The following is a 72,089-nucleotide window of genomic DNA, read 5'->3' on the forward strand; positions in this document are numbered from 1 at the left end:
TAAAACTTTAGTGAATACATGTTTATTACAATTTAACCAACTAACTTAATATGAAATACAATACAACTCGCAGCGGAAATAAATAAAGTGATGTAATTATTCTATGTGATCTAGACTTCAACTACGGTCCAAGTCAAGCTCCCATCCCATTGCTCCCGAGTCAGCTAATCTTTGGTACCTGTCAAATCTGCTCCCCATAAAACGGTTCACCGCAGGTGTTCACGAATACACAGTCAACCGCGAGGTTGAGTAGGAATAAAACTAAACAACAAGAACATACAATAAACAATCCAATTTCCTTTTTCATTGCACAACCCCCTGACAACGTGCTCCTTTCATTTACTACTCGTTACACTAATCATCCCGCCAATCCCTGGCCGGGGCAGCCTCATACCGAAGGTGAGTAATCACAAACTACATTACCAAAGGTAATGTCTGCCTCAACATATAGTTGATTAAATATCCACCAGATGGCCTACTGAGACCAATGGGGCCGCCGAGTAAATACGATAAAATATCGTCTGCCAGAATAAATCTGAAATACGTCACCCGAAGGCTCTTACATGACGTCTACCAATATAACCTCAATAATAATCTACATCACCACGAAGGGATGTCTGCCAGTATTAAACTGAATAACCGATGCAATAACGGTAACCCCATCATAACTAATCCAACCAACATTTACAATATACTTCTCCCCTCCAACAATTTCAATGATATCAACCAACACAATTCTCATTTGATCAATTCACTTTAATATAAATCATCCAACAAACATTATCGAGTAAAAGTTGAGTAGGATTTATCCCTACCTGGCAAGCAATTCCAATTACGCAGCTCAAGCAATCCAATAAATAAAGCAATCCGATTCGATTATAATTCATCACAACCGTCACCTAATCAAAATATTATAATTCAATTCAATTCAATTATTCATTTATTTATTCCGTTTAGTATACAAATTATTCAAACCAACTTATTTATTATAATTATTAAAGGTTTATGATTATTAAAATTCGATTCACTTATTATAAATTAATTAATTACGTCAATTATAATCTCGTATAATATAATTCAAAAACCCGTTTATTAAAGTCAAAACCCGATTACTTATTAATACCCGAGTTAACCCGTCTTAAAACTAAATAAACCAAAAACCCAAATCCCATGAATCCCCGTGAAAACCCACAATACAAACCATATACAATCGCGTCGAAACCGTTGTTCACTACCCTTCCTAAACCCGTCTTTCACGACTTCCTTGACCACCATCAGCCCCGACCAAACCTGCCACCTCCTAGTCCACACCACGACGAACACCAGAGACCAAGACCACCACCCAAACCGCCACCAGCAGCCCCCAGACAGTACATCCCGCCCTAACAGCCCCCCTTCAAAACTCGACACAATCAACACTACACCCTTATTCACCTCCTCTCACCACCCTACGACCACCAGTGGCCACCACCGTGGTCTACCTTGACCCAAGGTGGTCCCACCACTGACCCCGACCACTCACGGCAGCTCACAACCACCCAGAACGACACCAACAATCCCCTTAAAACCCCTCCCCTGCTCTCACGTTTTCCAGGCACCACCGCCGCAAAACACCATCTCCGGCCACCAAGACACTACCAAAGTGGTCGACTACCTCCCCCCATCACAACCCTACCATGCTCAGGTCAAGACTCGACCATTAGAGGGTTCAATTACCCATCCCAAACCCCACGACCAACTCGCAACACCTCCCTGACCAGCCACCTGCCACCGCCACCCTAGGCCTTCCTAGACACCACCACCACACCCATTCCAACCCTTGCAACCCCACGAACCACCTCCCAAAGTTTGGTCTCATTCCGTCAAAGTTTGGGTCAGTTTCTAAGTGTCTTAAGATCGTCTGACATTCAGCTGTATAAGAAAATAAAACAAGATTAGAAATTGTTACCTCTTAATTACCGCTTGCTAATTCCGTCTCCAAAAGCTCCTCCTCTTAATTTGTGATTTATTTATCAGATTTAATAGGGTATTTATAGTGTAGGATTATAGAGAACGCGATGTCAATTAGGAAACTACATAATTTACCTTATTCTAATTAGTATAGAAATTACTATTATTATAATTTTCATTATATCATTATTATTATTATTATCATTATTAATTCCCGATACAAATCCCGATTACACTCATACCAATTAATAGACTTCGGCCCAATTAATCAATAGCACACGGCCCATATTATTTTAGCTAAACCCAATTCCCAACTTATACACTTAACTTATTATTTAATTAACGTCTTACTTGTATTTATTAGAAATGTCACTTAATCAATTATTAAATTATATAAATTATCTTCACAATTTATTATTAAAATACGGAGTATTACACTAATAGGCGAATATCAATTTTGATATTGTTCTTAGGCCATATTTGCTAGGACCGAAGTTATATCTGAATCCTTATACTTTGTTTATGTATTTCGTTTATGACCTTTAATCATCATTGTTAAATTCGTTATAATCCTTCTAGTTTAAAGGAAGTATACAGATTATTTCCCACAAGTGGTATCAGAGCACTAGGCCACGTTTTTAATCTTGATGATTTTCATAAATTTGTATATGAACAATGAGAATTTTCGAAAAAAATTAAGGGTTTCGAATTGTTTTAGTTCAGCAAATAAAAAAAAATAATAAAAAAAAATTTGTACCGATTTGTTTTTTTTCCTCTGCCGTTTTTGTTCTTTTAGTTTGATGATATTCACTAGTAGAAAAAACCCCTATAGTGGCGGTTATAAATGGCCTTTTTGTGGCGGTTTTTACAGATTTTGGGTGCGCCGTATATCACGGGGTTGTTTATACTTTGCGGCGGTTGTACAACCGCCACTATAGCTTATCTACGGTGGCGGTTTTTAAACAAAACCGTCATTATAGGCTTATATAAAACGACGGTTGTTAGACAAGAACCGCCACTGTAACTCATCTATAATGGCGGTTATTGTTTGAAAACCGCCACCATAGGTATTTCAATAATATCATTGCACCACACCATGTTCTCTATAATAACGGTTCTTTTGGAAGAACCGTCGTAAAAGGTTAGCATAACAACGGTTGTTGTTACAGAACCGCCACTAAAGGTAATTATAACGTCGGTTGTTTGACGAAGAACCGCCATTAAAGGCGAAATATTTTTGAAATATTTTATTTTTTCACGTCGTTTCTAATGGAACCGTCGTGAAAAATTTATATATATATTTTATTTCTGTAGCACCGCACCTCCATATCAATTTGATAATTTTAAATATTATAGATGAACAAATAAGACATGTGAATAGAAATCTAACTACCAAAATAATATTCCAAACAATACAAGTCCGACAAACTTATACCAATCTCATTCAATATAACAAAAATATCAATGTCACCAAAGATGCTCCTAATCTACATTACATATTCTATAACGATGCTCCTCTTCTATCTAGTTGCAGATCTTGGATATGAAGAACACATTCTTTTAGATCTGACGAGTTTGTATCCCTTGTAAATTTGCCAACTCGAACACTGAAACATAAGAAATAAATAAACTGCTTTAACTATTTTGAGGAACACAAACTTAATCTAGTCAGCCATATATGGGTGTGCAACAAATCGGTAAATCATTGTGCAAACATATGAAACTGTCTCAAACTTAACTGCAGCTTGACTAACGCCCCTTAATTATCAGAATGAAAATGTGACAACATTTCCAAGCATTTTGAGCTATAGCCTTTCCAAATTTTTCACATTATGTGTAGATGGTCAACTTGACGAAAAAAGATCCTAGATCGGCCAAGAGTAATACATTCTAAAAAAAAATATTGTTGTTGCATACACCGTAAAAGAGGAGAATTCAAAATAATACAATGAAAAATGCTGCCAACTGAACGTATTCATTAATACCTAAGTACTATTAACAGAAGTCAGCGGTAAGTAGGGTCGATCTCCACAGGGAGGCGGTCACTATCTACTTGTTAATTCTAGTCTGTCTACGGTCAAAATGGGGGGTTTTGAATTTGATTTCTAAAACTACTAAAGATTATAAGGTAAGAGAAATAAAGTAAGAAAAGCTAAGATGAGACCAAATAAAGAGAGGTATGTCAGGATTTCGGTTCACCATGGTAGTTTACTAACCCAGTTATAAATAGCCTAGACAGTCTACTGTGAGAAGGGCAAAGGAAAGGTCCTTCCGGTCCGCTATCCACCCTAAACTACTACTAACTTAAGTTTCGCACTCATTAGGTAGTCTACTGTTCATAGCAGGTCTGTTCATTCTAATCTTTCGATCCAGAAACAAAATTAACCAAATTAAAGTTATTTAGAAGCATGCATTCAACTAAACATGTTATAGTTATATTGCTATGGTGACAGATTCTCACAAATAAATCGTCTAGTCTATATGTAACATCGTTATTCTACTACCATGGTTCCCCTAATCCTAACATAAGAGAATTTAGCTATGAATAAACATAACAAAAACAAAAGATGGAGAAATAAAGAACATTGCAAATTAAAGAGAGAAGAGAGAGAATTACTAAATAAGATCCGCAAAAGAGAGAGAAAGCCACGTTCAACAGTAGACAAAGGAAAAGTATATTATAAAGTGATAATTAAATCTTATGTCGTCTTTCCTATTTATAGGAAAGACAATTATTTAACCTAGAAAACGAAATTAAACTAAAGAAGCCCGAGCCCATTAGATAATTACTCGATCGAACCGTTCAGAAATACTCGATCGAACAAAAACAAGCAAAACCACTCGATCGAGTAGATAAAACACTCGATCGAGGAACCATTAAAAAGCTCATCTCGATCGAACACATAAAGTACTCGATAGAGTCTTCTCATCCTCCAAAAGTGCCCGATCGACTAATAAAGCCTTCGATCGAGCAACTTGGACTCAGCCAACTCATTATGTCGTTAGTTTCTGCCTTGACTTGGTGATTTAGCTTCCGAAATGACTTCATGCATCCCATAACAACAGGATTCCCGCTCCAAATCCACTCATCTTCCAAACACATGCAAAATTGACGATAAAAGGCTTGATTCCACCACTTTCAGGTCCATTCCTGCAAATAAACCAAAGTAGAATATTCGGGGCATTTCGTAGCATAAAACTATGAGGATAGCATAAAAATACGTGCATAAAGAGGCTTAAAAATACTATATAAAATGCACGTATCAACTGTCATTGGAACCATTGCTGAAAGGGAGGTGGAATCAGGGGCAACGGTGTCGCTGTATGTTCCCCCAAGTTATTGCTTGCATCAGAAGGTAACAGTCTTTGTGACTGTTGCATAACGTCATTGTTTGGGGCGTCCTCATCCTCAAACACAAAGTATTTTCTTACGAGACCTATCTCAAATTCATCATCTTCATGATCTTCACCCTCATTTTGTACCTGACCAAGAATGCTAGATTCATCAAATATGACATGGACACTGTCTTCAATTAACATGGTTCGTTTATTGTAAACTTTATAGGCCTTACTATGGTCGGAATAACCAATAAAAATGATGTGACTCATATTTGAGCACATTTAGTCCCCTAATTAATCTCGTTCCCATGCTTTCTAGCATATATTACGGTCATTTCTTATCTTTAGTTCCCCATTTTGCATATTATTTGAGGTTTTGTATCCTTGGTAGGAGAGGATTGCTAGCCTTGCATTTATGGAGCTAAATGGACCGCATCTAATGACCAAGCATCAAAGAGGAGACCAACACTAGAAGCCTAAGCAAGTAAATCAAGTGAAATGGGCAATGATGAAAGATTCGTGCATCCCTAGGACAGTCCCCACGGATTGTTAGGGAGCCAAGAACAAGAGAAGAACCCTGTCCCAGGATCCGAGCGTCCTAAGCTCAGGACGAGTGTCCAAGAGCCAGGATCCGAGGGTCCTGATAGCCAGCCCGAGCGGATCATCTCATAGGACCAAGCATGCTTCAGGTGAATCCGCGCGTGTCCCTTGGGAGTTGCTACTCAATCCGCGCATGTCCCTCTAGAGTTTCAAATTATCAAGCTTCTCTTAGGGTCTTAATCGTCATTTAAGCCCTTAGTAACCCTAATCCTTGTACTTAATTTTAGTATAAATACCCTATTTTACTAGCTAGATTATCATCTTATCACAATCAATCTCTTAATTTAGTCTTAATCAAAGTTGTAATACACATTTCAATATTAATCACATCTTAATCTTTCTTTAATCTCTCAATTGTGCTTTATTATTTGGATCATCTCAAGTAGGTATAATCCCATTTTACCTTTGCTTAAATATTGTTAATCACATCAATTGTTCATCATGTTTTTCTTTGTTAGTATGATTGACAACCTTATTAACATGTTAAACTTGATCATGAGTGAGTAGTCCTTTAGCTAGGGTTAATGGGGAATTTGGGGAAGTAATCATGGGAATTGGTCGATGCTTAATTTAATATGCTTTCATAATTACTTGTTTGTTGTGATTTCAACCTATGCACATGTTATGTTTGATGAAATGCTAGACTATGAAACCTTGCATTTTTTACCCATCTCTTATCTTTTCAATGAAGCTTGTAAGATATAAACTAACTCGAGCCTTGTTAGACCATGCATAAAGTTGAATAGGAAGAGACTAATTCGACTTGTAGATGTTGTAAAGTCTTGATCGACTCGGCTCCGGGACCTAAATCTTCCTAGGAATTGTAAGATATATACTACCTCGATTCCATCACAATAATAAGTTGCTTGCATCTATTTGAGAACATGTTTGTATGATCTATTTCCATGATTCCCTTATGAACCCATGACACCCTAGTGCCTTTAATCAATTGTTTACAAACCCCTTTTATTGCTTTAATTTGTTTTCATTAATTTACATTCATCTTGTTGATTAGTTTAGATTACATTTCATCTCAACCCAAATTTGTGACACTCTAAGACATAAACTACTTGCAATTGAAATCCTAAATCAATACCCGTCCCTTGGGATCCGACCTTTACTTACCCCTCTACTAAAGAGTAGTTTGTAGAGAAATAAATATTGTTTTGGTTGATAGCTTTGACGGCCAGCATAACACGATAAATATTAACACCAAAAATGGCGTCGTTGCCGGAGACGGTGTTCAATTGATTTGATTTTCGTTAATTGTCTTTAGTTGTATCTTTCTTTACCTTGGGGAAGTCAATCTCCTCAAGGTTGTTCTAATTGTTTTCTAGTTGTTTGATATTTTGCATGACTATGAGATCACAAGGTAATTTATTACCTATTGATTTCGAAATTGAAAGGACCTTAACCAACAATAGAAGAGTTGCTAGAGGTACTTCAAGAGTCGTAGGTATTGGACAAATTGTGGACATTCAACCAAATAACATTGAGTTTGTCAATCCTTTTGCAAGAGAAGGAGAGGATAACCCAATTCCAAACCAATCACAAAATCAACCTACAATGCCTAAATTTTCATCACATTCCGTACCAACCGAAGAGAACCTACCAAACGGTACTCCTACACCACCACATTTAACCGGTAATTTCATTGCCAAATCCGCATTCATACAATTAGTTGAGAGAAGTCAATTTGGAGGGATGCCTAGTGAAGATCCTCATTTACATATGGAGACTTTCTGTGATTATTGTGATGCAATTTCTCAAACCGGAGTTACTCAAGACCAAATCTATTGGGTATTGTTTCCTTTTTCCTTGATCGGTACCACAAAGCAATGGTTGAAAAGCCTAGACAAGGCTACCTTGGTATTCATTCATGGAAAAAGTTAGCACTTGCCTTCTACAAAAAATTCTATCCTCCGGAAAAGACAAATATGTTGAGAGCCCAAATCACCAGGTTCAAGCAAAGGGATGAGGAATCATTATATGAATCATGGGAGAGATTTAAGGACACTTGTCGTTCTTGTCCACACCACGGACTTAGTTAGTGGTTCCTTGTGCAACAATTTTGGAACGGCTTATATGAAGACTCACACAATGTTCTTAATATGGGATCCAATGGGAGGTTTACCGAAGTTGATGACAACCAAACATGGGCCAAAATCGAAGAGATGGCGGTTCATAATTCCCAATATAGTAGGCCTCGAAAGGCCACTAGAGGAGGAAAGCATGAGGTAGATTCCATCACTCAATTGGGTGTTCAACTAAGTGCTCATATCGACAGCATCAACTTGAAGTTTGAGAAGGCCATGGCTAAGCTTGATGAAGCTTCCAAATCACCCAAACAACATGTTAATACTATGGTGGCATCATCCTCAATCCCAAATGGAATATGTGAAAGTTGTGGAACCTTGGGACATGATTAAAACGAATGTAGGGGAACAAATGAACAAGTAAATGCTTTCCAAGCATACAAGAGTGGTACCCCTTATTCCAACTACTATAATGAGAATACCAAATTCCATCCAAATCTCTCATACAAAAGCCAAAATGTTCAAAATCCTCGACCAACATACACTCCACCTCCAGTGAGAAAGCAAGATCAAAGACCCCTTTTCAACCAAAGCCAAGGATATCAAAATCAACCTTCCTATAACCAATCCAATGACCAAAGCTTTGATGTTCAAAAAGTGGTCCTCTAAATGCAAAAGAACCAATAAGAATTCTTCACCCAAATGCAAAAAGATAGCCAAGCTAAAGAAATCACCATCAACAACATACTTGACCACACCAAAATGTTAGAGACTCAAATGACCCAATTAGCATCTTCTAGCTCCCAGAGACAAAAGGGGCAATTACCTCCTCAAGGTAACCCGCCCGCAAGACATGAGACGGTTAGTTCCATCCATTTGAGGAGCGGTACAAGATATGAGGGGCCGAAGAGGCCAATTGATGAAGATATTTTGGATGCTAGTAGCAAGCAAGGAGTTGTGGAGAACTCTAAGGAAGAAGAACCCACTACCAACGAACTTTCAAAGAAGAAGAATGAAGGAAAGGCTAAGAATGATGATAATGAGCCTATTGTGATTAGACTTCCATTCCCAAGTCATCAAGCTAAGCCTAAGCTTGATGAGCAACTTGAAAAGCTCATGGAAATTGTGAAGAACATAGAAGTCTCAATCCCATTTACGGAGTCGATCAATCATGTTCCAGCTTATGCAAAGTACATGAAGGATATTCTTACCAAGAAGAAATCCATCCGAAAGTTGGAGACTATTGCCTTTACCAAAGTGAGTAGTGATATTCTTCAAGGGAGTTCCCCTCCAAAGCTCAAAGATTCGGGAAGTTTTTCTGTTTCATGTACCATTGGCGACACTACAATCAATAAAGCATTATGTGATCTTGGAGCAAGTGTAAGCGTCATGCCAGACTCGGTATGTAAGAGGCTAGGAATAGGAGAGCTCAAATGCACCAACATTACTCTTCAAATGGCGGATCGATCAACAAAGATACCTTTAGGGGTATGGGAGGATGTGCCCGTAAGAATTGGTAAATTCTTCATCCCGGTAGACTTTGTCATTGTAGACACGGAGGAGGATTCCAACATTCCTATCATCTTAGGAAGACCTTTCTTGCATACCGCCGGAGCGGTAATCGATGTGAAACATGGAGACCTCATACTTGAAGTAGGGGATGGGACAATTACTTTCAATCTTGAAAAAACAATGAGAGCTCCCCGATTACTTGAGCCATGCTTCATGGTTGTTCACTATAGCCGAGAAAGTGATAGGAAGAAGTTATAATCTCTATGCAAAGATCAACCCATAGGTAAAGAAGCATCACCCATATGGAAGGAGAAAGTGGATGACCTTCAAGTAGCTCTATTCGGAGAGCATGGAATTTTCAACAATAATGAGAGCTTGAATAGCTCACCCATCATGACAAGTAATGAAGAAGGCCTCATTGGCCATGATAACAAGAAAGGAGAGTTGCTCTTGTCAACTTATGACATCATTAGGGAACAAGCAAGCGAATTTTGTGGTCTATGGGACGATGAATTTAAAGGATTGGTCAATCCTTATATTGGAAATGCTATGACCTGGGACCAAGGCTTTATTGATCCTTGTCATCACTTTGACTCGGACTACAACAAGGAAGAAAACGATGCACAAAGATCTATGCAAGATCTTTATCATGTAAATGAGCAAGCCTTCGACTACTTCTACAAGGTGTTGAGCAACATCAACAACACCTTGGCTTTGCCCCCTTGATACCTCTCACAAGAAGGAGAGTTTGGTGGAGTCCTCCCTAAACCATCATTTGTAAATATTCTAACCCCCTAACTAGCATTTTATTTCCTTTATTACATCTTTGTCATTTTTGGATTTGCATTTTTGTGCTTTATTAAAAGATTTTTGACATGAGAGCAAATGAGGGAGGTATTTTTGTTGGAAATCTATATCTCATTATACTCAACATATTCAAATATGTTATAATTAATTAAGTCATGAAATTAATTCGTGATCTTATGCATGCAAACTTAAATTAAAAAGAGAAGAAATCATCAACCCTTACTATGATAATTTCGGATTTTTGGGCACAAGTAAGCTCTCTTTCTTACTTGTTCTTGAGCTTTCCTTATATGTATGAACAAGGATTCAAGCTTAGAATCCCTCCCAAATGTGAATACCCAAGAAAATCTCTTAATAACTAATATTATTTTGTACTAGAAATAATATAAGTCTTACTATAAAATTGACACAAAAAAAATATTTTGTACTCTTGAAAATTTTCGGTCAAAAGATTAGGATTTGAGAGATTTTATTTCTCTAAAAATTTCTTCACAAGATAGAGAATGGAGTATATTTCTTACACTAGAAAAATAATGTTGTAGAAGTGAATAATTAGAGAAAAGGCCTTGGCCTTTTCTATGTATAAACCGGTTGGGGGGAGGGGAGATAGCCAATGCATGAGGCCAACTTTCTTCCCAAGAACAACTAGGCATGCAAGGCTATATTAGGTTGTAATAATTATGTTTTCCACTTAAAATAAAAACACAATATAAACCTTATACTCCCTCCATATTTTCGGCACATTTAACATAAAATGGATGGTCCATTTTATTTTGTCAATTGTGACATATGTGACATGTTACTTGACATGTTACTTGACATCTGAATTTGTAATGTATTTTTAACATATTAAAAATCAACATACTCATAAAATATGTCATATACAAAATCGACTTAGTAATTCGTAATTACTTGTGCCAAAATGGTTTATCAAATTATAAATTACAACGTTTTGTATTTATAATAAATTATTCATTCAATTTCAAATTCAATTGTTTCGTAAACAATAATTTTATCCAAGTAATAAAATAATTCGATTACTTAGACCGTATCTAATTTAATCGAATTATAATAAGACACGTTAATCTTACTCACAAATCATCCGTCAATTTTAAGCAATTTAATTAACTCGTATCGGCATACGATTAATTAAATAATCAATTAAGAGTATTTCCCTATAGGTATGACCAAAGGGGATCAACTGATCACCACCGTCGCACGACAGTAATGTCAAACTCTAGACAGCCAATCATTACCGATATGTGTGGTCCAGTTGACTGTAAAATATTACATCCCACATGTATTCTTAAAATGAGATGTAAACATGTGATCATTATGATCGACAGTTGTGATCGCATTATTGTCGGAGGACACATATTCCAACAATCTCCCACTTGTCCTCGACAAGTGTGCGTCACCAATTCTCTTGTCCTATTACTATCTCCCAATCAATGCAAGGTGTCTTTCAGGTCGTACTTGCAAGTGATCATATCGAGAGTGGTTTCCTCGATCTGGAGAATAACTGATTGACCGGAGTTATCAACCATAGATACCTTCCGAGCGTGGCCACACATTTCCAGTTCATTACTTCTCGAGTGGCCCTGAGATATTGTTATAACCCTGACAAGGGATGGACAATTCCTATTGCACTTATTCCCTTCGACTAGCCACAACCATCATAACACAAAATATGCCCATTTGACCCCATTTACGAAGGTCGTAGTAACACAAATCAAAGTTAATCTGAAACTGTGCCATTTTAGGCGAACAGTCTTTAGTCAAAAGAATCGACTCATTAGAATACTATAGTAGGTCTCGCCACAACCAGGCTATATAAATTTGCCAGAACTCTATAAGCGGTCATAAGGCCCGAAAAAGTGTTCCTAATAGTCTGCCTATGTGATCGACTAGTCATCTCATATGACTCTATGGCATTTGATGCCATCAATCGCATCACACTCTAGTTACTTCGAGACGTCACCTCATACAAGTGACTATGGGTTAATACCATGTTAATCCGGGTTTACTTTAATGACGTTCAATATTGTCTCTACAATCCGTTTGGATTTAACAAAGTGTAAAAGGAGTTTTCAGATTTTAAAAACTCGTACGACAAATGTGATTATCATATGAGTAGTCAATACTTGATTATTACTTCATATCCAATTTAGATCTTGTATGTAGTTGTTCATCTCAATTCAATTTAAATGACATGACTCATCATGTTAAGCCTATGAGAAGGCTTTGGTTAGTAGGTTTTATCAACTTCTTGTACCTTACTCAACCTTACTACATACTCGTTTTCCTTTGTAATGTATACATTTGCATTACAAAACTTTCTGAGTACGTGTCGAGATCCAATCAAGACATAGGCCCTCTAGCCTTAGAATAGCTCCCACTGTTTTCACAGTGTGCGGGACTCATCCTTCTTGCACATCCCATGATTACAAGTGTACTCAATTTCCGTTGTAAATATTTCTCATTGTTCTTTATTGCCTAGAACGATTCTAGAAAATCTATTTCTTAAATAACATAGCCATAATGGTATCTTAACCATCCTAATGTGTTTTGATTATGGTTTTGTCGGAAACCATGCACAATTCTCAATTGTCAATTGTCATTTGTGTAACACTCTTACACAAAATTGCATCAAAAACACTTTGCATTACATGCTTAATGCTTCTGCAAGTACTTACGGGTAATCTTTATGGCTTACTTGGTAACTATTACTTAAATTCGATTTGAAACAATTCATCATACTCAAAGTATATGAAGTGTTATACATAATTTCCTATTTAATTGATTCGACAGCGGAAGCAAATGGAATCAATCAAATATGTTCAATTCGATTTAACTAGTCATGAATCTTATCAACATAAGACTCTTTATTTGACATTAATATCATGTAGATTTATCTCCATAAATCCGGATATTAAAGATGTACTATATAAGTCTAAAATCATTCGCAATGATCAATATGGCATCCACATATAAGACTACTTAAAATTTCCGTAACTCCCACTAAACTCCATGTATAAACACAACTTCTCGCCTTATCGAGAAAAGTTTTATAACATGATAAAACATTTATTCCAACTCATTGATGTCCTACTTATGACCCTCTCTTAAGTTTCACATTATCTTAGGATTGCAAGAATCTACAAAACTCAAGACATGTATTGAATACATTCCTTCTAATTGAAGAAGTGGGTTTTAGATTTACTTGCTATATGTATATTATCATAATGAAACACAATCCCTAAGAAGATCCAAATAGACTTAAGCATTTCAACTAGTGCAAAACCCTTTGCAACCAATTAAGCTTTGATATCTAACAATTCACTTGGAATTTATTTCGGATTTTCATGGCTCTAAACCTTATATTGAGTTGTGACTTAAACACTCTCATGTAAGTCATATGTTCATTAGTTTCCAGAAGTAATCAACTTGAATCAAACAATTTCTTTGTAAGTTGCAAGCTCTTTACTTTCTAAAAGTAACACTAATTCATCATCTTCAACAAGTGACGACTTTAACCTCCTAGGTTTTGAAGAAACAACGTCTTACACAAAACGTCTCATGTAGCCAAGAAAGACCAGTTTCTTGCGACATAACATTCTTTGTGGCTCTTTGAGTAATTTCTCCCACTCTGTCTTCTAGAAATAAACATATATTCTAGAAAGACAGCTTCACGAGCCACAAACCCGTTGTACTCGTGATTATGGTAATGAAAAATGAGCATTTGTTTCTTTTGAAAAGCTTACAAACAGGGTACCCTACCATTTCATATCTCATATGACTCGTTTTAGATTTAGTGGAAAAATAATTTAGACAAAATGATAAAATCCCCAAAAGGATCAAGTAACTCAAAGTAACTTGATTGAAGTCCAAACCATATCGAATAGCGTTTGATTTCTTTATTCAACCACACATTATCCCATAATGCGTGCTAAGAGAGATTAATTTGTGATATTATATCACATTTCCTTTGGCTTATATCAAAGTCTTCACTTTGATAATCCCATCACGGCTAAATCGTGATTCCTGGAACTCTTTGAACTTCTTCAAAGATTTCTCTATTTCCGTTATTAAGTGAACACGTTAGTGTCAACCTAAATCGTTGGTAAAAGAAAATGATCAACCTATTTTGGATCAATGATTTACAACCTCGATCTCCTTTTCAACCAAAAGGCACGAGACATCTTGCTTTGAATACAAGATACGCATATACCATAAGATTAACAATGTAATGGTTTCAAGAGTACTCAATAACTCTTTGCGTTCATCATTCCAGAATCTAAGGTTCAATCTTGGGTTACCAATTTGAGTCTTGCATCATCTACATGATATATCATTCTAGTTTGGTTTAGAATATAATCACCTTGATAATGGGCTAGCCATACATCAAATCGTGGTGTATAGGGTCACAAAAGTGAAACCTTTTTTTTGTATCTTAACAAGTTTATATTCTTATTTGGAGTTTATGAACTTAATAGTCACAATTAAGTACAACTATAAACCCAAAAACTAGATTGAGTACACAATGACTCTATCTCTCAACATCATTGTTGCTAGTCGTCATATTCTAATCATCATATGTATCAAGTAAAATGATGAAAACCACCACCGGTTTCTAATATTGACGAAGTAGTACTAGCAAAATTTATGTCAATTAAATAAACATTTAAAGAAGAAGGTCCCATTAGATGTCCCACAACTAACTTGTTGATTCTTCAATAATTTGGGGTAGTTTCCTTTCTATCGTCCAACAATTAAGACAATGGAAACTATATCGTTCGGGATTGATAGGTTTAGTATCGTTATTCTCATTAACTTTACTTTTAACATTACCTTGTATCAATTCCATTTTAATTTTACTTCTTTAAAACCTTATCCTTTTCTTAACGGTTTAAGAGAATGCTCCCACTCAATTCAATGAATCTTTACTTTAGAGAAGCAAAGTTGAATCTTATGAAGACTACTCTTCAATTCAATCGTTTTAGTCTTAAAACTTTCATTGAAGTGGTTGCGGTATTTTGGTCAATTTTGATTTCCAACAAATCTAGTTACCAAAATGATTTAACGTTTCAAAGTACTTAACTCAACTAAGCATATGAGAAACAATTCATTGTAAGTAGATATGTTAGTCAAGAATCAAAAACTCTTTTGATCACGAATAACTTTTATCTATACTCTTCACAAGAGATCATTACAATGGATAATACGAGGTTTTTAGAAGAAAAATTCAAATTTTGTCTTTAGTTACGATGTTTTAATGGAGATTTGAATCAAAAATCTAAATGATATCGTATATGAATTGTGGTATAGAAATAGAACAATATGATATAACGGAATAATGGAAAACTTAATATTTATCGTTTTATTAATACTTGTAAATAACAAGTAAAGCATTTACATAGTGACCTCTACCCAACTATTATAAATGATTCCAAGATTCAAATTCATATTAACTTGGGCACGGTGTGGCCGATACATCCCTTATCAATATAACTCGGTGGATTAACTCTTTAATCGATTCTACTTTTAGAACTCTTGGTCGATAAAATTACATTAACATTTATCTTTAGCCCAAAACACATCCGACAAGGGCACGGTGTAGCCGATTCATCCCTTATCAATACTTTTGTTGAGTTCAACCCAAATTTCGAATAAATGTGTCCATGATCCAAATCCACATTAACTTGGGCACGGTGTAGCCGATTCATCCCTTATCAACATGAATTCGGTGGATAGACATTTATCACCCACTTCCCCTACGTAACAAGGTTTGTACCCCGGTGTGGCCGAGTGCACTCCCTCATGAAATAGGTTTTCATGGTTTCTACTTTTTGGTAAGGCTAAGTCTCAATTGTTTATTTAGCGAGAGGTCATGTCAATTTATTATCTATCACGTTTTAAGTGAACTAAAGCGGTGAACTACGATAATTGTAATTGACACGGTCGATAAACTCGATATAATGATAATGCATGTTTTAGTTATGGCGATGCATGCAACATATAAATAAAATGCAAAGCATAATGAAATCCTAGTATGGCCTTCCTAAAATAGTAAATCTAATTAACTATTACAAATTTAGAAACCAACTCCATTGGTCCCTTGAACTTCGGTTTGGCACGCATCTCGAGGTAACACCGTCTTTAATGGATCGCCTTCTCGAGTGACACCGTCTTCAAGGATCTCCAGAATAAATAAATTACATAACAAATTACATAATTTCCTATTATACATTTGTAATTAAAATAAAAATAACTATATTAAATTACAAAACGGTGATACGAGATCACAATAAATTACAACCGAATCGATATTCTCATACATTTCGGGTAATATCAATTAAAAACTAAGGCCAAACTAAGCAAAATTACATAATTCAAAAATTACATAAAATAAAATTATGACAATCATAAATAAAATGCAGCATTATAATATGTATGAACATGCCCAATTTTATGCTAAATTTCCTTTAAGGAGCCAATATTGTATATTAATCGGTTTTTACGGATTTGCGTGATTCAACCTTTTAAAATCACAATAATTACATAAAATCATAGTTATGTACTAGTTAATTACCCTAACCATCTTAGGACTCAAAATTAGTCTCCACTAACATATTGACAATAATTAACTTATATTTCTTAATATTGTTCATAAAAGACTTAAAAGTACAATATAATGCCATAAACTTCAAATAAATCATAAAAATTTCAAATAAGCTTGAAATTTGAAATTTTAAACTCATGAACATTCTGGAAAAATATCATGACACTCATAATGTTCGAAAACTTAGGTTAAAAATTTCGAAATTTATCGAGAAAAACAATGTTGCGGTTTATCGGATTTATCAATTAAAACCATAAAAATATGAGAAAAATTATTTTAATTTACTTTTCACTTTTGGATCTGAAATAGGTGATAAAATTCAACATGTGACATTTTTCCTTACTCATGAAGTATGTTTTAGCAATTTTTACTAATTAAAGTCACTATTTATGTGATTTTTCATCAAAAATTCATAAACCATGCATAAGGACTTCATTATAGCCAATTATTTTACATACATCTTGTAAAATGTCATGTGACAACATACTAAATTTCTATGACCATATTCGAAATATAACTCATATTAACCTATTTTTCTATTTAAATTCGATTTTATCATGAAAAATCCATATTTCGAGTATAAGAACTCATAAAATTATGAAAAATTACAGGTCATCATAAGATAATATATGTGAAAAACTATCCAAAAACTACTCGAAAAATCGAAGTTTAGCTAATTTTAGTCCAAAAATGACATTTTTATCATAAAATCACATTTTAATGCCATTATTATATAAAATGAACAATAAAAATCCATAAATTAACCAAAATATCCTTATTACATTTTAGGACCATAAACTTTAACATGCCTGATTGATTTCGTGATATATCATAATAAACACAAATTTATAAGTTTTATTTGTTAATCATATAACTCGGAAAAACTATAACCGATTTGCATGCAAACAACCTAAGGCTCTGATACCACTTGTTGGAAATCTATATCTCATTATACTCAATATATTCAAATATGTTATAATTAATTTAGTAATAAAATTAATTCGTGATCTTATGCATGCAAACTTAAATTAAAAAGAGAAGAAATCATCAACCCTTACTATGATAATTTCGAATTTTTGGGCACAAGTAAGCTCTCCTTCTTACATGTTCTTGAGCTTTCCTTATATGGATGAACAAGGATTCAAGCTTAGAATCCCTCCCAAATGTGAATACCCAAGAAAATCTCTTAATAACTAATATTATTTTGTACTAGAAATAATATAAGTCTTGCTATAAAATTGACACAAAAATAATATTTTGTACTCTTGAAAATTTTCGGTCAAGAGATTAGGATTTGAGAGATTTTATTTCTCTAAAAATTTCTTCACAAGATAGAGAATGGAGTATATTTCTTACACTAGAAAAATAATGTTGAAGAAGTGAATAATTAGAAAAAAGGCCTTGGCTTTTTCTATGTATAAACCGGTTGGGGGAGGGGAGATAGCCAATGCATGAGGCCAACTTTCTTCCCAAGAACAACTAGGCATGCAAGGCTATATTAGGTTGTAATAATTATGTTTTCCACTTAAAATAAAAACACAATATAAACCTTATACTCCCTCCATATTTTCGGCACATTTAACATAAAATGGATGGTCCATTTTATTTTGTCATTTGTCAATTGTGACATATGTGACATGTTACTTGACATGTGAATTTGTAATGTATTTTTAACATATTAAAAATCAACATACTCATAAAATATGTCCTATACAAAATCGACTTAGTAATTCGTAATTACTTGTGCCAAAATGGTTATCAAATTATAAATTACAACGTTTTGTATTTATAATAAATTATTCATTCAATTTCAAATTCAAGTGTTTCGTAAACAATAATTTTATCCAAGTAATAAAACAATTCGATTACTTAGACCGTATCTAATTTAATCGGATTATAATAAGACACGTTAATCTTACTCACAAATCATCCGTCAATTTTAAGCAATTTAATTAACTCGTATAGGCATACGATTAATTAAATAATCAATTAAGAGTATTTCCCTATAGGTATGACCTAAGGGGATCAACTGATCACCACCGTCGCACGACAGTAATGTCAAACTCTAGACAGCCAATCATTACCGATATGTGTGGACCAGTTGACTGTAAAATATTACATCCCACATGTATTCTTAAAATGAGAGTTAAACATGTGATCATTATGATCGACAGTTGTGATCGCATTATTGTCGGAGGACACATATTTCAACAATTTTAACGTGTTTTAATGTGTAGTGTTTGATCAAGTGTGAGGATGGAAAATGCCTAGGGTAACCAAGCCTTTGTAGTGCAACCCACAACATTTAACAAGAAAAGGAAGAAGGAATGACACGGGAAGAGGAAGCCCCACGAGCAGACCTGAGCTCGTGGGAGCTGAGAGCAATCCGAGCGTCTCCTGGCTCAATCCGCGCGTCCTACTGTCGGGACGTGGGAGCTGGGAAGCTTCAAATAATAGGAGAAAGTCCTGTAAGAAAATATGCACGAGACAAGCTTAGGACGCACGTCCTCAAACATCAGGACGCTCGTCCTACTATCGAGTCGCGGGTCCTGGGAAGCTTCAAACTTATGAAATTTTACTGAAGAAATATCTTCACGTCCCAGACTTAATCCAAGCGTCTCAGCAGAAATCCGCTCGACCTGAGCTCAATCCGCGCGTCCCAGAACTGCTTTGCTATTTCAGAAAACCCTATAAGAAGATCCGCGCTTCCCGACTCTAATCCGAGCATCCCATACCTGATACATAAGCAAAACAAGGGACTCCTCCTTCTTCCCAATTCATTTTCATCTTTCAAAACACAACCACATACATTTTCCCTCACTTCAACCTTCAATCCCCTCATCCAAAAACACCAATTTCTCAACGAAATTCACCACAATCAAAACAAAACTTGCTCAAAACAAAATTAAATCACTCCTTCATCAACAAAAGACCCTTTAACCATCAATTTCCTCAAAAATTGAATCAATTTTCTAGGGTTTGAGGCAAAATTTCGAAAATCCCAAATTGATTAAAGTTTGAAGAAGCAAGGAGCATTCAAGAAACATCTCGGTTTGTTGATACCAATTTGATAAGGAGCATACAATGGCAAGGACTAAAGGCGAAATTAAGGCACCCAAAACTTCAAATTTGTCAAAGAGGCAATAAGCGCTTCTAGCATCTAAGGCTTTGGTAGTAGTTAACCAAGGGAGGAAGTCCAAAAAACTGCCAATCCCATTGAGGAAGCTACCACATCTACTCCAGTTGTAGAACCATTGCCAAACTTTCCGGAGGTAACTTTCTTATCCGACAAACATAGGATTACATTCCTTTCCTTGCCAAGAAGAAAGTTGTAACTACCAAGTTTATTTGCCATGATACTTTGCAAAAATTGGGTGTCCTTGAGCAAACTAAAGCATTTTTCGAGTCCATTGTAATACTACGATTTTCTATGTCTATGGGTACTCTATCGAGTGGGACTTACTCTGCCGAGTAAGTAGCTTTTTACGCAAAACAGTAGTCTACCTGTAGGGTACTCGATCGAGTAAGTTGGGGACTCGATCGAGTAAAGGGCACTTGATCGAGTAAGTCACTTACTCGATCGAGTAAGTGTGTTTTACGGGTTTGTTTGGACGGGTTTTGTTAATAACGCGAGATTAAGATAAAAGCTTTCGTCATTATTTCTTAAACACTTTTTCAACATTCTTAAACCTTTCAAAGAGATTAGAAGTTACATTATTCGTATCTCTCGCGTTATTGGCAAATCCCAAGGCTAGGTTTGTCGGATCATCTCGTTCTTTACGCCGTTGTGATCATCGTGTCAAGGGTAAGTTCCTCATATAATTTTTATAGCGTTTGGTTGAGTTTCAGTAAAACCCTAATTGGCTAATGTTGGGGGTATGGGGTGTTTTGTGTAGTATTGGTGGTAATTGTATGTGTGTATGTTATAGGAGGAGGATTCGTAGAGGAGAGATTCTGATTAGCTGCTAGTTTATCTGTGGTGATTGCTATTCTAGGTAGTGTTTTACCTACTCAGTATTGGTTACATAGTGTGGTTGGTGATTGTTGTTGTTGATTGATTAATTATCGTATTGGAATTGGTTTTTGGTAATTGTTGATTGTGTAAGGTGATTGTTGTATATCTGTCTGTGATCTTCGGGGTGCGTCCCTGGCTGACTGGAGTCACTTGAGGGAGTGGCTTCACGCCCTTGATTTGCCTTCTGTGGAATCCGCCACAGAAGGGATGTGGACATTAATGAACATGGGTTTATCGCTCGGATGAGATGAGCGGGGCTTAGGTGGGAATGGCTACGGTCCCCCACTGGCGGTGTGGAGTACTTGTTGCGATGGGTACTTTGGCAGGACTACACACTTCAGTGTGTGTTCAGGTGTGTGGAGATGAGGATGGAGTTGGCTGATTGAGTTGTGCTGATTGAGTTGTTTGTAGTATTGTTTATTTGCAGCTGTTTGTTTTATGTAATCAGTACTGACCCCGTTTAAATGTTTTAAAAACTATGGTGATCCATTCGGGGATGGTGAGAAGTTATTGAGCAGGTATGAGTCGATGCGCATGGGATAGCTGGGTTGAGTCATCACGATGCGGTTTTAAAAGTCTTCCGTTGTGTCGAACATTCTCTTATTTTTGTTTAGTCGTTTGACAGTTTGGGAACGTTTGTATTTCTTTCATCAGTTTTGGATTTTGGTTGTATCGCTTTAAACATTATTATTAAAGTACGTTTTGTTATTGTCTATTTGATTATAATTGCCTCGGGTAACCGAGATGGTAGCACTTCTATACCTTAAGTGGTCCTGGTGTGGCACTTGGTGTATGGGGGTATTACAAAGTGGTATCAGAGCGACGATCTTGAAACCTGTAGCTAATGAACCTAATGAACATAGGGAGTCAAACTAAAATGAACCCGGGTAGGAGTTGCTAGGAGCTAATGCAAAGACATGGGAGACGTCCTAAAGTCACGATCTCACCCTACAACTTTGAACCGGTCACTATGGGGTATGTGTCGGGATCGCTATGTGTTTATCTTGTGTGTTGTGTATCTATATAGTAATGTGTCGTTTTAATTGGTGGATGCATGAATGTGGAGGATAGGAGATATGTGGTGAAAGATGATGATGATATGAGTATATATGTCGTTGATTGAATACATGAATTGCATGATGGCTGATTTATAATGTGGCTTATTAGAAACATGGAAGGGAAGTTATCGTTGCTTGTATATGTTGGAGTATGTGTCCTCGAGAATAGTCTGATCACATGTTTAATTCTCAAATTAAGAATACGTAAGGGATAATTCAATTATAAGTCAACTGATCAACATTAATCAGTAATGATTGGCTAACTAGGGTTTGACATTACTGTCGTTTGACGGTGGTGGTCAGTTGATCCCTTAAAGTCACACTTATAGGACAATTCCCTTAATAGATAAGTTGATTAATTGTATATCGATACAAGTTGATCAATTCCTTAAAATTGAACAATTGTTTTGTTAGTGAGAATATTTATATCTTATTGTAATTTGATTAAATAAGATTTATTTTAGTAACGAAAAGATTTCATTACTAAAATTGATTATTGTTTATGAAACAATTAAGATAAGAATGAATGGTTAAATATAATTACAAAATGTTGTGAATTATATTAACATGTCCTATTTTATGACATGTAATTGTGAATTACTAGATAATTTGTTATATGTAATTTGATTAATATATATAATGATGTTTATTTGATAAATATGCATTAAATTAATTAATAACATGTCACATACTACATGTGACATATTGTGTGACAAATGACAAATTGACAAAATAAAATGGAAGTCCATTTTATAGAGGAGCACCGGTTTTTGTAGAGGAAATGGGTTTATTTGTGTTTGTTTATATTGTATGGCAAACATAATAATCACTCTATATTATAGTCATACACACCTAGTTTTTGGATAAGAGAAAAAGTAAAAAGAGTGAAGGCCATGCATTGGCCTTCCACCTCCTTCTCAACCGGCTCCCCCTCCTTCTCTAATAGAGAATTGTTCTTTATATTTTTCATTCTTGAGCATATTCATTTTTCTACCTTCTCACTTACATCTCTCTAAAATTAGTTTTAGAAACTTTAAAAACTGTTCATCTAATATTCTAATTTCAACATATAAGATTACTAGTGTAGTAATAAAGATATTATTAGAATCATTTTAAGGGTCATTAATATATTAATCTAGTTAGTTAATATATTAGTTTAAGGGTTTTGTTTTGGGTGCAACAAGAGGAGAATCTCTATGTTGTTGGTCGATCGACCGCTGGTACTGGCAGTAAAGCTCATTTTCGCACCCGAATTTAAGTCTGACTTTTCAGCATTTTCCGAGCCTTTTCTTGGCGTATCAGGACCGTCATATGAGAGACCACTGCGGAGGTGAATTGCATTAAGTGTCTCGATAGGAGCCTCACATTTCCTGGAAGAATTGGCGACTTGGTTAGCCGCTAAAATCTCTAACTGCTTTGCAAAATTCTTTGCAGATTCAATCCCAGCTTCTTCTATTTTCGTGACTTGAACCAAAAGAGCTCGGATTATTTCTCTCAATTCCGCGGTCTCATCTGAGTTATGAACAGGAATTTCAATTTCTCTCTCGGAAACCTTAGAAGTCTCGAGCTTTTCGAGCCGGGCTTTAATAGAAGCTATGAGTGTCGCAACGGCACTCATTTCATCACTTGGCTTTCGCGAGTTTCCACGCGAACTCCCTATCTCAGCTCTATGGACTGTCATCTCCTCAATAGTGTTCCAACCTTTATTCTGACCAGTATTATTTTGGAACCTACCATTCGCAGCTGCATCCAGGATAACCTTGTAGTCATCATATAAAGAATTGTAGAATAAGTTGCAAAGGTACCACTGCTGGAAACCGTGGTGAGGGACAGTCCGAACCAAACTCTTGAAACGTCCCCATGCTTCACAAAATTCCTCATCAGGTCCTTGCTGGAAATTTGAAATTTTGTTCCTCAAGGCATCAGTCTTTGCGAGTGGGAAGTATTTTTTGTAAAAAGCTAATGCTAGAGATGTCCAATCTGTGACTCTAGCTGCTACCCTATCAAGGTAGCGGTACCAATCTTGCGCAGAATCCTTCAAGGAGTATAAGAACATCATCCCCTTTACTTCATCTTGGGTCACCCCAGTCGGTACAGGTATGGAACAGCAGTAGTCTGTGAAAATTTCTATATGCTTCAAAGGATCCTCGTCCGGTAGACCGGCAAACTGATTTCGCTCCACTAAATCGATACAGGAGGAACAGAATTCGAAATGACCATGAGTAGGGGTGGGTAAATCGTATCCCTTTGGAACATGCTACACTTGTGGCTGAAGATTATCATATATTGTAGTCATGATAGCAAAACTGAGAGTACTCAAGCCTTCCTCTCAAAAATCTGTCCTCTAACTGTGCAAAAGCAAAATTAGAAGTAAGAGTAAGCAACGACCTAAAGGAACCAAAGTTACTTGAGTCAAGAAAAATAAACTAAAAATAAAGCAAACAGAATTACACCGTCTCCCCGGCAACGGCGCCAAAATTTGATACCGTCATTTTGTATCAAAATTAAATTTATAAGTCCGAACTAAAACTATAGCTAGTGATAGTAAGGGTCGAACCACAGAGAGACAAGATCAATTCTATTTGCTATTTTTAATCTATTGAAGTAACAATTAAATGGGGGTTTTTGAATTTGTTTGATTCTAGAGGCTAATTGGCAAAATAAGAAATTTCTCAAACAAGATAAAAGGGAGATCAGGAACTTCGGTTCACCATGGCTAAGGTCAGGTCACAAAAGGTAGCAGAGATCCTGTAATACGGTCTCAGGAAATATGAGCAAGCCTTTCGATCAATGCTCAAATTTAACCTTACGGTCTTCTAATTCCCTAGAATTTCTCAAAGCTTTCGCTCAAAGGAAATTCCAAAACTAATGAAAACCTAACCTACTAATCTTTCAATCTAGCAAGACGGGTTTATCAAAAGAAAATAAGATCGATACGGAAGAAATCATACTAGTAAATTCGACCCTAATTTACGCCATGGCTCACCTAGTTCCCAATCAAGATAATTAGCTATGCATGATTAAGACTATAACAATTGCAAAATTAAAGACAAAGAATAAAATTGACATGATTGAAATTGAATTTAAGATAAAGGATTAAAACTGAATTGCTTGAATATAAATTGGTAACAACAAGAATTAAATTGACAAGAACAAAGGAAGATTGAAATTAAATTAAAGCTTACTAAGGAAATTGATGAACAAACAATTAATTCGAATCCGTGCCTCCACTTCGTGTCTCCAACACTAGATCTCAAAACTCCGTTCTTGAATAATAAAAAGCATAACCTAAATTATTGTTTACTCATACTGATAAACGTTATCGAAATTTGGTAAATTACAATCGGGCTTTCAAAAGACAAATGCATAAAAGACCCACAGCTTCGCGGTCTGGTCGATCGACCAGGTGGCACGGTCGATCGACCAACCAGTACAGTGATGTCTCTTCTGCGGAACTTCCACGGTCGATAGACTGGAGAAGTTGGTCGATCGACCAACTACGCTGTGCAGTAACTTCCTTTTCTCTTCCAAGCAGCCTCTTCACTCCATGCACGCATCCCAAGGTGAGCAAGTCCGAACTCCCATCTTCCAAGTTTCCATAAAGTTGCTTCCGGAGGACGATTTAAGCTTGTTTTACCTTACTTCCACTCATTCCTACAATAAATCATAGAAATTCCAATGTAAACCGTTTCGGGAGAAATAGTAGCTTTAAGCTAACAAATATGCATAGAAATACGTGCCAAAACTGCAAATAAAGTGTATAATATATGCACGTATCAGCCATACTAGGAATTTATTATTTGCTTTGCATTTCATTTAGTATGTTGCATGCATAGCCAAATCGCCATAACAACACATGCATATCATATCGAGTTTTTGACCATGTCCATTAAAATTATCGATAATTCGACCTTTTAGCTCACTTAAAAGTGATAGATAATAAATTGACATGACCTCTCACTAATTTTAAAATTGAGATTAGCCTTACCAAATAGTAGGACCCATAACTCCCCATGACATTTGGGGTAGGTTTGGTTTTGATGTGACCATTATTTGAGCATATTTAGTCCCCGAATTAGCCTTGTTCCCATGCGTTTTAGTGCATATTTAGGTCATTTATTGTCTTTAGTCCTTTGTTTTCCATATTCTTTGAGGTTTTGATCCCTTGGTAGGAAAGGAGTGCAAACCTTGCATTTTCATGTCAAAATGGAGCTAAATTGATTGAATTCAATGACCAAGCATCAAAGAGATGACAAGACTAGAAGGAAGAAAAGATCCTTGCATCTCCGGCAAAATCCTCAAGGGTTGTATGAAGAAGAAGGAAGAAAAGAAGAAGGGAAGAAGTTGATCAAGAATCCGAGCGGATTGCCCCCTGGACGCCCGTCCAAGACAAGGAATCCGAGCGTCTTCCTCAGAGGGACGCTCGTCCAAAAGCAAGAGAATCCGCCCGTCCAGCCCAAGAATCCGCTCGTCCAAAAGACAGACAATCCGCTCGTCCCGTGCCCTGGACGCTCGGATTATGTTACAGCTATTCCGTTTTCTTCTTGTTCTATGAAGGATGCGCATACCTCGGAAGGACTAGCAAAAAGGAGACTCGCATATTTTTCCGAGAGGAGCGATTCCTCAAGGACTTAATCGTCATTTAAGCCCTTAGTAAACCCTAATTTGTGTACCTAATTCCCACTATAAATACCCTATTAGTCTAATTAGATTAGGAGGTTCTTCTTATCAATCTCTAGTATAGTTTATATCAATCTAATCTCTCTTTAATCTTGTAATCAGCTTTTAATCAAGTCTTAATATAAATCTCATTTCCTTAATCTCTCTTTTGTTCATCTTTTATTTTGGGTAATTGGATTATTTGGGTTATTATTTGGAGATTGACAACCTTCCAATCAATCATCAAGTACTTCTATTATTCCTTGCTTTATTATTGTAATCATTAGTAGGTATAATTCTCTTAATCCCCTTTTAATTATTGTTAATCATCTTCATTTATTCATCATGTTTTACTTTGTTGGTATGATTGACAACCTTGCTAGCATGTTCAACATGATAATGAGTGAGTAGTTTCCTTAACTAGGGTTAATGGGTAATTAGGGGAAACCAACATGGGGGGTGATTTATGCTTAATTTAATATGTTTTCATAGTTTATTTGCTTGCTTGTTGTGATCTCAACTTATGCACATGTTATGTTCGATGAAATGCGAGCCTATGAATACTTGCATTTTTTTACCCATCACTTATCTTTTCAATGAGACTTGTAAGACATAAACCAACTCGAGTCTTATTAGACCATGCATATAGTTGAGTAGGGAAGATTAAGTCGACTTGTAGGTGTTGTACAATCTAATCGATTCGGCTCCGGGACCCAAACTTTCTTAGGATTGTAAGATATAAACCAACTCGATCCATCACAACAATAATCGCTTGCTTATAATTTGAGAATATGTTTGTATGATCAATTCCCATGAATCCCCTTTGACCCCATGACACCCTAGTGCCTTTTATCAATTGTTTACATCTCTTTTTAATCATCTTGCTTGTTTACTTTCATTTTTATTTAGTTTAGTGATCTTCTATTCCAACCCCAAATTGTGACACCCCTAGACACCGCTAGTTACAATTGAAAATCTCACTTCAATACCCGTCCCTTGGGATACGACCTTTACTTGCCTCTTTACTAATAGTAGAGTTGTTTGTGGAGTTATAAATATTGTTTTGGTCTAGGTGCTCCTAACGACAAGTACCGAAAACTAAACCTCCCAAGTGAGTACGACCAAAAATGGCGCCGTTGCCGGGGACGGTGTTAACTTGATTTAGATTTTCTTAGATTTATATTAGTTGTGTATTTCTTTGCCTTAGGGAAGTAAAACTCCTCAAGGTTTGTTCTAATTATTTTCGAGTTGTTTGATATTTTGCATGTCTAGAAGATCACAAGGTAACTTGTTACCCTTTGATCACGAAATTGAAAGGACTTTGACAAACAATAGAAGACTTGCTAGAGGTACTTTGAGAGGTATTGGTGAGGTTGTAGATATTCAACCAAACACTATTGAGTTCGTCAACCCTTTTGCAAGAGAAGGTGAGAAGAACCCAACACAAAATTAACCCACAATGCCTAAATTTTCATCACATTCCGTACCAACCGAGGAGAACCTAACCAATGGTACTCCCACACCACAACACTTAACCGGAAATTTCATTGCCAAATCCGCATTTATCCAATTAGTCGAAAGAAGCCAATTTGGGGGGATGCCTAGTGAAGACCCTCACTCTCACATGGAGGCTTTTTGTGACTATTGTGATGCGATTTCTCAAACCGGTGTAACTCAAGACCAAATTCGATGGGTCTTATTTCCTTTTTCTCTAATTGGCACCGCAAAACAATGGTTGAAAGGCCTTGATAAGGCTACTCTCGGAATTGACTCTTGGAAGAAATTGGCTCTAGCTTTCTACAAAAAGTTCTACCCACCGGAAAAGACTAACATGCTAAGAGCTCAAATTACGGGCTTTAAGCAAGGAGATGAAGAATCTTTGTATAAAGCTTTGGAGCGATTCAAAGGAATTTGTCGCTCATGTCCTCATCATGGACTTATCGAGTGGTTCTTGGTACAACAATTTTGGAATGGTCTTTATGAAGACTCAAGAAACATTCTCAACATGGGATCAAATGGTATGTTCACCGAAGTTGACGATAATAAAACTTGGAACAAGATTGAGGAAATGGCGGTCCATAATTCACAATATAGTAGACCTCGCAAGGCTACTAGAGGAGGAAAGCATGAAGTTGACTCTATTACTCAATTGGGTGCTCAACTTAGTTCTCATATTGATACCATCAATTTGAAGTTTGAAAAAGCTATGGCTAGACTTGAAGAAGCCTCAAAATCACCAAAGCATCATGTTAATGCCATGACGGCATCTTCATCAATCCAAAGTGGGATATGTGAGAATTGTGGAACTTTGGGACATGACCAAAGTGAATGTAGGGGAACAAATGAACAAGTGAATGCTTTTCAAGTATACAAGAGTGGTACCCCTTATTCTAATTATTACAATGAAAACACCAAATTCCACCCAAATCTCTCATACAAAAGCCAAAATGTTCAAAACCCTCAACCAACATACACCCCACCTCCCATGAGAAACCAAAATCAAAGACCCTTTTACAACCAAAACCAAGGTTACCAAAATCAAACTCCATACAATCAACAAAATGACCAAGGTTTTGATGTTCAAAAAGCGGTCCTCCAAATGCAAAAGAATCAACAAGAGTTTTTCACCCAAATGCAAAAGGATAGTCAAGCAAAGGAAATCACCATCAACAACATTCTAGCCCACACCAAATTGTTGGAAACCCAATTGACTCAACTAGCATCTTCATGCTCACAAAGACAAAAGGGGCAATTACCACCTCAAAGTAATCCCCCAAGACATGAAACGGTTAGTGCCATTCACTTGAGGAGTGGTACGAGGTATGAAGCACCAAAGAAGCAAGTTGAGGATGAAGTTCTGGAAGCTAGTGACAAAGAAGAAGTTGTGCAAAACTCCAAGGATGGAGAACCATCAAAAGAAGAAGTTTCAAAGAAAAATGAAGACAAGGCCAAGGAGAAGGAACCCATTGTGATTAGACTTCCTTTTCCAAGTCGTCAAGCTAAGTCCAAATTTGATGACCAACTTGGAAAATTTATGGAAATTGTGAAGAATTTGGAAGTCTCGATTCCTTTCACGGAATTAATCAATCACGTACCGGCCTATGCAAAGTACATGAAAGACATCCTTACAAAAAAGAAGTCGATCCGGAAGCTTGAGACTATCGCCTTCACTAAGGTGAGTAGTGCAATCCTTCAAGGGAGTTCACCTCTGAAACTTAAAGATCCGGGAAGCTTCTCAAGACCGTGTACCATTGGCGACACAACGATCAACAAGGCCCTATGTGATCTAGGGGCTAGTGTGAGTGTTATGCCGTATTCGGTGAGTAAAAGGTTAGGGATGGAAGAGCTTAAATGTACCAATATCACACTCCAAATGGCCGATAGATCGACGAAGACACCATTATGGATATGGGAAGATGTTCCCGTAAGAGTTGGGAAATTTTTCATCCCGGTGGACTTTGTCATTGTTGACATGGAAGAATACTTCAATATTCCAATCATTCTAGGTACACCTTTCTTGCACACCGCTGGTGCGGTGATAGATGTGAAGCATGGAGAGCTCACTCTAGAGGTGGGAGATGAGAGCATAACTTTCAATCTTGACAAAACCATGAGAGCTCCCCGTTTGCGTGAACCATGTTTTATGGTTGATCATTATAGCCGGAAGGATGATATGAAGAAGTCGGAATTCCAATGGAAGAAGAAAGTTGATGATGCTCCATCAAAAGAGCAAGAGAATAACAACAAAGAGAGCTTAAAAAGCTCACCCATGACAAGTGAAGAGGATGGCCTCATTGGCCAAATCAAGAAAGGAGGAGAGTTGTCTCTATCAACTCAAGAGATTTTTAATGATCAAGTAGATGAAGTTTGTGGTCTTTGGGACGATGAGTTTGAAGGGATTTTCAATCCCTACATTGGTAATGTTATCGATCAAGACCAACATGAAGGACAACAAGTTCAAAGATCTATTGAGGGTCTTTATCATGATAATGAACAAGCTTTTGACTACTTCTTCAAGGTGTTGAGTTACATCAACAACACCTTGGCCATGCCCCCATGACATCTCACTAAGGATGAGAGTTTGGCGGAGTCCTCTCCAAACCACCATTTGTAAATATTTCTAACTCCCTAACTTGCATTTTAATTCTTACATTGCATTTTTTGTCATTTATGAATTTTTGTGCCTTGATCAAGATATTCATCATTTTTTAGAGAAGTAAGGGAGGGACTAATGATTTTATTGATGTGTAGTGCTTTAACTTAGTGTGGTGATATCAATTTCCTAGGCTATTCATGCCTTTGTAGTGCCCCTACAATGAAGAACACGGGATTTGAAGAATGAAAATGACACGGGTTATACAAGTGCACGGCTAGAGCTGAATCCGGGTAGACCAGGAGGAATCCGAGCGGCTTAAGGGTAATCCGCTCGTCTTACAGGAATCCGAGCGCTTGTGGAGGAATCCGTCCGTCTGAATGAGCTGCAAAATGAAAAATTTTGGTCTGTAAGAGAATCCGAGCGTCCAAGCTGAGAAGACGCTCGTCTGAAACTGGCCGCTCGTCTTTTTGCCAGTGCAGATTAAGCAAAGTTTCTGTAAGAGAATCCGCTCGTCTTTGAGGAAAGCCGCTCGTCCCACATTCAGAATCCGCTCGTCTTCACTGAAAGACGCTCGTCTTTAGGCGAGTTTTCCTGAAGCCCATTTGAGCAGAATCCGAGTGTCCCGACAGGAATCCGCTCGTCTTCCCCTGCTGTTTTGAATTTTTCGGGTGTTTTAATACACCTTCCCACATTCATTTCATTCATTCATTCATTCAAACACTACCCATAAACCCAAAAAACCCCAAAACCCTCATTCTCTCCATCACCAAAAACAAGATTTCCTCAACCAAATTCAACAAAATCAAATTCAAACTTCCTTACAACAACAATTAATCACTCCTTTTGCAACATTAATCAATCCAAGCACCAAAATCTTCAACCTTTGAGTCGATTTTTGAAATACAAAGACAAATCCTTTCATCTTAAATCGATTTGGGTATAATTAGAAATTGAAGATTTTCAATCTTTTCTTGGTGTAATCAACAATGGCAAGAACAAAAGGAGCAACAAAGGCACTCAAGGCAAAGACACTTTCGAAAAGGCAACAAAGCCTTCAAGCAAAGAAAGCTTCAATGGCTATGGTGGTCTCTAATGCAAACTTGGAAGTTCAACAACAACAAGATCCTTCCTTGCAAGCAACAACAACAACAACTCCGGAAATCGCTCAATTATCCAACTATCCGGAGGTAAATTTCATTTCCAACTCCCATAGGGATACATTTGCCAAGTATGCTAAGAAAGCCATTTTGCCCACCAAATTCATTTGTGAAGATGCCTTGAACAAATTGGGTATCCTTGAACAAACAAAAGCCTTCTTTGAAGCCATGGGTTTGGGTAAATTGTTCACCATAAGAGAATTAACATACCCCTCCCTTACCTTGGAATTCTTAAGTTCATTGAAAGTGACTATGGTAGAGACTAGAGAATACATCGAGTTTCGTCTTGAGAATGTGAATAGGCGCATCACCTTTGATGTTTTGGGTAAGATATTAGGCCTTAGTGATACACCATATTATCACAAGATGCCCGAAAAGTATGACATCGCTCGTCTTTGGGAGGCAATTTTCGGGAAGAAATTTGTGAGCTTTCATGCTTGTCGCGCTCTATTAGTCCACCATCCGGGCATTAGAGTGTGGCACAAGGTCATCGGGAATACTATAATAGCAAGAAAAGGCACTAATCACTTTATCAAGCTCGATTGTGTTCTACTTGAGTCGGCCTTAAATGTAGGAAGGGAATTCACTAAGCCCTACAATGCTCTAAGGCTTTTGATGGAAAGATGGCTTAATGTTGATTGTGGTAAGAAAGGCACCGCTCATATTGTAAATGGAGGTCTAGTTACTCTCTTGGCCAAGCACTTTGACGCAAATTTCAACAAGGATAACACATATGTGGCGATCAAAGGGGGTCATCTCATTGACATGGATGCCATGATTAACAAGCATAAGTGGGTCAAGCATAACTCTCTTGACACCAACTATGGGTGGCTAACCAATGATGCTAGATCTTTCACTTTGCCTACCAAGATATGCCGATTAAGTGCTCATCGAACAAACTACCTTCTTCCACTCTCCAAGGACGCCGAGTACATCATCCATCAACAAAGGGGCGAGATTGAAGAGCCCTCCTCCTCCATTGTCTCACCACCCTACGCATTCAAATATCAAGAGTTCAAACCCAAAGATGTTGAAGTGGGCAATGATTACATGACTCTCCTCATGAGAGAGATGCATAAACAAGCTTATAATGATCGAGTAGATGCATACTTGGCCCAATATCCACCCCTCCTTCATTTATCTAGGCAAGGACTACTTGATCCATCATGTCCTTTTCCTAGTTGGGCGGATAGGGAAGTTTTCTTTCCAAGCACATCTAGTGGTGAAAGACCGGGTGAAGATGAGAATGTTGATGATGAGGGTGTTGATGAAGAGGTACATGAAGATGAAGAGGATAATGAAGATGATGAAGATGATGAAGGAAGTGAGCAAGATGAAGGAAGTGAACAAGATCAAGGAAGTGAAGATGAGAGTGGAGATGATTCCACTTCCATGGAGGAAAATGATGACAATGATGATATGGTGGAGGATTAGCAAACTTTGGAGGCTCCTACCCTCTTGAAGTTTGTCTACTTCTTTCTTTGTTTTCTTTATTTTTATCTTGATCATAGTTTGGAGAGTCCTAGCAACATGAGGACTAACACCTCGGCCCCATTGAGGTGTTCTTTTTATTGTTCCCACTTGAAAAATCCAAAATGACAATATATAGTTTCATGCATTGCATTTCGTGTGCATGAACTACCCCAAAATTAAGACATTAGAAATAATGTCTATCTCGGTTTGGGGAAGTACATGCATACGCAACGGGAGGTAATCTAAATTACGCTCTCCGTCATAAACAAAAACTCATGCATCATGTAGTGTAGCCTAGTATAGCTTGCATTTAGTATAAAAATCATGCATCATACTTGCATAATTTCCTATCATATTGGCCATTGAGGACAATGCCCATATTAGTGTGGGGATGGGAAATTCTAACTTAACTTTTATTCAAAAATCCAAAAAAAAAAAATAAATCAAAAAAAATTTCGAAAAAATCAAAAACAAAATTGAAAAATTGAAAATCCAAAAGCAAGTTCATTTCCTTTGCAGTGTAGTCTTGTATATATTATGTTTGTCTATCCTTGTTCACATTGATCGACTACGCCACATCCGAGACATGAGGATATTGAAGACCGCATGGTATGATCTTTCCAATCTCCTTTTTCCTCTTTATGTTAATGACTATGTGGCTTTATTTTGATTGATGCGGTATAAACAATGTGAATCTAGGACTTGCATTTAGTTTATTTGGCATATTAGTTGGTAGAATCATATACATTAGGATGTATATATGTTAGTTGCATCATGGCATGTAGTTTGCATGTTAGAAAATTTTGCGAAACCGTCTACTTGGGAAGCTTGACAAGTGTATATAGGCCCTAGTAGATGCTTTTTCTTCTTAAGACTTTGCTTGTTAGAATACTTGTAAAACACCCTAGGATGTGTCATGCTAGTATCCTTTGACCCATGGATTAAGGCCTAGTCAAGAGTACCTTGTGGTGTGATAACTCCTTGGCTACCTTTTATTCTAAGGTGACCCTTGAAACCATGCAACCATCATTCATCCATGTTCTACCAAACATTTTGTCATCAAAGGGAATGGGCACAAAAAGAAATTGTTCAAAAATTTGAGTTCAATGAAATGAAAAGTGAAAGAAAGTTTGCAAAATGCATCAAAAGAAAAGAGGAGTAACAAAAATAGACTCCTATGCTTCAAATATAAGGCACCCTCACTACATATGGGGTGACTTTGAAAATGTTCAAAAAGAAAATGCAAAAAGTTGAAATTTGTCAAGTGTTGAATTGCCAAAAATCAAAAGAAATGGCAAAAGAAAGTGTTCTCAAATGTTATATGCCACAAGAAATTGGGGGGAAAAACAACAACAAAAGCAAACTCCCAAATGAAACTCAAATACTATCGATCCCTTTATCCATCGTATCCATTTTTGTGCATGGTACAGAGGGGACGACCCTTCTTCTTGTCTAGGCAAGAATGGGAATTCCGCGATCCTCCAGTATTCCTAACACCATAAGGAGTCTACTCTTGACAAAAGCATTTAACGATTGAGGACAAAGGTACCCTAGCTTGACACAACTTGGAGGTGATTTATTGGTATCCTTCTAGGCTTAGTAGTTTTAAGAAAATGCATCTATGAAGGAGTGTGTACCCTTGAATTGCTTCCCTTGTAGATAATTTCCGCCACTTAGATGAGGAAAGTGGTTATTCTTTTGTAGATGCGTCCATTACTTGATTTTATGTGCTTTAATGCTTGGATGTGTCGCCATTTTGGCAAGACCCACCTTGCCTTGCAAGAAGGCATCCTACCTCATGGTTGTCTTGTTGTGAGTTGAAGGGGCTGAGTGAGACCCGCTAATTGTCTCATATAGGCTATGCTATTAGGTTAGTTTAAATAACGGTCCTAGTTTTTGTAACCTCTTTACTCGGGACGAGCAAAGGTTCGGTTTGGGGATATTTGATGTGACCATTATTTAAGCATATTTAGTCCCCGAATTAGCCTTGTTCCCATGCTTTTTAGTGCATATTTAGGTCATTTATTGTCTTTAGTCCTTTGTTTTGCATATTCTTTGAGGTTTTGATCCCTTGGTAGGAAAGGAGTGCAAACCTTGCATTTTTATGGCAAAATGGAGCTAAATTGATTGAATTCAATGACCAAGCATCAAAGACAAGACAAGACTAGAAGCCCTTTGTACATATTATAGTAGTTGGGCAATGATGAGAAAAGATCCTTGCATCTCCGGCAAAAACCTCAAGGATTGTATGAAGAAGAAGGAAGAAAAGAAGAAGGGAAGAAGCTGATCAAGAATCCGAGCGGATTGCCCCTGGACGCCCGTCCAAGACAAGGAATCCGAGCATCTTCCTCAGAGGGACGCTCGTCCAAAAGCCAGAGAATCCGCCCGTCTAGCCCAAGAATCCGCTCGTCCAAAAGACAGGCAATCCGCTCGTCCCGTGCCCTGGACGCTCGGATTGTGTTACAGCTATTTCGTTTTCTTCTTGTTCTATGAAGGATGCGCATACCTCGAAAAGACTAACAAAAAGGAGACTCGCATATTTTTCTGAGAGGAGCGATTCCTCAAGGACTTAATCGTCATTTAAGCCTTTAGTAAACACTAATTTGTGTACCTAATCCCCACTATAAATACCCCATTAGTCTAATTAGATTAGGAGGTTCTTCTTATCAATCTCTAGTATAGTTTATATCAATCTAATCTCTCTTTAATCTTGTAATCAACTTTTAATTAAGTCTTAATACAAATATCATTTCCTTAATCTCTCTTTTGTTCATCTTTTATTTTGGGTAATTGAAGATTATTTGGGTTATTGTTGGGAGATTGACAACCTTCCAATCAATCATCAAGTACTTCTATTATTCTTTGCTTTATTATTGGAATCATTAGTAGGTATAATTCTCTTAATCCCTTTTTAATTATTGTTAATCATCTTCATTTATTCATCATGTTTTACTTTGTTGGTATGATTGACAACCTTGCTACCATATTCAACATGATAATGAGTGAGTAGTTTCCTTAACTAGGGTTAATGGGTAATTAGGGGAAACCAACATGGGGATGATTCATGCTTAATTTAATATGTTTTCATAGTTTATTTGCTTGCTTGTTGTGATCTCAACTTATGCACATGTTATGTTTGATGAAATTCGAGCCTATGAATCCTTGCTTTTTTTTACCCATCACTCTTCTTTTCAATGAGACTTGTAAGACATAAACCAACTCGAGTCTCATTAGACCATGCATATAGTTGGGTAGGGAAGATTAATTCGACTTGTAGGTGTTGTACAATCTAATCGATTCGGCTCCGGGACCCCAACTTTCCTAGGATTGTAAGATATAAACCAACTCGATCCATCACAACAATAATTGCTTGCTTATAATTTGAGAATATGTTTGTATGATCAATTCCCATGAATCCCCTATGACCCCATGACACGCTAGTGCCTTTTATCAATTGTTTACATCTCTTTTTAATCATCTTGCTTGTTTACTTTCATTGCTATTTAGTTTAGTGATCTTCTATTCCAACCCCAAATTGTGACACCCCTAGACCCCGCTAGTTACAATTGAAAATCTCACTTCAATACCCGTCCCTTGGGATCCGACCTTTACTTGCCTCTTTACTAATAGTAGAGTTGTTTGTGGAGTTATAAATATTGTTTTGGTCTAGGTGCTCCTAACGACAAGTACCGAAAACTAAACCTCCCAAGTGAGTACGGCCAGGTTTGCCCGAGGTGCCTTCATTTATCATTGGGTAAGTGGGGTAATAAAACGTTATTACACGCGAAATTTGGTTGGTCTCAACGGGATATTATGACTAGTCTTATGTTCTGGGCTAGCGATGGGTTTTATGAAAAACATCGACCGAGAGTTCTAAAGTACAATCAATTAAAGTGTTAATTCACCAAATTTGTATAAGTATGGGATATATCGGTTTCCCCGTGCCCACATTTATATAAAGATGGATCTCGGAATCATTTATTATAGTTGGGTAGAGGTCACTATATAAATGATATACTTGTATTTACAAGTATTATAACGATAAGTGTTAATTTTTTCCTTTATCTCCATTTTTGTAGTTATTTGTCCGCAATGGATTCATCTAATATTCTTACACCGATCACCATTAATTCATGGTTCCAATCATTCAATGAAAAATGCTCCTTGTATGACAATGATACGACTAGAGAACTACGCTTTGGTATTGGTGAGGATGGAAATCTTTGCTACCTTACCACTTCCACACCTCCGACTCCCATATTCATGCCCACCTCTTTGGGAGAGATTCTATCTTTGAATCTTTATTCATCCATACTAGGAAAGCTCAAGAACAAGTGAGTAGGAGAACTCATTTGTGCCCTTTGATCCGAAATATTATAGTAAGGAAATCGATTTCTTCTCTATATTTATTTATGTTTGCATGCATAAGATTTGTAATTATTTTATGATTAAATAATTTCTCACATATATGAATATGTTAAATTAATGAGATTAATATTTCCCAACAAGTGGTATCAGAGCCTTAGGTTGTTTGCACGCAAATCGGTTATTGTTTTCCCGAGTTATAAGATTAACAAACAAAACTTATAAATTTGTGTTTATTATGATATATCACGATATTTATTATGCATGTTAAAGTTTCTGGACCTAAAATTTTTTAGGATATTTTTGTTTAATTTATGGATTTTATTGTTCATTTTATATTATAATGTCATTAAAATGTGATTTTTATGATAAAAATGTCATTTTTGGACTAAAAATAGCTAAACTTCGATTTTTCCAGTGGTTTTTGGATATGTTTTCACATATATTATATAATGATGGCCTGTAAAGTTTCATAATTTTATGAGTTGTTATGCTCGTAATATGGATTTTTCATGTTAAATTCGAATTTGAATGAGAAAATAGGTTAATATGAGTTATATTTCGAATCTGGTCATAAAAATTTATTATGTTGTCACATGCAATTTTACAAGATGTGTGTAAAATATTTGGCGATAATGATGTCTTTATGCATGATTTATGAATTTTTGATAAAAAAATCACATAAATAGTGACTTTAATTAATAAAAAAGCTAAAACATACTTCATGACTAAGGAAAAACATCACATGTTTCATTTTATCATATATTTCAGATCTAAAAGTGAAAAGTTCATAAAAATAATTTTTCTCATATTTTTATGATTATAATTGATAAATCCGATAAACCGCAACATTGTTTTTCTCGATAAATTCCGAAATTTTTAACCTAAGTTTTTGAATATTATGAGTGTCATGGTATTTTTCCAGAATGTTAATGAGTTTAAAATTTCAAATTTCAAATTTATTTGAAATTTTTATGATTTAATTTGAAGTTTATGACATAATATTGTATTTTTGAGTCCATTTATGAACAATATTAAGAAATATAAGTTAATTATTGTCAATATGTTAGTGGAGACTAATTTTGAGTCCTAAGTTGGTTAGGGTAATTAACTTGTACATAAATATGAATTTATGTAATTATTGTGATTTTAAAAGATTAAATCACGCAAATCCGTAAAAACCGATTAATATATGATATTGGCTCTTTAAAGGAGATTTAGCATAAAATTGGCCATGTTTATACATATTATAATGCTGCATTTTATTTATGATTGTCATATTTTAATTTTATGTAATTTTTGAATTATGTAATTTTACTTAGTATGGCCTTAGTTTTAATTGGTATTACCCGAAATGTATGGGAATATCGATTCGGTTGTAATTTATTGTGATCTCGTATCACCGTTTTGTAATTTAATAGATTTATTTTATTTTTAATTACAAATGTATAATAGGAAATTATGTAATTTGTTATGTAATTTATTTATTCCGGTGTTCCTTGAAGACGGTGCCACTCAAGAAGGTGATCCATTAAAGAAAGAATTGCCTTGATATGCGTGCCAAGACCGAAGTTCAAGGGACCAAAGGAGTTGGTTTCCAAATATGTAATAGTTAATTAGATTTACTATTTTAGGAAGGCCATGCTAGGATTTAATTTATGCTTTGCATATTATTTATATGTTGCATGCATCGCTAAATCGCCATAACTAAAACATGCATTATCATTTGATCGAGGATTTCGACCGTGTCAATTACAATTATCGTAGTTCACCGCTTTAGTTCAATTAAAACGTGATAGATAACAAATTGACATGACTTCTCGCTAAAATAAACAATTGAGACATAGCCTTACAAAAAAGTAGAAACCATGAAAACCTATTTCGTGAGGGAGTGCACTCGGCTTTACCGGGGTACAAACCTTGTTACGTAGGGAAGTGGGTGATAAATGTCTACCCACCGAATTTATAAAGATGAGGGCTATTTTCGGCTTTACCGATGCCCAAGTTGATGTAAATTTGGATCATGGACACATTTATTCGAAATTTGGGTTGAACTTAACGAAAGTATTCTCGACGGTTGCCGGATGTGTTTCGGGTTAAAGATAAATATTAATGTAATTTTATCGACCAAGAGTGCTAAAAGTAGAATCGATTAAAGCGTTAATCCACCGAGTTATATTGATAAGGGTTGTATTCGGCTTTACCGATGCCTAAGTTAATATGAATTTGGGTCTTGGAATCATTTATTATAGTTGGGTAGAGGTCACTATATAAATGTTCATATCTTGTTAAATTTATTTACAAGTATTATTATAACGATGAATGTGTTGTTTTCATTATTCCGTTATCGTATTGTTCTATTTCTTTACCTCAAATTATACGATATCATTTCGATTTTTAGTTCAAATCTCCATTAAAACATCATAACTAAAGACAAAAAATTTGAATTTTTCTTCTAAAAACCTCGTATTATCCATTGTAAGGATCTCTTGTGAAGAGTATAGATGAAAATTATTCGTGATCAAAAGGGTTTGATTTTCGACTAACATATCTACTTACAATGAATGGTTTCTCATGTGCTTAATTGAGTTAAGTATTTTGAAACGTTAAATCATTTTGGTGACTAGATTTGTTGGAAATCGTAATAGACCAAAATACCGCAACCACTTCAATGAAAGTTTTAAGACTAAACAAAGGAATGAAGAGTAGTCTTCATGAATATAATTTTGCTTCTCAAAGCAAAGACTCATTGAAATGAGTGGGAGCATTCTCTTAAACCGTTAAGAAAAGGATAAGGTTTTAAAGAAGTAAAATTAGAATGGAATTGATACAAGGTAATGTTAAAAGTAACGTTATTGAGAATAACAATACTAAACCTATCAATCCCGACCGATAAAGTTTCCATTGTCTTAATTGTTGGACGCTAGAAAGGAAACTACCCTAAATTATTGAAGAATCAACAAGTTAGTTGTGGGACATCTAATGGGACCTTCTTCTTTAAATGTTTATTTGATTGACATAAAGTTTGCTAGTACTACTTCGTCAATGTTATAAACCGGTGGTGGTTTTCATCATTGTACTTGATACATAGGATGATTAGAATATGACGACTAGCAACAATGATGTTGAGAGATAGAGTCATTGTGTAATCAATCTAGTTTTGGGTTTATAGTTGTACTTAATTATGACTATTAAGTGCATAAACTCTAAATAAGAATATAAACTTGTTAAGATACTAAAGAGGTTTCACTTTTGTGACCCTATACACCACGATTTGATGTATGGCTAGCCCATTATCAAGGTGATTATATTCTAAACCAAACTAGAATGATATATCATGTAGATGATGCAAGACTCAAATTGGTAACCCAAGATTAAACCTTAAATTCTCGAATGATGAACGCAAAGAGTTATCGAGTACTCTTGAAACCATTAGATCTTATGGTATATGCGTATCTTGTATTCAAGGCAAGATGTCTTGTGCCTTTTGGTTGAAAAGGAGATCGAGGTTGTAAATCATTGATCCAAAATAGGTTGATCATTTTCTTTTACCAACGATTTAAGTTGACGCTAATGTGTTCACTTAATAAGGTAAATAGAGAAATCTTTGAATAAATTCAAAGAGTTCATGGAATCACGATTTAGTCGTGATGGGATTATCAAAGTAAAGACTTTGATATAAGCCAAATGAAATGTGATATAGTATCACAAGTTAATCTCTCTTAGCACACATTATGGGATAATGTGTGGTTGGATAAGAAATCAAATGCTGTTCGATATGGTTTGGACTTCAATCAAGTTACCTTGAGTTACTTGAACCTTTTAGGAAATTTTATCATTTTCTCTAAATTATTTTTCCACTAAATCTAAAAAGATTCATATGAGATATGAAATGGTAGGGTACTATGTTTGGAAGTTTTCAAAAGAAACAAGTGCTCATTTTTCCTTACTATAATCACGAGTACAACAGGTTTGTGGCTCGTGAAGCTGTCTTTCTAAAATACAAGTTTATTTCTAGAAGACAGAGTGGGAGAAATTATTCAAGAGCCACAAAGAATGTTATGATTCAAGAGCCACAAATAATGTTATGTCGCAAGAAACTGGTCTTTCTTGGCTACATGAGATGTTTTGTTTAAGACGTTGTTTCTTCAAAACCTAGGAGATTAAAGTCATCATTTGTTGAAGATGATGAATTAGTGTTACTTTTAGAAAGTAAAGAACTTTCAACTTACAAAGAAATTGTTTAATTCAAGTTGATTACTTCTGGAAAGTAATGAACATATGACTTACATGAGAGTGTTTCAGCCACAACTCAATACAAGGCTCGGAGCCATGAAAATCCGAAATAAATTCCAAGTGAATTGATTATCAAAGCTTGATTGGTGGCAAAGGGTTTTGCACTAGTTGAAATGCTTAAGTCCATTTGGATCTTCTTAGGGATTGTGTTTCATTATGAGATATATATAGCAAGTGAATCTAAAACCCACTTCTTCAATTAGAAGGAATGTATTCAATACATGTCTTGAGTTTTGTAGATTCTTGCCATCCTAAGATAATGTGAAACTTAAGAGAGGGTCTTAAGTAGGACATCAATGAGTTGGAATCAATGTTCTGATCATGTGATAAGACTTTTCTCAATAGGTTGAGAAGTTGTGTTTATACATGAAGTTTAGTGGGAGTTACGGTAATTTTAATTAGTTTTATATGTGGATGACATATTGATCATTGGGAATTATTTAAGACTGGGAGAAATATAATAAATCTTTAATATCCAGATTTATGGAGATAAATCCACATGATATTAGCGCCAAATAAGAAATCTTATGTTGATAAGATTCATGACTAGTTCAATCAAGTTGAACATATTTGATTGATTGTATTTGCTTCCTCTGCCGGATCAATTAAATGAGTAATGATGTATAGCACTTAATATACTTTGAGTATGATGAATTATTTCAAATCGAATTTAAGTAATAGTTACCAAGTAAGCCATAAAGATTACCCTTAAGTGCTTGCAGAAGCATTAAGGATGTAATGCAAAGTGTTTTTGATGCAATTTTGTGTAAGAGTGTTACACAAATGACAATTGACAATTGAGATTGCGCATGGTTTCCGACAAAACCATAATCAAAACACATTAGGATGGTTAAGATACCACTGTGGCTATGTTATATAAGAAATAGATTTTCTAGAATCGTTCTAGGCAATAAAGAACAATGAGAAATATTTACAACGGAACTTGAGTACACTTACAATCATGAGATGTGCAAGAAGGATGAGTCCCGCACACTGTGAAAACAGTGGGAGCTATTCTAAGGCTAGAGGGCCTATGTCTTGATTGGATCTCGACACGTACTCAGAAAGTTTTGTAATGCAAATGTATACATTACAAGGAAAACGAGTATGTAGTAAGGTTGAGTAAGGTACAAGAAGTTGATAAAACCTACTAACCAAAGCCTTCTCATAGGCTTAACATGATGAGTCATGTCGTTTCAATTAAATTGAGATGAACAACTACATTCATGATCAAACTGGATTATAGAATATGAAGTAGTAATCAAGTATTGACTACTCATATGATAATCATATTTATCGTTCGAGTTTTTTAAAATCTGAAAACTCCTTTTATACTTTGTTACATCCAAACGGGTTGTAGAGACAATATTGAACCCTGTTAAAGTGAACCCGGATTAACATGGTATTCGCCCATAGTCACTTGTATGAGGTGACGTCTCGAAGTGACTAGAGTGTAATGCGATTGATGGCAAGTTCAAGTGTCATAGAGTCATGTGAGATGACTAGTCGATCACATAGGCAGACTGTTAGGAACGCTTTGTCGGGCCTTATGACCGCTTATAGAGTTCTGGCAAATTTATATAGCTTGGTCGTGGCGAGAGCTACTATAGTATTCTAATGAGTCGATTCTTTTGACTAAAGACTGTTCGCCTAAGGTGGCACAGTTTCAGATTAACTTTGATTTGTGTTACTACGACCTTCGTAAATGGGGTCAAATGGGCATATTTTGGGTTATGATGGTTGTGGCTAGTCGAAGGGAATACGTGCGATAGAAATTGTCCACCCATTTGTCAGGGTTAAAACTGAAGGAAAAGAAGATCTATATACTCAACATATTCATATATGTTTTATGTTAATTTAATCATAAAATTAATTGGTGATCTTATGCATGCAACTATGAACAATTTAAAGAAGAAATCTCTATCTTACATTGGTATTTCGGTTTATTTGGGCACAAGAGAGATCTCCTTCTCTCTTGTTCTTGTGCTTTCCTCAATGGATGAACTAGGATCCAAGTATAGGATCCCTCCCAAAGTATAATACCCAAAGCAAACTCTTAATTAAATTAATATTATGTATACTAGAACAATATTAATTTAGCATAAAAATTGACCCAAAATATTTGGTTTTGGTCTCCTAAAACCGGTTAGGAGAAGGAGAAGAAGGAAGAAAAATATTTTTATCTCTCTAAAATATTTTTGATAGATGATGAATGAATGAATACACTACAATGTTATCATGTGTATATCATAAATTATAAGGCAAAACCCTTGGTTTTGCTCTTGTGAAAAACCGGGTAAGGGAAGAGAGGGGAGCCAATGCATGCTTGAGTTTGTCTTCACAATGACAACTAGGTTTTGCATGGCTAGTTTAGTAGGAAATGATCATGTTTACCACTAACATAATCAACACAATATAATCCTAAAACTCCTCTTCATTTCGGCACATATGTAAAATGGAATCCATTTTATTTTTGTCAATTTGTCAATATGTCACATGTCACATGTCACATAAAATTGTTATGTATTTTTAACATATTAAAAATCAACGTATTAATAAAAATACGTCATATACAAAAATCGACCTAGTAATTCATAATTACTTGTACCAAAATATTTTACCAATTATAAATCACAACAATTTGTATTTATAATAATTCATTCAATTTAAATTGTTTCCTTAAACAATAATTTCATCTGAGTAATGAAACAATTCGATTACTTAGACCGTATCTCATTTAATCAAATTTCAATGAGACACGTAAATATTACTTCCAAAATCGTCCGTCAATTTTAAATAATTTAATTGACTCGTAACGTTATACGATCAATTAATTGATCCATTAGGAGTGTTGCCCTTTAGGTATGAACTAGGGGATCAACTGATCACCACCATCGCACGACAGTAATGTCAAACTCTAGTCAGCCAATCATTACCGATATGTGTGGACCAGTTGACAGTAAAATATTACTTCCCAATTGTATTCTTTATAATGAGACTTAAACATGTGATCATCATGATCAACAGTTGTGATCGCATTATTGTCGGAGGACACATATTCCAACAATCTCCCACTTGTCCTCGACAAGTGTGCGTCACCAATTCTCTTATCCTATTACTATCTCCCACTCAATGCAAGGTGTCTTTTAGGTCGTACTTGCAAGTGATCATATCGAGAGTGGTTTCCTCTATCTGGAGAATAACTGATTGACCGGATTTATCTACCATGGATATATTCCGAGCGTGGCCACGCATTTCCAGTTCATTACTCCTCGAGTGGCCCTGAGATATTGTTATAACCCTGACTAGGGGTGGACAATTCCTATCGCACTCATTCCCTTCAACTAGCCACATCCATCATAACCCAAAATATGCCCATTTGACCCCATTTACGAAGGTCGTAGTAACACAAATCAAAGTTAATCTGAAACTGTGCCATCTTAGGCGAATAGTCTTTAGTCAAAAAAATCGACTCATGATCAACAGTTGTGATCGCATTATTGTCGGAGGACACATATTCCAACAAAAATAATATCTCAGGGCCACTCGAGGAGTAATGAACTGTAAATGCGTGGCCACGCTCGGAAGGTATCTATGGTAGATGATTCCGGTCAATCAGTTATTCTCCAGATTGAGGAAACCACTCTCGATATGATCACTTGCAAGTACGACCTGAAAGACACCTTGCATTGAGTGGGAGATAGTAATAGGACAAGAGAATTGGTGACGCACACTTATCGAGGACAAGTGGGAGATTGTTGGAATATGTGTCCTCCGACAATAATGCGATCACAATGATCATGATGATCACATGTTTAAATTTCATTTTAAGAATACATGTGGGATGTAATATTTTACAATCAACTGGTCCACACATATCGGTAATGATTGGCTAACTAGAGTTTGACATTCTCGTCGTGCGACGGTGGTGATCGATTGATCCCCTTAGGTCATACCTAAAGGGTAACACTCTTAATTGATTATTTAATTGATCGTATTACGATACGGGTTAATTAAATTGCTTAAAATTGACGGACGATTTTGTGAGTATTATTGACGTATCTTATTGTAATTCGATTAAATAAGATACGGTCTAAGTGATCAAATTGTTTTATTACTTAGATAAAATTATTGTTTACGAAACAATTGAAATTGAAATTGAATGAATAATTTATTATAAATACAAGACGTTGTAATTTATAATTTGATAAACCGTTTTGGTACAAGTAATTACGAATTACTAGTCGATTTTGTATATGACATATTTTATGAGTATGTTGATTTTTAATATGTTAAAAATACATTACAATTTCATAAGTCAAGTAACATGTCACATATGTTACAATTGACAAATGACAAAATAAAATGGACCTTCCATTTTATGTCATATGTGCTGAAAATTGGAGGGAGTATAAGGTTTATATTGTGTTAAATATTTTTAGTGGAAAACACAATTATAACCTAGTCTTCTAGCCATGCAAGCCTAGTCTTTTCTTGGGAAGATTGGAGGTTCATGCATTGGCCTTTTCTCCCTCCCCTACCCGGTTTTTCCAACCTACACAAGCAAAGGGTTTGTCTTATTTTGGTATATACACTACTCTTGAGAAGAAATAATTCATTCATACATAACATCTAAAAACTTAAAGAAATTTTTAGAGAGGAAATATTACTCCTTCCTTTCTCCTCTCTTGACCGAAAAAGCAAGAGACCAGAATAATTTTGGGGTCATTTTTAGTAAGATTAATATTCTTCTAGATCTAATAATATTAATCTATTAAGGGGTTATGATAGGCTTATCGCGTACCTATGCAAAGATAAAATTCCCTAAACACAAATTAATGTAGCAATAGGGGTCGAACACAAGGAAACGGGAATTACTTCGTGAATTGCTATGGGTAGATTTTTATCAAGGTCGATTACGATTTGGTTTGGTTTGGTTGTTTGATGATTAATAAGAATTATGATGTAAAATTATATAATAAAAGGGAGTCTAAGGGGTTCGGGTCACGCATGCAAAGGTAAACATATAATCATGATAAACTTGATACTAATAATCTTGTCAATTACTTAGGCTTAAAGATACCCACCTTACGGCATTAGCATCAACCATAGACCGGGTCCTAGAGAAACTCTCGTCCATGACTAGGTCGTCCTACTATACATGCTTAGTCTAATTCAATTTCGTGCCTCTCGACTTATAGAACGAATAAACAAACTTAATCAATTGAATAGGGCCCTAAACAAAGATTAAACATTGTGGCACAAGCATGTGATAGAAGCAATATGAACAATATTATTATTAATCTATTTTATCATGTTATATACTTGATTTATGCATGGCTCCCCTAGCCCTTAGACTAGGAAATTTAGCTACTCATATTTGTAAAGGAAATGCAAATGATATTTAGATTATAAGGCATATTGTAGTAATTATAACTAAAGTGGAAATTGTATACTAATGATGAAATGTAAAGGACTAATACTAAACTCATAAACAAAATACAAAATGTAAATAAGAGAAAGATTACCAAAGTAGGAGCTTGATAGAACTAACTCGGAAACCAAATGCTTGAATATATAAATAACCAAATGTTTAACAACTACAAGCTTAACTAAATTGTGAACTAATGAGAAAACTAATGAGATAAATTATAGTGCTTAAAGCTATGAAAGAGTAAAATGAGACGTGAAGAAGAGATGCCCAAAGCCTCGGAATGCCTCTCCTATTTATAGGGGAGGAGAGCATAACGTAAACCATCAAGATGACTATGGCCCCGATCGGGGTTGCATGGCCCCGATCGGAGTCGTGTGTTTCCGGGTTTTTTCGCTTAATTCCTCACTTAATTGCGTGGGGAATCCAAAGTTTATACTTTAATGCTCTTTAATCACCCGGGTAAATGCCTCATCTATGATCCTTAGAGCTCCCAAAAAGCATCCTAAGCATGTTGGAATCTTATGCTTCCCACCTTGACTTGGATTTGATCATTGGGCCTTGACTTTGGTTGTTGTCAACATTTGCATTGCATTTGTAATTCTTCAAATTAATCCATCATTTTCTCCATGCAAAACCCAATCCAATGCTCCATGCTTAGTCCAACACTTGGTCTTGATTAGCTTAGTGAACTTAGTGTATAAAATGATAGGAAAAAGCCTCTAAATGCTTAGATTCCTACAAAAACATGTTAAGACAAGCAAATACACTAGAACAACAAATATTAGCTTATGACACTATGATAAGTGCTAATTAACAAATAAAATGGAGCTAATATAGGGGATGAAAGTATATAAAATATGCACTTATCAGGTTATCTTGGGTATTCATCTTTGGGAGAGATTCTATCTTTGAATCTTTGTTCATCCATATTAGGAAAGCTCAAGAACAAGTGAGTAGGAGAACTCATTTGTGCCCTTTGATCCGAAATATTATAGTAAGGAAATCGATTTCTTCTCTATAATTATTTATGTTTGCATGCATAAGATTTGTAATTATTTTATGATTAAATAATTTCTCACATATATGAATATGTTAAATTAATGAGATTAATATTTCCCAACACTATGTGTTAAATTTGAGAGAATATTGGCATAGAGTCGAGAGCCTTATGATGATGAGATCTTTCATATCTTAAACATCAATAAGGTTGAGTAGGTTATTCATATTGATGAAAGTGGAATTACTATGATACAGTCATAGTCATTCACTGAAACTAAATAAGTTGTTGATCACATGAAATCGATTGCTAATGTTTCCGCCATTAGAACGATCATGTATGCCATTAAATGCACACGCCACGATGAATCATATGCTTCGAGCATAATAAGTCAATAACAAGTTAATTCGAATAAATGTCTTTTGAAAGCCATAAAGAACATCCTTTGAGATTCTTGAGGAGAATTGAGGATTCGTTTTTATGTTTGGATGATATACTAAGTTGTGTGTTGAAGGGTTGCACAAACTCTAGTTTCCAAACCTATAAGGATTTATCGAAATCCTAGGCTGATTTTATTGACTTAAGAGTAAGAGACTAGAGAAATGTTTTAGTTTCAACCATTGCATGTTCTACAAACAGAATCTAAGTACATTGTGATAAGATGGTCAACAAAGGGACTAAGAGTAGATCCCTCTACCATAGACTTTATCACAAGTTATACGATAACAGTGGGAGCATATTTAAAGTATAAGAGCCCAAGTCTAGTAAGAAGATTGGACATCTACTTAGATAAATTCATGTCATTAGAAAATAACATTGAATAGACGGAAATAGTAATTCATAAAGTTGGAATGTATGGATACATATTATATCCACTACCAAGCTTTTATTACAATTTAACTAGTGTAAAATATACACTATAGATTATAAGATATGAAGTAGTAATAAGGTATTGACTATTCATATATGATAATCGCATTTATCGTTCGAGTTTCTTTAAACTCATCCATTACTATGTTATATCCAAATGGGTTGTTGAGACAATATTGAACCCCATTGAAGTGAACTGGTTTGACATAGTATGTGCCCCTGGTTACTTATAGGAGGTGACGTCTCGAACTAACTAGAGTGTGATGCGACTGGTGGCAAGTTCAAGTGTCATAGGATCATATGGGATGACTAGTCGATCACATAGACAGACTCTATGAGACACTCTGTCGGGCAGTGACCGCTTATAGAGTTCTTGAAATTCATAAAGTCTGGTCATGGCAAGAGCTACTATAGTATTCTTATGAGTCAATTCTTTTGACTAGAGACTATTCGCCCAAGTTGGCACAAATTTCTGAATGGCTTTGATTTATACTCTACGACTATCGTAACTGAAGTCAAATGAGTATATTTTGGGTCATGATGAACTGTGGCTATACGAAGGGAATAGTGCGATAGGAATTGTCCACATCCTTGTCAGGGTTGTTTGAAATCTCAGGGCCACTCGAGGAGTAGTGAACTGAAAATGCGTGGCAACGCTCGAAAGGTATCTATGGTAGATAATTCCGGTCAGACAGTTACTCTCCAGATCGAGGAAACCACTCAAGATATGATCAAATGCAAGTACGACCTGCAATACACCTTGCATTGAGTGGGAGATTGTAATAGGACAAGAGAATTGGTGACGCACACTTGTCTCGGACAAGTGGGAGATTGTTGGAGTATGTGTCCTCAACAATAGTACGATCACATGATTAAATCTGAAATTAAGAATACGTAAGGGATGATTCAATTATAAGTCAACTGATCAACATTTCAGTAATGATTGGCTAACTAGAGTTTGACATTACTGTCGTTTGACGGTGGTAGTCAGTTGATCCCTTAAGGTCACACCTATAGGACAATTCCCTTAATAGATAAGTTGATTAATTGTATATCGATACAAGTTGATCAATTCCTTAAAATTGAACAATTGTTTTGTTAGTGAGAATATTTATATCTTATTGTAATTTGATTAAATAAGATTTATTTTAGTAATTAAAATATTTCATTACTAAAATTGATTATTGTTTATGAAAAAATTAAGATAAGAATGAATGGTTAAATATAATTACAAAATGTTGTGAATTATATTAACATGTCCCATTTTATAACATGTAATTGTGAATTACTAGACAATTTGTTATATGTAATTTGATTAATATATATATAATGATGTTTATTTGATAAATATGCATTAAATTAATTAATAACATGTCACATACTACATGTGACATATTGTGTGACAAATAACAAATTGACAAAATAAAATGGAAGTCCATTTTATAGAGGAGCACCGGTTTTTGTAGAGGAAATGGGTTTATTGCTGTTTGTTTATATTGTATGGCAAACATAATAATCACTCTATATTATAGTCTTACACACCTAGTTTTTGGATAAGAGAAAAAGTAAAAAGAGTGAAGGCCATGCATTGGCCTTCCACCTCCTTCTCAACCGGCTCCCCCTCCTTCTCTAATAGAGAATTGTTCTCTATATTTTTCATTCTTGAACATATTCATTTTTTTACCTTCTCACTTACATCTCTCTAAAATTAGTTTTAGAAACTTTAAAAATTGTTCATCTAAAATTCTAATTTCAACATATAAGATTACTAGTGTAGTAATAAAGATATTATTAGAATCATTTTAAGGGTTACTAGTATATTAATCTAGTTAGTTAATATATTAGTTTAAGGGTTTTGTTTTGGGTGCAACAAGAGGAGAATCTCTATATTTTGGATTTTGGAGGATCATCCATTACATTTAAGCTCAAGAACAAATAAGGAAGATGACCTTATTTGTGCCTTTATTTCGGACCATATTCAAAGTAAGGAATATTGTTTTCTCCTTATATCTTATTTAGTTATGCATGCACTAGATCTTAATGAACTCACATTAAAATGTTAATTAGTTCACAATTAGAAATGTCTTATAAGAGGTATATGAACCTAACAGTATATAAATAGATATCGTATATGTTTGTCGTTTTGCATAAGAGTATAGATGGCTGGAAGCGTTGATTTGACCATGCGGGTAGTATACGAGTCAGCATGACTCGATCGAGTGGGGGGCACTTGATCGAGTAGGTGAGAGACTCGATCGAGTGAGTGTAACTCGATCGAGTGGGATGTTTTTTATTTCTAGGCAGTAGCCTATTTTTAGGCACTCGATCGAGAAGGTTTGAGCACTCGATCGAGTAAGTAGGTGGCTCGATCGAGTTCGTTTTTGGTTGCTTTCTGGTCAGGTTCTGGATTCGAGGCACTTGATCGAGTAAGTGGGTAACTCGATCGAGTGGCCTCAACTCGATCGAGTGGGTTTTGGAACTCGATCGAATAGGTGTTGTACAGGTCGTTTTCGTGTTTTGAGATATGGGATGTGTGTTGATGTTTAGCTTTTCTTATATAGTTTCAAGATGCCGCCATAGAGAACCGCGTTGTATGCCATGGCTGAAAACATGAGTGTGGATGAGATTGTTAAGATGCTGGAGCACCAAGATGCTCTGACAGAGGCTTTAAATAAATTCGGGAAGGATAAAGAGGCAGGGGCAGATCGTGCCAAGATAAGTATACATATAGCGAGGTTTAATTCGAAAGAGTATATGGGCACGGGTGCGCTAATTCTGCTGGATAATTGGCATAGAGAGATGGAGAACATACTCAATTTGGTTCATTGCCTAGAGGAACGTCGAGTGGAACAGGCTGCGTTCTACTTGAGGGAAGCTGCTGGAGAGTGGTGGGATAAAGTTAGGATGAGTGCTCTGGACTTATATGTGAAATAGGGGTTAACTGTTATACCGTGGGATGGGTTTAAGAGGGATATGAGGCGAGAGTTTGTGCCGGAGCACGTGCATAGCAAGCTGAGAGAGGAGTTTGATGATTTCAAGATGACTTCTGATATGACAGTTGCTGAGTACTATCATAAGTTCAACGATAAATCTAGGTACGCAGAGGATATGGGGCTGAGCCAAGAGAACTTGGCATTGAGATTTGAGAAAGGGTTGACACCCAAGATCATGGAGAAGTTGTCGATAAGGGTCCTTACAGATGTGAAGGAGGTGTATGAGCGTGCCGGGAGAGCTGAGAGGTTGGTGGAGATGACTAAGCAGAACGGAGAGAGAGCTTCTGAGAAGAGGAAGGCTGAGAGTGAGGGTGGTGGTCAGTCTAGTTACAAGAGGGGCGGCCATAACCAGGTGAGATCTTACTCTTCGGGGTCGGGGTTTAGCGGTGGAGCTTCTTACGGGCGTGGCCGTGGTGGTGGTAGCAGCAGTTGGGGTTTATCTTGCTTTAACTGTGGTGGTGTGGGCCACAAGAGGCATGAGTGTACCAGTGCTGTGAACAGGGGTTTCTAGAGACCATCACAAGGGATTTCCTCTCTGGGTCCATCTCAGAGTTATGCTAGTAACAAGCCGGCTGGGTCGTGGAATAATCGGGGCGGTCAGAGTAACAACAGTGGTGGGTCTAACCGCAATGGAGGTTATTCATATAAGTGACCGGCGACGAACAACAACAATCAGGAAGCTGCTGTTAAGCCGTCTACTTCAGCTAGTACTATCCAGGGAGATGGACAGAAGACCAGAGGTAAGTTGTTCATGATGGAGAAGAAAGCAGCTGAGGATGATGCTCACATGATCACGGGTACTTTTCTTGTTAATGGAGTCTTTACCTTTGTTTTGTTTGATTCGGGAGCATCACAGTCCTTTGTATCATCGAGACATGCTAAGCTTTTGGGTTTGAGTGAGTATGAGTCTGTAAAAGAGGAAGTTTTTATACCGTCGGGTGAGTCTGTATCTTGTGGGAGGTTATATAGAGTTGTGTCTATGATATTTGGGCTGGTTGACCTACCAGTGGACTTGTTAGAGTTTCCCTTAGATGGTTTTGAGATGATAGTCGGTATGGACTGGTTGGGTAAGTATAAGGCTAAGATAGACTGTCATCAAAAGAGGTTTTCTTTGAGGGGTCCTAAGGGGATTAGTGTGTCTTATCGTGGGTTTGTTGTCAAACCCAAAGTCAAGTTGATTGCAGCAGTGACCTTGAAGTCTTATCTGAGGAAGAGATGTCCGTTAATCTTATGCCATGTGAGAGACCATAATATGGAGAGTCCGACAGTTGAGCAGATACCAGTGGTGGGAGAGTTCCCAGATGTTTTCCAGATGAGATATCGGGTTTGCCACCGAAGAGGGAGATAGATTTCAGTGTTGAGCTAAAATCGGGGACGGGGCCAATCTCTAAGGCACCGTACCGTATGGGTCCTAAGGAGTTGGAGGAGCTGAAGAAACAGCTAGATTTTTTTATTGAAAAGGGATACATTAGACCTAGTGTATCAGCGTGGGGAGCACCAGTCTTGTTTGTGAAAAAAGAAAGATGGGATTTTGAGGTTATGCATCGATTATAGAGAGCTGAACAGAATTATAGTGAAGAACAAGTATCCTTTACCAAGGATAGATGATTTGTTTGATCAGTTGAATGGTGCAGCGGTCTTTTCTAAGATCGATTTAAGGTCGGTTTATCATCAGGTAAAGATTCGGGATGAGGACATACCGAAGACACCTTTTATATCGAGGTATGGTCACTATGAGTATGTTGTGATGTCGTTTGGGTTGTCTAATGACCCTGCAGTGTTTATGGATTTGATGAACCGGGTCTTTAGTCAATTTTTGGATCGGTTTGTGGTGGTCTTTATCGATGATATCTTAGTCTACTCTAAGACTATGGAGGAGCATTTGGAGCATTTGAGGATCGTGTTGCAGACTTTGCGAGAAAATCAGCTGTATGCGAAATTGTCTAAGTGTGAGTTCTGGTTAGAGGAAGTTGCTTTTTTGGGGCATGTGATTTCAAACAAGGGTGTGGCTATGGATCCTGCAAATATAGAGGCAGTTACTCGGTGGGAAGCACCAAAGAATGTGGCAGAGATCAGGAGTTTCTTGGGTTTGCCAGGGTACTATCGACGGTTCGTGAAAGACTTTTCCAAGATAGCCAGACCTATGACATTAGCTTTGATGAGGAAAGAGAACAGGTTTCGTTGGGATGAAAGTTATAGGACGGTGTTCCAAACATTAAAGGAGCGTTTGACCACAGCGCCAATCTTAGCATTACCTGAAGGGAGTGAGAACTTTGAGGTATATATAGATGCCTCAAAGAATGGGTTGGGATGTGTGTTGATGCAGAATGGGAAAGTGATTGCCTATGCTTCTAGGCAATTGAAGCCTTATGAGAAGAACTATCCAACACATGATTTGGAGTTGGGTGTTGTGGTGTTTTCTCTCAAGATTTGAAGGCACTATCTTTATGGGGCGACCTTTAAGGTGTTTTCAGATCAAAAGAGTCTCAAGTACATCTTCACTCAAAAGGAGTTGAACATGAGGTAAAGGAGGTGGATGGAGCTGATTGGGGATTATGACATGGATATTATATACCATGAAGGGAAGGCTAATGTGGTTGCAGATGCGTTGAGCCGGAGGAGTGTGCATTCTCTTTGCACAACTATATCTTTGATGAGGTTGAGAGATGAGGTCGAGAAGATGGGGATACATATGATACAGAAAGGGGATACTAGAGGGGACTTGACAGTGGAGCCATATTTTTATGATGATATTCGCAGGAAATAGGCTTTGGATCCTAAAATTAAAGAGTGGAGAGCTAGAGTAGAGAAAGGGACGGTGTCTAGATTCTCTATTCATACAGATGGCAGTGTGAGATCTGATGGGAGATGGTGTGTTCCTAATGATGAGGAATTGAGGAAGATGATCATGACAGAGGCTCATTGCCCATCATATTCGGTACATCCAGGCGGTGACAAGTTATATAAACATTTGAAGAAGACTTTCTGGTGGCCTGGGATGAAGAAGGAAACAGTTGAGCTTGTGGCTCGATGTTTGACATGTAAGAGGGTTAAGGGAGAGCAGCGACGACCACAAGGTAAGATTAAGTCTCTTGAGGTACCTGAGTGGAAATGGGAGTCTATCTCTTTGGATTTCATAGTGGGTTTACCGAGGAGTCAGCATGGTAACAACATTTCATAGTGGATCGGTTGACCAAGTCAGCTCACTTTGTGCCGATGAAAGATACTTAGACCAAGATACAGTTAGCTTTGGCTTATAGGAAGCATGTAGTTCGTTTGCATTGGGTGCCTAAGGATATAGTGTCAGATAGAGATGCGAGGTTTATATCACGATTTTGGAAAGAGTTGCAGGAGTTGATGGGAACTACTTTGACGATGAGTACTGCATTTTATCCTGCGACAGATGGCCAGACAAAGAGGACCATCAAGACTTTAGAGGATATGTTGCGAGCTTGTGTTATGGATTTCGGTGGTAGCTGGGAGGAGAGGTTAGACCTGATTGAGTTTTCTTATAACAACAGCTATCACACGAGTATTGGGATGGCACTATTTGAAGCTTTGTATGGGAGGAGATGTAGGAGTCTGATTTGCTGGGATGATAGAGCTCGGGCTGTGGTTTTAGGACTACAGATGGTACAAGAGATGGTTGAACAGGTTAAGCTGATTAGACAAAAGATGAAAGCGGCTCAGGATCGATAAAAGAGTTATGCAGATTTATATCGTCGTGACATAGAGTTTCAGGTAGGGGACAAGGTTCTGTTGAAAGTGTCTCCTATGCGTGGGGTCATGAGATTTGGTAAGAAAGAAAAGCTGAGCCAGAAGTTTATCGGCCCTTATGAGATTTTGGATTATGTGGGTGAGGTTGCTTACCGGTTAGCTTTACCAGCTGCTTTGGATAGAGTGCATAATGTGTTTCATGTGTCTCAGCTGCGGAAGTATGTGAGTGATATTTTACATGTCTTAGATGTAGAGAACATCGAGTTGGATGAGTCCTTGTCTTAACTTGAGGTACCGAAACAGATTCTTGATCGCAAGGTTAGGAAAACTAGACATGGGGAAACAGTGTTGCTTAAGGTTCTTTGGCCTAACCATGAGGTTGAGGAGGTTACTTGGGAGGCGGAGGAGGCCATGAGGGAGCGGTATCCGTCTCTTTTCAATCAGGTATGTGTGGTTACGAGGACGTAACCATGTTTCTTTTAGGGGGGTAGGAGATGGTCGCATAGAGTTTATATATGTTTTATGTTGGTTTTAGCACAGTTAGTTTTTGTCTTGAGTCGGTTTGAGTGTTGTTTTGGGTGGTGTGTTTTGAGTTTTGTTTTGAGTTGTGGTTATGTTGTTGTATCGGGGTGGTGATAGGGTGTTTTGTTGTCGTCTATGGGTTGAACTTCGGGGACGAAGTTCTTTTTAAGGAGGGAAGACTGTAATACTACGGTTTTCTATGTCTATGGGTACTCTATCGAGTGGGACTTACTCTGTCAAGTAAGTAGCTTTTTACACAAAATAGTAGTCTGCCTGTAGGGTACTCGATCGAGTAAGTTGGGGACTCAATCGAGTAAGGGGTACTCGATCGAGTAAGTCACTTACTCGATCGAGTAAGTGTGTTTTACGGGTTTGTTTGGTCGGGTTTTTTTAATAACGCGGGATTAATATAAAAGCTTTCGTCATTATTTCATAAACACATTTTCAACATTCTTAAACCTTTCAAAGAGATTAGAAGTTACGTTGTTCGCATCTCTCGCGTTATTGGCAAATCCCAAGGCTAGGTTTGTCGGATCATCTCGTTCTTTACGCCGTTGTGATCATCGTGTCAAGGGTAAGTTCCTCGTATAATTTTTATAGCGTTTGGTTGAGTTTCATTAAAACCCTAATTGGGTAATGTTGGGGGTTTTGGGTGTTTTGTGTAGTATTGGTGGTAATTTTATGTGTGTATGTTATAGGAGGAGGATTCAAAGAGGAGAGATTCTGATTATCTACTAGTTCGTCTGTGGTGATTCCTATTCTAGGTAGGGTTTCCCTACTCAGTATTAGTTACATAGTGTGGTTGGTGATTGTTGTTGTTGATTGATTAATTATGGTATTGGAATGGTTTTTGGTAATTGTCGATTGTGTAAGGTGATTGTTGTATATCTATCTTTGATCTTCGGGGTGCGTCTCTGGCTGAGTGGAGTCACTTGCGGGAGTGGCTTCACGCCCTTGATTCGCCTTCTGTGCAACCCGCCACAGAAGGGATGTGCACATTAATAAACATGGGTTTATCGCTCAGGTTAGATGAGCGGGGCTTAGGTGGGAATGGCTGCGGTCCCCCACTAGCGGTGTGGAGTACTTGTTGCGATGGGTACTCTGGCAGGACTACACAGTTCAGTGTAGGCAGGTGTGTGGAGATGAGATGGAGTTGTGGTGATTGAGTTGTTTGTAGTATTGTTTATTTGCAGCTGTTTGTTTTATGTAATTTGTACTGACCCCGTTTAAATGTTTTAAAATTTGTGGTGATCCATTCGGGGATGGTGAGCAATTATTGAGCAGGTATGAGTCGATGCGCATGGGATAGCTGGGTTGAGTCATCACGATGTTGTTTTAGAAGACTTCCATTGTGTCGAACATTCCCTTATTTTTGTTTAGTCGTTTGACAGTTTGGGAACCTTTGTATTTCTTTTATCAGTTTAGGATTTTGGTTGTATCGCTTTAAACATTATTATTAAAGTACGTTTTGTTATTGTCTATTTGATTATCATTGCCTCGGGTAACCGAGATGGTAGCACTTCTATACCTTAAGTGGTCCTAGTAAGGCACTTGGTGTATGGGGGTGTTACATCCAAGGGGTTGACAACCCTCTTTGATATGGATGAATTGACTTACCCCTCATTGACCATGGAGTTCATAAGCTCCTTGAGTGCGCACAAGATAGAGACTCGAAGTTATGTTGAGTTCCGACTTGAGAACAAGAGTAGAAGAATGTCTAAGAGTGAGTTTGGTAAAGTGTTTGGTCTTGTGCAATATAATCGTTTTGAAAAGAAGCCTTTGAAGTATGATGTCGAACACCTATGGAAGGCTATAACCGGTCGTAAATTTGATTCCTTCCGGGAGTGTCATGCTTTATATGTTCACCATCCGGGCATAAGAACTTGGCACAAATTTGTGGCCAATACTTTAATTGCTAGGAAAGGCACCAACCACTTCACCGAACTCGACTTTGTCTACCTCGAGTCGTTATTGAATATTACTGGAATGTCCACCCGAAAATACAACATTCTTCAATTATTGATTGACACGGTGGCTAGAGATTGATAATGGGAAAGAGGGAGCGGCCTTTATTATAAACAGGGGCTTGGTAACAAGATTAGCTAAACACTTTAACTCGGAGTTCAACAAGGATAACACCTACAAACTAGTTAAGGGAAGCTACCTTCTTGATATGAGTACTTTGATCAACAAGTTTCATTGGGTAAAAAATGACAATCTTGACCACAAATATGAATGGCTCATCAAAGAAGCCAGGTCCATTGTCTTGTCCACCAAGATTTGTTGTATCTCTGCCCGTAGACCAAACTACCTCATTCCCGTCTCCAAAGAAGGCGAGGCAATAATCAAGCAACAAAGGGATCCAACTGCAAAGCCCTCCTCCTCTACCATTGTGACTCCACCCTATCCTTTTGCCTACCAAGAGTTTAAACCAAGTGGCTCTAATGATGTGGTAGGCAATGACCCAATTAATGCAACAAATGCATAGAGAAGCTTATGATGACCGGTCGAATGCTTATCGAGCCCAATTTCCGCCACTTCTACATCTAGCTAGGCAAGGACTTCTTGATCCTTCATGTCCTTTGCCTTGTTGGGCGGATAAGGAAGTGTTCTTCCCTAGTACTTCTCAAGATGCCGAAAAGGATAGTCGGGTGGCTAATGGAAAGGAGGTTATTGTTGATGAAGACGGGGAAGGTATTGGTTCATGCCAAGAAGAAGAGCAAGGTTCAAGTTCCGATGACGAAGAAGTTAGTGAATCCTCTGGTCCTGTAACACCCCCATACTCCAAGTGCCTTACCAGGACCACTCAGGTATAAGGATACTACCATCTCGGTTGCCCGAGGTACTGAATATCATAAGACAATAAAGAAACGTACTTTTAAAGTAATTATAGATTAAGTGATTACATGTTCAAACCAAAACTAATAAAAGGAACTACAAGGTTCTCATACGGTCTACAGCTAAAACTATCAAAGCTACTAGACTTCGTCTGACACAGCGGAAGACTTCTAACTACCACGTGATGACTCATCCCAGCTATCCCATACGCGTCATATCACACCTGCTCAATAACTGCTCACCACCCCCGAATGGATCACCACAGTTTTTAAAACATTTAAACGGGGTCAGTACTAATCACACAAATCAATACATATATCAACAATAAGATAAACAGACAGCTTAACTGTCACACACACACACAACCAACCAATTCCAATTATCTCAATCATTGATCGTCCCTTTGGACCGACCGCGATGGGGACCGCAGCCGTTCCCACCTAAGCCCCGCTCATCATACCGAGCGATAACCCTGTCCATTAATGTGCACATCCCCTTCCGTGGCGGGTTCCACGAAGGGCGAAACTAGGGCGTGAAGTCACTCCCGCAAGTGACCCCACTCAGCCGAGAACGCATCTCGAGAACCATCAACAACAATCACAACCACAAACACAGTATAATCATTATATCAAACAATCAATCTCAACACATCAACAATCATCCCATTATGGGACTAATACTGAGTAGGAAATCCTACCTGGAAAGCACAATGATCGGACGGTAACATTTTGTATCAAAAGTCTCTTCTACGAACCCTCCTCCTATCATATAACACATAGAGGCTACACATCACAAACTACACACAAAACCCCAATCTCTAAATTAGGGTTTAACCAAACTTAACAAAACATTATAAAAATTATATTAAAAGCTTACCCTCGACGCAGGGAACTCAACGATACGAATAACGACAAGAACTGGACCGTCGAACTCCGGGAATTGCTAAGGATGCGATTAGGAAGATGAACTGGTTGCTTTCTCTCTTAAACAGGGTTTTAGGTTTTGTAAAAGTGATTTAAAACAATGACGACGAAGCTTAAATACCTTAATCGCATAATTAACAAAACCCGAGAAAACTCCCCGTAAAACCGGACACTCGATCGAGTACCCAAGGTACTCGATCGAGTACCCCAGCTACTCGATCGAGTACCCAACAGGTCAGAAACTATTTTATCTCGCAACTTACCCTTACTCGACAGAGTAAGGGCTACTCGATAGAGTACCCCAAGACTTATAAATACGGAGTATTACAGTCTTCCCTCCTTAAAAGGAACTTCGTCCCCGAAGTTCAACTCATACATAAAAACAACCATACAGACTCGACCAAGACACAACAACTTAGCTAAGGACTCAAGAACTCGACCGAACATAGAACATGAACTCTTAACACCCACTCCACCAACTATGTTTACTTCCACAACATGACTCACTATATCGTATCTACCACATATATATCTCTCACGACACCAACTCCATACATAACCAACTACCATCCTCTAATGCTGATAGCTCCATAATATCATCAACTATCAAATCCAATACCAAGGCACTCATAGACATCAAACGGGATGTTACATTCTACCACCCTTAAAAGGAACTTCGTCCTCGAAGTTTACTCACACTCGTAACCTCATCATCCAACTGTCAATACTAGCGAAATATTCTCACACTCCTAAACATCACGCTACTACCAGCACGGTCATGACCTTTAATAAAATCACCCACAACACGAATCGATCTTTTATTCTACATCAAGACTCAACTTCCGAATATATTACCATATGTACAACCATCAAAATCTGTTTTATCGCATCCTACTCCTCTTAAGACAAATGTTACGTCCTCGTAACTCACTAATACCAAACCATATCTATATCTCATTACCCTCTGTACCACCACATGTCAAGGATAACCGTCTATAAACCAAACACTCACCATTCTTATATCCAAGTCTCCCATACATAAACATTTCCCATTCCTCAACTCATTCGGCAGCGCACCTAACCTATACCATAAACTCGTAGCAAATCACCATACCCACTCTTCAATATTACTGCCAAACAACATACCTCTCTACGTAAGGCACTTATCTCCCAGAAGCATAACTCACGGTCCGCACTCGTTACGTACACGCACACTAGATCCTCAAGTTCTTTCTTTCATTACCGCAAAATTCATACACAACTTAACATGACACTAATTTCCCCAACACCCTACACTCACTGTCTCAACAAAAGATTATGAACTACCTGCCGCTTTCAGCTCATTACAACACATGTTCCACGAATCATTTTCCTTTACCATGTCTACCGATGTCTCATCTGAAAACAAGATCAAAATTACCGTAACAACCTCTAACAACCGTGTCCCATCACAGATTATCACTATCCTATGACAACAACGAAACATATACAACTCTATTTCACATCATACTCTACCTCATTCCCAACTTAACCTGGTAAAGAAAACATGAATAAGCAAGACAACTGTCTATCAGCACAAACTGACACTCGCAGAGAGCAACATCAAACAAAACAACAATCTATGTATAACTGGTATGCACTTTCGAAACTCGAATCATAATCATCCCGCCTACTCCACCACAACCGGTGACGACATCACAACACCGCCACCAACAGCCACACCGTAGTGCGAAAATACCCGCATCACAACATTATGTACCGTGCCCGGATCACCACCCGAGGCACCACAACCACACCGATAGACATCACAACTGCATACGATTCCCATAAACACTGACTGAGCATAACTTCTCAGACAAGAAAGCTTACTCAAATCCACTTTATTAAATCACCACGCAACATATTATATGGATAAACAGATAAGCATCTCATGAACATCCTCTCTGCCATTTCCCGGAATACACATGTGTTATCAATACACATAAAATCATAACTAGCCATGTCAAATCAATCAAGTTATTACCTTTTTGGATATCATTAAATTAAATTACCGTGTCCAACATATATATTACCGAACATTCATAAAACAATTTTATAATTATCATACCATACCACTTCTTGTGAGGTCAGAACCTCACACAAACATTTACACAAATCACAGACCCGTAATCACAACCAACTAGTCAATCCTGACCACGTAAGTCACCACTCGAAAAAGGTTACCTGCCGCCCGAGTTTAACTCATACGCCCCTCATAACATATTCCCCCATTCGCACAACCATCACTTCCTGCCAAATATAATCACACCTTCACTATTCAACTAATAGCGTCCGCCTCATCTAACCACATCTTATACCCTCTCACAATCATACACAACAATCAGGTCCCTACCAAATCAACCTCTTTAGAATTGCTACCTTTCTAATATTCCATCACTCTTAGCCATTAGTGATAACACCACAATGCCACCATTTGCTCGTATATCCAATCTCTTACACTCATATCACAATAACATGGTTTTTCTACCATTTTTGGTTAACATTGCAAATAACGAACATCAAACCCATCCACAAAATTACCTCAACATTATTCCCAATGCTATCTTATTTGTATTGTCATCCAACTCTCCACCAAATATCTCGTATCGTGCCAATACTCCACCAACTTCTTACTCCCTTAATTCCTCGAAACTCATTACCAATCATGTTGCCCTGAAACTCCTATATAACCTTTAGCTAACATCCTCGTGATACCATCACATATTTCAATGATTTCTTATCTTTATATCACATAGCTCCGGTGAACATTTTCCTCAGCTTACTTTTATCCTTCTTTTCTCTTTACACTCAATAATACCAATTAATAGTTCAACTCCTTATTCCTTCTAGCTAACTCTTTAGAAATCTGGTTACCCCTTCGTTGCTCCAAAACTTAATTCCATTATTTTCTACCGACATCATCTCACTCTTTCTTACCCTGGATCTTCTCTTATTATGCTATCACTCATACTTGCCACTAATCTATCCATAGAACCAACGTTTAATGTTCAAACAATTGCATTCCCCTTTTTACATCTCGAGAAAACAGAATTCATTTAATACCGTTAATTACCCAAGGAAATCACACGGTAGCTTCATCTTTTAATAAACCAAACCTCCCAAACTCACTCACTGTCTACAAATACACCTCGCGACATGTCTCCACAAAGTTCACTATATATTACTCTTCTCAACCCCTTTAAACGAACTTTCACTACATAAATCCATAACCCACACGACTCCTAACCATTTTCCTCCTTAACTCTTTACACATCTCAAGCTGCCACTATCCACATTCTTACTTTCAATCTTTTCATTCTCACGTTCATTATACTCACATCATCCCTTGTCTATATTCACTTATTTTTACATTACTCAACACACAATCATATCACTCATCCCGTCTCGCAAAACGTGCGCCATGCCTCAATAAACTATACCAATCTTCCTTTTCTTTTTCCACCATCTATCATAGTCACAAATAACTCATGTCCTCCCCACCGAACTCATACTCATCATAGTGCCACTCTTTACATCATAAGATTGGGTAACTTACGCTTCAGGACCAACACATACGTAAAACAATGCATAAAGAAGTAATACAACACCTTTGAATTAAACATAATAAGCAACGAATGTCAAAAGACAAACATATGACCCGAAATACGCATATGACCTGCACAGACCCCACTCGATCGAGTACCAGAACCTACTCGATCGAGTTGAGGCTACTCGATCGAGTGCCCAACATGCTCGATCGAGTGCCCCGACTCCAGAACCCACACAGACCTTCTGATCTCTGACTTACTCGACCGAGTAGCCCGGCTACTCGATCGAGTGACCACATACTCGATCGAGTGCCCGAGGTACTCGATCGAGTGCCCAAAAACACGATTCTGGTCAAAATAACGACAAGTACCCACTCGATCGAATCAAACCCACTCGATCGAGTCATGAAGACTCGTGAATACTACCCGAATGTTATCTCACATACCCTAGCGTACTATGCATTCATTATTATTTCAACATTATGATTACAACTACGCATTCAAATCTGCGCGACTCCTCATACAATTAACAAAATAATCTACTTCGTGTTATCAAGTGCCACGTTATAAACAACCATCATGCTTTTCATCCAATTCGTTATATAAAACACATAGCATTGAACCTCTACTCTTCATGTTACTACTTACCAAAAGTCAAACATTACCATCTATCATGCTCGTATAACATTCAACTTTCAATCATGTATTACCCGCATGTTTTAAATTTTCATAACTTTTCATAACACAAACCACACCCATACACTACAAATCCTATTTCCATGTTGCTAATACAACAACATTACAAATCCACTTCATCACACATCATCATATACGAACTACTTTCTTTTTCTACCATATCATTCATCATTCTCATATACTTTTCCAACGATTCCAACCAACATGTCAACCAACTATCATGCAACATGCTTTCAACAAACCATATACAAAGACAATTAACATACACGTCGCACATATACACACGGACTCCACGTTCCCATACCATGTGACTGGCTTAAGTATCATGGGGCCAAGATTTTGAAGTGAGGGCGCCTACTCACCCAAAACCTAGCATCAGCCGGGGCTCCCATTACACATACACCAGGTTCATTTTATTAGACTCCCTATGTTCATTATGTTCATTTGTTACTGGTTCCAAAATCGTCTCTCGATACCATTTTGTAACACCCCCATACTCCAAGTGCCTTACCGGGACCACTCAGGTATAAGGATACTACCATCTCGGTTGCCGAGGTACTGAATATCATAAGACAATAAAGAAACGTACTTTTAAAGTAATTATAGATTAAGTGATTACATGTTCAAACCAAAACTAATAAAAGGAATTACAAGGTTCTCATACGGTCTACTGCTAAAACTATCAAAGCTACTAGACTTCGTCGACACACATGAGAAGACTTCTAAGCGCCACGTGATGACTCATCCCGGCTATCCCATACGCGTCATATCACACCTGCTCAATAACTGCTCACCACCCCGAATGGATCACCACAGTTTTTAAAACATTTAAACGGGGTCAAGTACTAATCACACAATTCAATATATATCAACAATAAGATAAAAGACATGACTTAAGCTGTCACACACACACAACCAACCAATTCCAATCATCTCAATCATTGGTATCCCTTTGGACCCTACAGCCGCGATGGGGGACGCGGCCGTTCCCACCTAAGCCCCGCTCATCATACCGAGCGATAACCCTGTCCATTAATGTGCACATCCCCTTCCGTGGCGGGTTCCACGAAGGGCGAAACTAGGGCGTGAAGTCACTCCCGCAAGTGACCCCACTCAGCCGAGAACGCATCTCGAGAACCATCAACAACAATCACAACCACAAACACAGTATAATCATTATATCAAACAATCAATCTCAACACATCAACAATCATCCCATTATGGGACTAATCGAGTAGTAGAAATCCTACCGGAAAGCACAAAATGATCAGACGGTATCAACAGCTGTATCAAAAAGTCTCTTCTACGAACCCTCCTCCTATCATTCATTTATTTACATTTTAGAAGGGTATTTTAAGGCACTTCATCATTTCTTTACATTTTCAAAACAAATGTATTAGTCATCAATACAAAGTCATCCTTGGTTCCATATACCATGTCGGATTTTAACCCGAGTACGATGATGAACATTGACTAATTATATTCAAATGAACTTAAAACAATTAGTTCATGATTATTTTTCAAAACTATTCATGTCAAGCTTACAAAATCGAACCCGGCATCAAATATTGTCAAAACAATGACGACTATTGAAGTCTCGTTCTTCAAATCAACACAAAAGCGGCCTAAACGGCCTTTTCAAACCAAAACGGGTTCAAATACCCATTTTTCAACACGATTTACAAACTTTTCCAATGGTCAGAACACGTCTTCTACTGTTGACTGACCCGCGCCTAAACAGGCCACTCCTTTTTCTATTTTCAAACCAGGGGCGACCGGCCTCTTGCATCGCCAATAGGCTCGCGCCTCTTCTGGCTGCCTGATGCAGGGTCTGTTCTCCTTCCAGCACCTGTCAAGGACGATCCCGACTTCGGTTAACCCGAATATAGGACGGATCAGATGACTAATTTTCTCATTCAAAAACCATATTTGCAAAATGCCTTACTAAGACAAATGGACAACGTTACGCACCATAAACCTAACTCGGTAAATGGATGTTTAATTTCCGTCTTGTATGCAAATGAACCATAAATCCAAATTGACATCTTATACTTGATACTTGGATTAAATCAACCGACGTAAAAAGCTCACATGTTAGGTTTAAACTAGTGAATGCGCATTCATACATTTAAACCGTTTTATCAATTTTTGCATTCAACCAACCAAGATCGATCAGTAGAGGTTGCTACCGCGGGCGGGATTGGGTGTCTGATTAAAGGGCTTTCCAATACGTACCTTCACCTCTTACTCAGAAACTTTGGATAGTGGACGACCTTATCCAGGGTGTACGAGAGTCATTCTAAAGATAGGATGCTAAAGAGGGACAATTCCATATCTTTAGTACCTATGTCAAACCCTGCTTTGTGCTTCGTTTGACCGAGGTATAAGGTGGATTCAAACGGGTTCCAAGCATCCCACAAATGCTTGGTGGCGACTCCGAACATCTCTAATCGTTTCGAGACCCTTACCGAGAGGAAACCGACCGATCTAAAGCGATCCAGTCGAAAGCATTCCTTAAGCTGCTGAGCGTGGCTTTCAAAAGACTGTTGCATGTCCACAGATCGGCTGGGCGTTCAGGTGGGCCATATCCACAATAAGGCCCTTGTAGATACTTTTCCTTTTTGAGACTTTGCTCATTAGAATACCTCCAAAACAACCTAGTAGTATTTTTGAAATTGAAGACTTCCTTCAAGTGACACGAGCGAAAGCAATAGTCTTGCTTACTCTTGACTTAGAAAGCAGACCGTTGTTGAACAACAGTCCTGCTTATTGTTACCTTAGTACCATACTCTCTTACCCTTTCATAAGTGACTCTTATTACAACACAATTCTTGGGTAGCTCCATCAACACTTCTTGACCTTGAACATTGATTAATTATTGATTGGGTAGAGGGCTAAATCCTGAAATGGAACATCTTAAAGCATGGTTAAAGTAGACATGTCATCATCAACAAAAGTGTTATAACAACTTGTGATGTTTGATTTTATACTTTTCAAGAATAACTGCAGTCTCAGCCTTAAAATGAGCTCCGTGATCACTGATAAACTCGTGCGGTAGTCCGTACCGGCAAATGATATCATTCTAAATGAACTGTGCTACTTGCTTCACTTTTAGCACTTTATAAGACTTAGCCTCTACCCACTTCGTGAAGTTGTCAATTGCAACAAGGATGAAACAATGCCCTCCAGTTCCTGATGGGTTTACTTTTCCGATGATGTCGATTCCCCAGGTTGAAAATGGCCAGGGTGACGTCATGGTGTATAACATAGAAGGTGCCACATGCTGCACATTGGCGAATATCTGGTAATTGTGGCAGTGTCTGACATACTTGCAACAATCTGTTTCTATCGTTGTCCAATAATAACGAAGTCTTATGATTTTATGGGCTAACATATGGGCATTCATGTGTGGCCCACATTCTCTGTCATGGACTTCCTCCATAACTTTTTCAGCTGTCGGTTTATTGATGCATCGCAACAGAACACCTTGAGCCGTCCTCTTATACAATTTCCCATCATCGGTCCTGATGAATTGGGCGGATAACATTTGTAAAGCGTGGCTCCACGCGTGTCAAGGTCGGGAGGATACTCTCCTGTTTTCTTGTATTTCAAAATGGTTGTGTACCAAGGTTTGGTTTCACTTTCCTCGACATCATCGATTGCATTTACATAGGCAGGTGACGATCTTTGTTCGACACATATTGGCATACTGTCTATGTGATCGGGAATGTTGATCAAGGCAGCTAGCTTGGACAACGCATCTGCAAACTGATTTTCCTCTCTCGGGTGGTGAACATATTGAATATCCTCGAAATACTTTTCCAATTCTTCGATTCTGGTTTGATATGGGGCCAAACTTTGACTCTTAATTTTCCATGACCCACCCACTTGATTGATCACAAGGGACGATTCTCCGTGTACTAACAATTTCTTCACACCCAAGTCAAGAGCACTGGGTAAAACAAGCAAACATGCTTCATACTCAGCGGCATTGTTCGTGACATTGAAATCCGGCTTGATGGACACGCGTACGTGTTCACCTGTTGGCGAGATAAGGAGAATTCCCACTCCATATCCCATGTAGTTTAATGCTCCATCAAAATACAAATCACATGCGTCATTCTCGACATGTACCACGTCTTCGTCGGGAAATGACCAAGTGTCGACAACTTCTGTTTCTTCGATTGAGTTTTCGGCGAGGAAATCGGCGACTGCTCTTCCTTTTATCACTTTCAAAGGTACATACTGGTTTAAATCCTGGTTTGATAGGGATTCTGTTCTCTGCGATTTACCTATCAATTCTCGGCATGTCTTTGTAAGACCATGCAAACACATCTTTGAACTCACCCAGAAGATCGACAAACCCCTGTTTCTCTACGAGATCTAAGGTAGTTCCTATCTTAAGTTCCTGTGGTTCTTCTACAGTTCCAACATTAATGGTTTCGGTATCTTCGATTACCGAGCTTCTCTGGTCGTATTCCTCCAACCCTTTAACTAATTACGGAGGCGGTTCTGTGGACATAGGCCACCCGCGCGTTGGTTTCGAGGCGGTGGCACTTCTCCCAGGGAACCTTGGTTTGCCAAAGCATGTCATGGGCCTTTACCGATTTGTGAGGCATTGAAACCGGTGAAAGGTTGAATAAGCCTGCATTTGCGGAGTCGCCACCAATTTATTATGGAAAAATTGGAAACCGTTCGAATACCTCGTGCCATGTCGAGACACAAAGTAATGACATGAACACTAAGAACTCGTTACCCTTAGCATTCCATGTCTAGAATGACTCTCGAGATGCCAATGGACACGGATGTCCAGAGATAACTGGAGTAAGGGGTGAGGGTACGTATTAGGAAGTTCTTTAATTCGAACACCTAATCCCGCCCGCTTCGATAGCGGCCTCTACTAATGATTAGGGAAATTGTTCATATTTGATATGTTGTCGATGTAATGCATGCAATGCAACAAACAAGGATTAATCCTAGCATGTGAGAAATAGAATAAGTTAAAACGGTTTACATGATTATAATGAACTCGTGTCGGAAATACAAAAGAAGAAACTTGAGATTGGATTAAGACGGAATTAGACAAAAAAACTCGAACGAAAACCTTTGTATTAAGTTAAGATTCCAGAACCTCGACATGAACAAGTCGAATCCCTGAAGAATCGATTTGATTTAAAACGGTGAAAACCCGCTGGTATTGAATTACTCGGGATTAAGGACGAATTAAGCATTGTAATTAAAAAGAATTTGTTAAAAACGCGATTTATATACTGAAACAACGAAGAAAACAAAGAAAACCGAAAGAAAGAGAAACTTGCAGGAAGTCGAGGAGGAGGAAGAAGAAGAAGAAGAAGAAGAAGAAGAAGAAGAAGAAGAAGAAGAAGAAGAAGAAGAAGAAGAAGAAGAAGAAGAAGAAGAAGAAGAAGAAGAAGAAGAAGAAGAAGAAGAAGAAGAAGAAGAAGAAAAGAAGAAGCAGCAAGCAACCTCTGGAAGAGGCGCAGCAGAGCTGCGATCCTTCGAAGAGGGGCAGCTGCTGCTGCGTTTCTTCCCGACGTCTAACCTCCGTTGTTTTATAAAAACGGTTTTAAAAGATGGATTTTAAACCGGTTTTCGAACGTGCCTTTGATATAAATCTACATTAATTGATAGAAAATAAAAGGTACAATAAATAAATGGGATTTACACCCTCAGACTTAAATGTTTGACGAAACGAGATTGACTAAAGTTATCGCTTTAGTGATTGCTCGACTCGAATATGCGTGGAAAGTGCCCTCGTCAGAGGATCTAGTAAATTGATTAGGTTGATTAAACGTGGAGTTGGTCAAATTGGTCGGTCTATGCAACGTGACAGGGACTCAGAAGGATCTGAGCTTACGTGGTCGATTGATCAAGCACGTAGGCGTCGAAAGCAATAGCGTAGTCTAGAATGCAAAGAGAGAGAAAGAAGGGGTGAAACACTCGCGTGCCAAATATGGAGGCCGGAGGCCTCTATTTAAACTAAACATATGGAGGAGTTTAGGAATGACACGGATTTGGAAACATATCACGGAAATATTCTGAAAAATGTGAAAAGAGGGCTAGAGAAGAGGTTTAGAACATGCGGCCTAATCATCACTGGGTGGTTGGCGGGAGGTTTAGAAATGAGGTATCTACAGGTTCCACCTTCTCTTCTTCTTCAGATTGTTCACTCTAGGCCTCATTCTCAATGTCATTACTAAAACAATTATTTTCAAAAAGTGAATTGCAATGTAAGTAAAACAAGTCGTAAGCAAACTGGTTCATATTATTATGGATTTGAAATTGCGCGAAATGCGCTAACATTTGGGCCAACTGATCAGAGGTCAGTAGTGGAACAACAGAGGTACCCGAGATAGGCCCCAAAATACCAGAACTAGAAGAGGGTGCAACAAAAGGAAAGACTGGGGAGGGGGTGGCTTCGACACCTGACTCCTTAGACTCGATCCTAGGACTCTCATCAGACTCGGACTCAGACTTAGACTTAGATTCGGGATCAGCATCTGGCATAAACATTTCTCCTTCTCCAGTTGTCAACTTAAAGATCAACCCTCTATTATCGGTCCATTTGACAGTTTTCCTCCATCCCGAGGTAGTCCTCTGAGGATCTACGTCGGTGATGAGGGTAGATGGATCGAATCGCTCACTTCTCGACTTCAGGATTTTATCCTGAACGTGTGGGACAGTTGTACCATTAGCCAGGTACACATCATCTTCATTATCATCCCAAATGTCATTAATCTTTGTGGCACTCTGGAGGATATATTGGGTACAGTAAATAGCAAAGTCCCTGACTCGAATCTCGTTACTTAAAACTTGGAAGGTACTTCGAAAATTCAATGAATTCCTTCCCCACAAAGAACCCATTAAGACGGCATACTGGCCAAATTAAGTAGGTTAAATCGACATTGTCTTCGACAAATATCCCATTTGCATGATCACCAAATGGGTTCGTTATATTGTTAGGCTTAACAGTTGGAATCGGGAGCGTTCCATTCTCGATCATATCTTGAATTTCATGTTTGAGATGGTAACAGTTTTCCGTATCATGACCTTTGCCGCGGTGGAAGGCACAATAAGCTTCAAAATTGTGGGACCTTTTCCGTTGTTCCAATGGTGGTTCTGAAGTAGGACCAATAGGACTCAGTTTCCCTTGGGCCGTAAGTCTTTCTAGGGCATATGCATAAGTACACCCTATATTAGTGAATTCTCCTGGGCCAGAGCGTTGCGGTTTCTTAGGAGTTCTTACCAAGAAACTAATTGCTTGAATATGATTGGCAATAGTCGGGGTCCTTGCCTTAGATGATGAGGCACCTTGGTATCCCTTAGGCTTTTATGTCTCATTTTTCACGAAATAATCCTCAATTCTTATCCCAACTCGAATAAGTTCCTTAAAAAGCCAAAGTTTTGATACTTGATCTCATTTCGATAGGTGGGCGAAGATTCTTCACGAACCTATCAACCATTTCGGTTTCATCTGGCTTCTTAGCCAACTTCACACTTTCAGCACGC

The 72,089-nt window shown here is 37.5% G+C and overlaps 3 non-coding genes across 3 annotated transcripts; 1 reads left to right on the forward strand and 2 right to left on the reverse strand.

The window, feature by feature from the left end:
* Positions 1 to 7,826: 7,826 nt before the first annotated feature.
* Positions 7,827 to 7,934, reverse strand: LOC141604001 (small nucleolar RNA R71). Its single transcript, XR_012525830.1, has one exon. It is a non-coding gene; the product is annotated as a small nucleolar RNA R71 (small nucleolar RNA).
* Positions 7,935 to 23,753: 15,819 nt separating this feature from the next.
* LOC141603658 (small nucleolar RNA R71) lies at positions 23,754 to 23,862 on the forward strand. Its single transcript, XR_012525517.1, has one exon. It is a non-coding gene; the product is annotated as a small nucleolar RNA R71 (small nucleolar RNA).
* A 4,567-nt stretch (positions 23,863 to 28,429) lies between these two features.
* LOC141603285 (small nucleolar RNA R71) lies at positions 28,430 to 28,536 on the reverse strand. Its single transcript, XR_012525171.1, has one exon. It is a non-coding gene; the product is annotated as a small nucleolar RNA R71 (small nucleolar RNA).
* Positions 28,537 to 72,089: the final 43,553 nt, after the last annotated feature.

The sequence above is a fragment of the Silene latifolia genome, chromosome 9, assembly GCF_048544455.1.
Source record: "Silene latifolia isolate original U9 population chromosome 9, ASM4854445v1, whole genome shotgun sequence".
NCBI classification, from domain to species: domain Eukaryota; kingdom Viridiplantae; phylum Streptophyta; class Magnoliopsida; order Caryophyllales; family Caryophyllaceae; genus Silene; species Silene latifolia.